The sequence below is a fragment of the Vipera ursinii genome (assembly GCF_947247035.1).
Source record: "Vipera ursinii genome assembly, chromosome: 2".
NCBI classification, from domain to species: Eukaryota; Metazoa; Chordata; class Lepidosauria; order Squamata; family Viperidae; genus Vipera; species Vipera ursinii.
Window position 1 is genome coordinate 250379921 of NC_139513.1, and position 72089 is coordinate 250452009.

At 38.4% G+C, this 72089-nt stretch overlaps 1 protein-coding gene across 3 annotated transcripts; it reads left to right on the forward strand.

Annotated features, from left to right (window-relative positions):
- Nucleotides 1-11852: 11852 nt before the first annotated feature.
- Nucleotides 11853-48895, forward strand: SLCO4C1 (solute carrier organic anion transporter family member 4C1). Of its 3 annotated transcripts, XM_083354564.1 has the most exons (14): nt 11855-12912; nt 13259-13563; nt 19077-19340; nt 27793-27987; nt 30051-30147; nt 31133-31254; nt 33219-33325; nt 37960-38104; nt 40291-40486; nt 42676-42832; nt 43713-43894; nt 45210-45274; nt 46729-46866; nt 47700-48894. In XM_083354564.1, exons 2-14 carry the CDS (start codon nt 13344-13346, stop codon nt 47822-47824), a joined length of 2013 nt encoding a protein of 670 aa, XP_083210690.1. In that variant the 5' UTR covers nt 11855-12912; nt 13259-13343; the 3' UTR covers nt 47825-48894. The 3 variants fall into 3 exon arrangements, 2 of the variants coding, with proteins under 2 accessions (XP_083210690.1, XP_083210691.1); XR_014491444.1 differs by lacking the exon at nt 43713-43894 and having other exon boundaries at nt 11853-12912; nt 47700-48895; XM_083354565.1 differs by lacking the exon at nt 11855-12912 and having other exon boundaries at nt 12940-13563.
- The last annotated feature ends 23194 nt before the right edge of the window (nt 48896-72089 follow it).

Consider the following 72089-nt stretch of genomic DNA (forward strand, 5'->3'; position numbering starts at 1 on the left):
AGAAAATAAAAACATTTTTATTATTGTTTATGATCCTGTGATTCAAACCTGGAATTCAAGACTTCAGGCATCTTTTCATAAAATGTATCCCTCTACAGGGAAGGCACAGAAAGAGGATTAGCGACTAAAGACAGGTTTTCTTCCTTTCCCCTATCTCCATTCTAACATGTCCTTAAACGTTGGAAATATTTGAGCAGTTGGGAGATCCAATATGCTCTTTCCACCTTGATGAACTTTTCCTATTCAGATGATTAGGAGTTATTAACTTTGCTCTCCTTCAAGTTAAAAATCAGAAAGGGCAATTCACACATTTTGTCAGTACTGACTTTGCATATGTCTCACAAAATGCTGTCTTTGCTGGAGGCCACTGGACCTATTCCAAATTCAATGGGGGTATTCATTGATGTGAAGAGTTGTGTGTGTGTGTGGGGGGGGAAGCTAGCTTGCTTCTCTCTCTCTCTCTTTCTCTCTCTCTCTCAATTATATCTGTCTGTCTGCCTGTCTGTCTGTCTGTCTATCATCATCATCATCATTTTTAAGCTTGGTGGTTTTGCATAAGCTGGAATTCACAACTTTATATTATAGAGTTACCTTATGGTAAGTTGAGCAATAAATAAATTTCAATGAATAAATTTCATAAAATAAAAAGAAAAATATTTATTTTGTTTCTTCATTAACTTACTTGGCAACCAAACCTTTTAGAATTTAATCATTAGTACTCACTACTGTAAGCAATGAAACAGTAGGTGTGATGCTTATTGATGGGCTTTTGCCATTTGCCCACAAATGTTGGTGATTAAATAAAAATAAATGCAAATGAAATAACCATCCATTACGTCATGGGTGACTAATCTTTTGGCTTTCCTGGGCTGCACTGAGTGGAGAAGAATTGTCTTGGACTCAATATGAAACATATAATATAGTTAATGTATATAAATCACATAATAATGTGAAATGTTTACAAACTTATGGAGAAGCATTACTACCTGTCCAGGGCTACATGTAGACCATGGGCCATGGGTTGGACATGCCTGGATTGCACCATTATGAATTATTTTAATATTGGGAAAAGTAAAATTAAATTGTAATGAGAATGAGAATGTTAACAGCCTAAAAACTTTGAAATAAGATATTCAGACTGCCTAATATTAGTTAATTAATTAGTAATAAAACATTTTTAGCTTAAACCTGTGGAACCAGGTAGGATGAAAATTTTGGGAATGGTAATCCAACATATTTAAAAAGCAGTTATCAGAGACTGACAAAGACTAGTCTCAGGAGTAGGAGGTAACAATGGCCCATTTGTCAGACTTTAGGAAGTAAAATTTTTCTGTAGAGAAACCGAAGATTATTGTAAAGTGGGAGGCAGAGGTGCTTGAAAATAATAGTAGCTTAGGTCTGGGGTGGGTGGGTGGGAGAGCCAGATTTAAATTAACTGAGAATGAAATAGGATTACCAGGGCTTTTTTTGTCATAGAATGCTCAGAATGGAGTTCTGGCACCCTTTTTGGATGGAACCTTGTAGGGTAGGTAAGGCGGGTTGTATGACATGTGTGAGTTCCGGCACCTTTTTCTTTTACAAAAAAGCACTGAGGATTACACAGTGGAACTTGCAGCTGAAAGTAAAAGGTTGGGAAAAAGTAGTCTATATATAATAGTTGTAAATAAACCTCAAATGAATATAAGAAAGTAAAATAAAGGTAAATTCTAGAGTAAAAAACCTAGGGCAAATTTATTTGAACTTAAAGAAATATACTCACAAACTTTATTAGTACATATATGGAAAAATGAGATCAAGGAGGTGCAATTTACTCTGCTAGGTCAATCTTTTCCAGCCCAGTTTTCTTTGAGTAACAGTTTCCAAGTTGTGTGCTTTTGGGTCATCAGCTTGTGCTAGATTGCCCAAGTTCCACCAAGGAGAATAAGCTACAAACCAGTGAAATGTGGAAGTTGGAGGATCTTGATAGAACTCAGACAATTATTACTACATGAAGTATTGCATGTACAAATCTAGATGTCTATTCATATAGTTAAGGCAATCTAATCCAATTCCAACATTGGCCATCATATAGTAGTTGTGCAGCAACCTGACAAAAAATGCTTAGCACAAGAAAATGCTCATATACTGTATTTCAGCTTATTATGTTTTAATAATAAGTATCTGTCTGGAAACAGCTGCTGCAGCTCTTTTGTCCTACTCTTTTATATCAAAGTTGAAATTGAATATATGATCACACAGAAACAGAGAACCTGCAAACATTTTATAGATAACTGGGTAATATCTGCAGTAAGAGTGGACTAAAACTCTTGGTGTTTTCCTGAGAAAATACACAGAGAATCTTGCAGCTTGAATGAAATCAGGTCCAGAATTGCATGGCCATTCTGTATAACTCCCATTTTCCAGAACAGATAACAACAAAATGTTAATGTGTAATAATTTATAAATAAGTACATGGACAGTGTTTGCTTTGTTGGCAAAATGTTGTTGCTTTTAGATGAAAGAACTCGTTTAACCACTTACCAATATGTTCTCATGCAAGGCTAGGAAACCTGTAAGCCTACAAATGTTTTGAAATTGGGATTTTAGCAGCCCCGGTCAGTACAGTCTATGATGAGGGTTGCTGGGAACTGTAATTTAGCAATAGCTGAACAGCCACAGGCTTCCCATCATGGTCTAGTGCCTAGAATGTCAGACTAAGAGTAGGAGAAAACAATTCAATTATCTGTTCAGGTACGAAGCTCACCAGGTGACTGTAAGACAATCATAATCTGTTAGCCTAACATCTCCACAGGGATTTTGTGAAGATAACAGGAGGAAGGGAATATGTTCAGAGAAAGGAAGGAGAAAAATGAAATAAACATTTATTTAATAACTACCATTAGAAAATAACTGCTTACATATTTGCCTACAAGAATACATTTAGACTTGGGTTTGTTATTCAGATGGGGACATTATTTTGGCACTTGCATAAAGCATATAACATTACTGAGATGTAATCACTTGTTACTTGCATCCACACTTATTCTTCAGTCCTTTTTATGAGGGCATTAGATGCATAACTGGATTCAAAATACTATTCCCTCCCCTGAAGCTATGGTCCAGCAAATTGAACTTTGTGTAATGATAAGTGATTTTCTGATAAAATATGAAGAACGCTCCTTGTACCTGCTCTATAATAGTTGTGGCAAGTAGATAAGAGGCTTGTTTAATTGGGCTATATAAGGGAGTCAAGTTTTGATTTGAATTCAAAATTCTGAGATCCAAAAATATCATGAGTCTGTCTGAATTTTAATTCACAATTTGAATTAATTGATTTGTGCTTAGATTGTAAGCTGCCCTGAGTCTTTGGAGAAGGGCGGGATATAAATGGGATTATATAAAAGATATTTTAATTATTCAAGATTTTGTTTAATTAAAAAAGATCATTGATAATGCGTCAAACCTCCTGCAGTTGCTTAATTTTTTGGCAGGGATAAGTAGCAGGAATATTAGGATCACGTGTTTGGGGGCTGGCAGACCAAAATAAATATTATACAATATTACAGACTTGTCAGCATGACTTATTGTCAAGGCTAACCTCTGCTGTGAATGTTGTATTAAGCATTGATGGCATAAATTTATTTTAATATATATGCACTACTAATGCATATATTAGACAATATTATTTGAGGAAAAGCTTTATATTGCAAACACACTACAATATCTCAGGCCCACACTGGCCAGTCCCATGTAGTTGGCAAGACCAAAGAAGCAAGAACAGTATGGCTTTCAGGAAGGAGTCATTATTGCCAGACTAGGGTAAATATAAAAATAGTAAAAACTCTAAGATATATTTCTCACCCTTGGTGGATTAACTAAGGTGGACTCTTCTTGAAATACTTTTGCTTAGCAGCTGGACTGATATGCCTCTTGTGAGATAAATGTTCAAACACCTCATCTTTGCTTTCCTACAACCTCTCTCGCACAAAATAGATAAATCTTAACCTCTTGTTCTATATAAACCTGCCTGAACATATTCTAACAGAAGGATGAGACATAAATAGCTGAGTAGCATTTCCTAAGTGCTGATAAGCCATGTTTGCACAGCTGATAAAAGTATAGGCCAGCTACTCATTAATATCAGAAAGCCCAAGACATTATTCAGCTGCCCTCCCCTCTTTTGCCTCTACATGGAAATAGGTGCAACAAGGTCTGAGACTTTGTAATTGTGCTGTTCAACACTTCATATTCAAAAGAGAAATGTCCTTCAAAGTGTGCATGGGCATGTATGAAGAATCAGCTGGCAATCCAGATATTAGTATATCAGATGTTAACAATTTATTATTAATTATAAGAATACTAAGGTCTTATTGTGCAAAAGCACAATATACCAGGTTATTTGATAGAACTATACTGACAAAACGTGATCCACTGGAGAAGGAAATGGCAACCCACTCCAGTATCTTTGCCATGAAAACCCTATGGACAGTACCAAAAGGCAAAACGATATGACGCTGACCATCAGGTATACTACTGCGGGCAAGAATTCCTCAGAAGAAATGGAGTAGCCTTCATTGTCAATAAAAGAGTAGGAAAAGCAATACTGGGATACAATCCTCAAAATGACAGAATGATCTCAGTTCGAATCCAAGGCAAACCATTCAATATCACAGTAGTCCAAGTCTATGCCCCAACCACCGGTGCTGAAGAGGATGAAATTGACCGGTCCTATGAAGCCCTACAGCACCTTATACGTAGAACTAACACCCAAAAATGATGTCCTTATCATCATGGGGGATTGCAATGCTAAAGTAGGAAGCCAAAAGATAACTGGAATAACAGGCAAGTTTGGCCTTGGAATACAAAATGAAGCAGGGCACAGGCTGATAGAATTTTGTCAAGAGAATACGATGGTCATAGCAAACACTCTTTTCCAACAACCCAAGAGACGGCTCTACACATGGACATCACCAGACGGTCAACACAGAAATCAGATTGACTATATGCTCTGCAGCCAAAGATGGAGAAGCTCTATACAATCAGTAAAAACAAGACCAGGAGCTGACTGTGGCTCAGACCATGAGCTTCTCGTTGCAAAGTTTAGGCTTAAACTGAAAAAAGTAGGGAAAAGCACTAGGCCACTCAGGTATGAATTAAATCATATCCCTGTTGAATATACAGTAGAGGTGACAAATAGATTTAAGGAATTAGATCTGATAGACAGAGTGCCTGTAGAACTATGGACAGAGGTTCGCGACATTGTACAACAGGTAGCAAACAAAACCATCCCAAAGAAAAAGAAATGCAAGAAAGCAAAATGGCTGTCTGAGGAAGCTTTGCAAATAGCTGAGGAAAGGAGGGAAGTGAAAGGCAAGGGAGAAAAACATAGATATGCCCAATTGAATGCAGAATTCCAGAGAATAGCTAGAAGAGATAAGAATGCCTTCTTAAATGAACAGTGCAAAGAAATAGAAGAAAACAATAGAATAGGGAGGACCAGAGATCTTTTCAAGAAAATTGGAGAGATGAAGGGAACGTTTCATGCAAAAATGGGCATGATAAAGGACCAAAATGGCAGGGACCTAACAGAGGCAGAAGAGATTAAGAAGAGGTGGCAAAATTACACAGAAGAACTATACAAGAATGAGCTTAACATCCCAGATAATCACAATGAGGTGGTCACTGACCTCGAGCCAGACATCCTAGAATGTGAACTGAAGTGGGCCTTAGAAAAGCTGAGCAACAACAAAGCTAGTGGAGGTGACAGTATTCCAGCTGAGCTATTCAAAATCTTAAAAGACAATGCAGTAAAAGTGCTACACTCAATTTGCCAGCAAATTTGGAAAACTCAACAGTGGCCACAGGATTGGAAAAGATCAGTTTACATTCCAATTCCAAAGAAAGGCAGTGCCAAAGAATGTTCAAACTATCGCACCATTGCACTCATTTCTCATGCTAGTAAAGTCATGCTTAAAATCTTACAAGCTAGACTTCAGCAGTATGTGGATCGAGAACTACCAGAAGTACAGGCAGGATTTCGAAGAGGCAGAGGAACTAGAGATCAAATTGCCAACATACACTGGATCATGGAGAAAGCTAGGGAGTTCCAGAAAAACATCTACTTCTGCTTCATTGACTATGCTAAAGCCTTTGATTGTGTGGATCATAACAAACTGTGGCAAGTTCTTAAAGAGATGGGAGTACCAGACCATCTTATTTGTCTCTTGAGAAACCTATATGTGGGTCAAGAAGCAACAGTGAGAACTGGACACAGAACCACTGATTGGTTCAAAATTGGGAAAGGAGTCCGGCAAGGCTGTATACTGTCGCCATGCCTATTTAACTTATATGCAGAGCAAAATCATGAGAAAGGCAGGGCTAGATGAATCAAAAGTTGGAATTAAGATTGCCGGAAGAAATATCAACAACCTAAGATATGCAGATGATACCACTCTAATGGCAGAAAGTGAAGAAGAACTAAAGAGCCTCTTGTTGCGGGTGAAGAAGGAGAGTGCAAAACTTGGGTTGAAACTTAACATTAAGAAAACCAAGATCATGGCATCTGGCCCTCTCAATTCCTGGCAAATAGATGGGGAAGAAATGGAGGTAGTGACAGATTTTATTTTCCTGGGCTCCAAGATCACTGCAGATGGGGACTGTAGCCAAGAAATTAAAAGACGCTTGCTCCTGGGGAGGAAAGCCATGGCAAATCTAGACAGCACACTAAAAAGCAGAGACATCACCCTGTCAACAAAAGTGCGTATAGTCAAGGCTATGGTTTTCCCAGTTGCAATGTATGGCAGTGAAAGCTGGACCATAAGAAAGGCTGAGCACCAAAGAATTGAGGCCTTTGAACTATGGTGCTGGAGAAGACTCCTGCGAGTCCCTTGGACTGCAAGGCGATCAAACCGGTCAGTCCTAGAGGAGATCAATCCCGACTGCTCTTTAGAAGGCCAGATCCTGAAGCTAAAACTCAAATACTTTGGCCACCTAATGAGAAGGAAGGACTCACTGGAGAAGAGTCTAATGCTGGGAAAGATCGAGGGCAATAGAAGAAGGGGACGACAGAGAATGAGGTGGCTGGATGGAGTCACTGAAGCAGTAGGCGTGAGCTTAAATGGACTCCAGAAGATGGCAGAGGACAGGAAGGCCTGGAGGAATGTTGTCCATAGGGTCGCGATGGGTCAGACACGACTTCGCAGCTAACAACAACAACAATACTGAGGTGAAAAGAAGATGTCATATCTTCATGACATTTTGGCTCATGTTAATTGCTAGGATGGTCTGTTTGGAGAAAAAAAATAGTCTGAAGCAGCAGTTCACTTCATTTGACAATTTTAGCAGACCTAATTTTTGAAATTTAGCCCATTTGCCATTTCTATGATTTCTCACTTGCTAGGAAGACTTGTTGGCAAAACCTATGATTCTAGGCCAGAAACTGCTTCACTCAGTTAAGCAATATTGGAGAAATCCCTAAAAATCTAGTATGTGTACAAGTTGTTTTATAAAGTAAATTTTTAAAAAATATTTAAAAATAAATTTTAATTATTTAAGTTTCAGAACATTTTGAGAGAAGATGCCTTCCATTTGTAAACTAAATTTTGGGTATAGCTGGCTGGGGAATTCTGGGAGTTGAAGTCCACACATATTCAAATTGCTAAGGATGAGAAAAATAGCTATATATCTCCAGTAAATAGAAGTCCCAAGTGAGAGGAACTGAAAAGCAGTATGATCAGTTCCAGCTTTATAAATGTAAATATTTACAGGAATTGTGCAATGTTCCCTGAAGCAGACAATAGGTAGGTATGCTGTGTTCTAACATGTCACATACATAACAAGAACTAGTTTAGGAAGTTTCTATAACCATAATGCTAAGCTTTCATTAATCTTATGTGCAAAACAAGTTGTCAGTTAAAATCTCCTGTATTTCAATTTAAAAGGGTTAATCCATAACTTTTTTAAAATGATCATCCAACAGCTTTTGCAAATCCAGTGACTCCACCTCAGTTTTCTCCAGAGGGATTTGTTCATCTTCATGAGTAACGCCTCGTTCCAATAAAGAATTAAAAAGTTTAAATACTTCACAGACCTATAAATCAAACACTTCCTTTAAAGTAGCCATCTTGTGCTCTGATAATTGACCTTCACGGTTTTGTTTCAGAATTAATATGAAAACCAGAGTTTTCCCACCCAAGAGCCTCTTTATAATTAACTTCACAGCCTTTAAAACAGTTTCACCAAACCTTAGTATTTCTAAAGCTTTCTAAAAGCAACTTTAAAATCACCTCTTTGTTGTATATTAGAAAAAATTACAAAAGATCTTACAAAAGCTGGAAAGATGTGATTTTCTTTCTTGTTAAACAGACTGACGAGAATCCCACCCACAACAGTTAAACTTGTTGCTTCAAAGATTTTTCAATCTTAGAAGAGCAATAAGAAAAGTAAAACTCCGAAGTGATTACATGAATCTTCAGTCTAAAAGGCTGAATTTATACCTCAGAGAATGATGGAATCTGCAACTTCCAGCTGATCACAAGCAGCAGTAAAAATAATCGTTTCTGCTATCTGCTTACAAAAACCAGCTGTTTAAAGTACATATGTAGACAATCTCCACTTTTCTTTTTCTTCCAGAGAGAATTTTGGCAGCCTAGACCTCAAATCTAGCTACCAATTTCATCTGAAATGCCCTTGCAGAAATGAATTTATTCTCCAGCTTATCCTTTGTTCACTTGATTTATTTTAACTATTTATGAGTTCTACTTATCTAGAACAGTGTTTCTCAGCATTGGCATCTGGAAGATATATAGATTTCAACTCATAGAATTGTGGAACTGAAAGTCCACATATCTTCAAGTTGCCAAGATTGAGAAACACTGATCTACAAGATAGATAGCAATGATATATCCATATATTGAGGACCCAGATTGTTGGGGGCAATAAGCTGACTTTGTAATAATGCCGCTTGGGGTGTGTGTGAAAGCCCTAACAAGCAGGCATATACATAGAATGAAGGCTACTGCTAAGCTTGTAAGCCGCCCTGAGTCTTCGGAGAAGGGCGGGATATAAATGTAATAAAAAAATAAAAAAATATATATTTGTTTTCTACTTACTAGAAAGTTATAGTGTAAATTCAAATAATACATGCATTTCATGGAATGCATTGTTAGTTCTGAGGCCTACCTATATACACTAGAATTTATTCCTAATGAGTTTCTATTTATCTGTAACATGCAATTGTAAAATGTATTGTACAAATGCAGTTACTATTACTATCACAAAGGTTCTGTTCAAAACACAACTGGACTTTCTTATTTTTTTTCCTTGAAAACATTTCACTTCTCACCCAAGAAGCTTCTTCAGTTCAGTTCTTCAGAACTGAAAAAGCTCCTTGGATGCGAAGTGAAATATTTTCAAGAAAAAAACACAAAAAAGTCCAGTTGCCTTTTGAACAGCACCTTTGGGACACTCATGATCTGGATGATTGAGAATCTCCATAAACATTTACTACTGTCACATATTCGCCATCTAAGAAACTAGAAAATGTGTGTGTTTGTGTGTGTGTGTGTATGTTTCCTGATTTTCATTGTTAACTACTTTTACTTCATGTATTGATGGGTTTTTTTTTCCTTCTGGTTTGCTTCATCAGTATAGTTGCCATACCACCCCTACCAATGTGCCATCCTGCTCATATTAGACTTCCTGATGGGATGGGATAGGACAGTTAATATTTAAAAGATGTCTGCACATCTTGTCAGGCACATATTCCTCTGTTTCCACAACCCAAGGCAACTCTCTCCCCAATTTTGGCTATATTTACATTACTGGAATAGCTCGTAGATATAAACAAATAACACACCTTTCCCATTCAACATTAGCTGGCATGCATTTCCTGGGTCTTATGTTTCTAGGCCAGGATAATCAATATATTTTTATTTCCAATATACAGTACAATGGAAAATAGTATGCTCTTTGCCAAATGGATTTGCTTTCTTTCTGTAGGCTTCAGATAGTAATTGAATACAGTGTCACTTAGAGATGTAATATCTTCTCTAATGAAGTTATATTAAATTTCAGTCAATTCTTGAGCAAATAAGGAACTGATATGGTAGACCAAAGTTCATGTACAGTTGAACTTTGTCTATGGGCATGGATTGTACAGCAAATCAAAGTGCATAGATTAAAAAAAACCAGGAAGAACAAGAAATATTTATTTTCATTCTTAGGTCACTCACCCAAGAGATTTTTTTTTTACAGAAAGAAGTATGTTTCTCCTGCGTATTAATAGATTAAAAAAGATTTAAGAAAAAGAAGAAACATAGATAATCCAAAGTAACAGTTGGTCAACTTTGCACCTCTACATCAGCGTTGAGACATTTTTAATGGTGAGATGCCTGTTCCATATTGGATCAGAAAATCAACAAGATGATGTTCTCTTTCCTCATCCCGCAAAATATCCTGACTTCATTTTTTAATAAATACCACCATCTTGACAAAAGCAGAGTTGTGTATTACTAGTGTTCCACCTAATCATGTCATGGTACATTTCCTGTGGTGGATTTATACTCTTTTAGGGTATTAAAATCTGTCAAGACATCTGGAACGTAGATGGACCAAAGTGATGGTTATTATCTCATTGATGACTGGGTGTAATGACTAAATAATTTGGGACTTTCCACCTCTGTAGAAACTTGACACTAAGATTGGAATTCCTGCACTTGAATCTATTAGGAAAATTTACTAGGAGGATTACATATGAGATAGGATCTTTTCTACGGTGGCAGCAGTCCTTGTAAAATATCCAGCTATCTGTGGATGGTTTCTTCTTTGCTAGCGACTGTAATATCAAAATGATGAAATATGCATTGTAAAATCAGGATGTAAACTTCACTCTTGGATACATGAGTTGCATATACAGGTATATCTGGGGCAGAATTTGAGTTGCAATACATGCATGTTGCCTATTTTGTTCTTCACTTCATGAATGTTTTATAAAAAGGCGGTGACGTTTTGGATGATCCTAATAAACTATTAAATGAATTTATGCTTCATTTGTTTATTTGCACAATGTTGACCTATGTACTTACTTTAATTGTACTATGTTGTTGCTCTACTTTTATTTTTTTTAAAAAAGAATTTTAATTTTTAAATATTTCAAATTGCCTAAAAAGTCTGACAAACATGGTTTCAATTAATCAAAGTCCAAAGAGAGCTCTTTTTTCCTGGTGTTTACTGTTTTAAATTTATGCACTAAAAGGAATCATGAACACCATTATTCTTATTTTGCTCATCTGAGTCAGTTTTCATTGCATAACCTATATAGCATAATATGTAGCAATGGATTATTATGTAGTGATTGTGGGTTGTTGAGGAAATGTCATATTGCTTCTGCTGTTGTGAGGAAACTATAATTGACATGTTCTTTCTCTCTAAAGCAGTGTTTTTCAACTTTGATAGTTTTAAGATGTATGGACTTTAATCCCCAGAATTCTAGGAATTCAAGTCCAGATACTAGTATTTTAAAGATGTCAAGACTGAAAATCATTGCTGTACAGAATACTTCATGCTCCCAGTAATTAGTCGGGGGAAACTCATTTGCTCCCACACCTCTTAGTGTACCCTGCAGAGATATTCAATTCCTGTGCTTTGGGTATAGAAAAAAGTTGATAGTTCTACTTTGCTATTACCTCCAAAAGGTGTTTTGTTTATTTGTTGTTGTTTTTTTGAGTTTTAGTAAGATGACCACTCTAATAACGGCTCAGGACTGCATCCAAGAATACAAAGAAAGCACGCTTTAAAACACTATAAAAACAGTATCACAGTACTTTTTAAAGCAATTAAAATATTAAAGCAATTAAAACAAAACTCCTGAAAGAATAACAGGGCCTGGATAAAAAGTAGATTTTGATCTCCTAACTGACTCATGAAAGGGCGGAGGGATGTAATTACAACTCCGCTGGCTTCATTACAACTACAGGAGAACTACTATCATCCTGAAAAATAAAAGTAGCAAGTGCTCCCATCAGCCTACAGAGAGCTGTAGCCAGATGTGTCTGACTTGATTTTAAAAAGGCAAAGTAGTAGGTTTTTTTATATATATATAAAGATCAAACATACTCACTTTTATCATCTTTCATCAGTGGCTGACAGGCAGTGGCTGACAGGCAGACTTGAACAAAATATTAACAAATTCTTGTTAATCACAATAGAAAATCATACTTACACCAGACAGAAATGTTACTTTGCCATTCTTGGTGGGATTGAAAAGATTCAAGTTTAAGTTCAAATCTTATCAATACTTTAAACTGAAAAGGAAAACTCACCTATCATTCTTAATCCTTTCAAATAGTAATTTATTTGTCCTCCCACTGGCTTTAATGAACTCCTGTGAAATCCCCAGATATGTCTTGAAGTATAAAATATTCACTTTTTTCTAAACTTGGGGACACCTAGTGTTAATGTCTACAGGTCCAGCTCAGAAAGAATGTGTACTTTTGGCAGAGTGATGTCATGCCTCCAGTGGTGCCATTGACAACTGTCATTTTTAACTGTCACAAAGCAGACTGTTTGCAACATTCCAGATGGGTTGAATGTCCTGCAATTAACATGGCTGGCTAAGTTGACCCATTGTTTTTGCCATGAGCTGTAACAATGATCTGGAATCGCCATTTATTAGGACCGTAAACTGGAATGTCTTGATACATATTTCCATACTCAGGAAAGTGTGGCAAGCGGGCATGGAAACGGAATCGCCCAAACCCTGAAACTGCAAATATTAACAAGCCAAGCCAAGCCAACTCAGCTCAGCTCAGAGTCCGGAGGAGAAACGAGAAGGCAACTCCAGATTTGATACGGACACGGGTGACATCTACCGGCTCACTCTTCTTTACGAATTCATGCACTTATTCTTTCCTCTCCGGTGGCTGCTAGTTAAAGGTGAGCGGGGAGGCAAAGGGGAGATCGTGGGGACGGTTGGGCTTGGTCTTTCTGGCGGCTGTCCCGCTCGCAGCTCGCCTTTCTCCCCGCTGGGCTGATTTCACACGCTGCTGGGAGCAAGGGTGGCGGGTCTCCTCGGGCATAAGATAAAACTGGTCATTCCAGTAAGGAGAAACCTCAGGTCACCAAGCTGCTCGTCCCACGCCGAGGGTTCCACCTCCATCCTCTCTCAAGAGGGCTGGCTTTCTTCACTGCCCTTCTTTTTCTTCTTCCTAATTTTCACTTTGCCGGTTCTGGACAGCGAGGTCCCGCCTTGAATAGCCTCTTCTTCCTCTGCCCTATGTAGGCAGGCAGGCAGGCAGGCACTCGGACGACAGGTGCTTCGTACGCTGCGGCGGGCTTGAGCCTCTCCCGGCTCCTCCGATCTCGCCATGAAAAAGGCTGGGCTGGACAACCCTGCTTTCCAGACCTCCAACCCGGATCTTCTCGACCCGCAACTCCCATCGGTCACCCCGCATACCTTGCAGTCGCCGAGTTTTGATCCGGACGAGCAACTCTGCGGGATCGGCCGGTGCACCCCTCGCGCCCTGCAAGTCTGCAATAACGCCAAAGGTTACTTGGTCTTCTACAGCCTGCTTTCCGTCTTCCAAGGTAAGCGGGACTTTTCATCCGGACTATTGAGTTACCTTGGAGACATTAGCGTTCCGCCCTCCCTCCCTCCGATCTCCAGCTCCCCGTCCCATCGAAAGGGGGGGGGGGATGAAGAACGGAGGAACCCGCCCCCCCCTTCCGAGACGCTGCGCCCCTGAGCGAATTCCACAAGTTTTAGCAGTAACTTCTGCTGCGGGTAGATCGTTCCCTAACTTGATGCCTTCCCATCTGTGACGGTGATTCCGGCGCGGCTGTCAAAGCAATTAGCAGTAAGAGAAATATAAAGGTTAGAGCAAAATGAAATCCAAGGCTAAAATTCATCAGGAATTAAAGTCCTGGGGAAGAGGTTCATCTTTATAGGCATTCCTAACACAAGGCAAAACTTCTTTCACCGGGGCCCCAAGAAGAACCCCTCATCCTGTGTGTCACATAACCAGCCTCTGACTGGGGGCAGAGAGACCATCAACGTGACATATCTGAAATGGAAGAAGAGTTTCTTTGGTCCTAAGCCACTTATAGATTTAAGGATTAGCACAATCGTTAAACTGTGTCTGTTAAACAATTAGTTAGCCAATACAAGGTCCTTCAGCGCAAGGGTCGTGCATTCCTTGCACTTTGCACTTTGCCACGTTGCACTTTTGGTAACTTATTTGACATTTCTTTGTAACTTAGGGATACTTTTCAAGGTTAATTTGATGTAGAACCCACAGCAGTAAACTAAGTGGCATGGATATACATGGAAAGTCACAGATACCTATTGAATGAATTTGGACAGCTGCAGCTTGCTCCACCAATTGTAATAGTTCAGGTGCTCACTACTACTACCACCACTCAGCACTGCCATCTGAGAATCCAGTGGCAGGTGAAAATCAACGAAGGTCCCAGGCTTCAGGTTTCATTTTCTCCAGGAAGTGCAATCCCATCTAAAACGGGGGTCTTCATACTTGGCCCTTTTATGACTTGTGGGCTTCAGCTCCCAGAATTCTTCAGCCAGCATGCCTGGCTGAGGAATTCTGGGAGTTGAAGCCCACAAGTCATAAAAGGGCCAAGTATGAAGACCCCTGTTATAAAACATCTGAACCTTAATCTCTAAATCCAACTTTTTGTGAGGCAGCCCTGACTGGATTTAACTTCAGTGTGTTCTTCCTAATCCAACCCATTCTGTAATGCAACAGCATTAAGAGTAGTACAGGTAGTCTTTGAGTTACAACCATGATTGAGCCCAACATTTATGTTGCTAAGTGAAACACTTGAGTGTTGCCCCATTTTATGACCTTTCTGTGGTTTTCCCATTGCTGCAATGGTCATGTGAAAAATGGTCATTACTATTTTTGGTGCAGTTGTAACTTTGAATGGTCACTAAATGAACTGTTGTAAGACGAGGACTACCTGTACTGATCATTGCCTTGGAGTTGGAAGGCAAGAAACAGCAAAGCATTGTGATGACAGGGCACTCCAGAACTTGGTATTATCTCTTAACTGCAATTTCATATAAATATTGAACGTCTCCAGGAAATCCTGTGGGACACCATAAATCAATAGCCTAAGTGTCCAAGAGTAGTATAATGGTGAGTTTATTTACTTTTATCCTGCCTTGGTTATTTTTATAAATAACTCTAGACAGAAAACATACCTAATAATGTACATAACTAATATATACATGATATACATAATATTAAATTAATATGCATAATAAACATACCTAATACCTTCTCCTAGTTTCTCCACAACAACGACCCTGTGAAGTGGGTTGAGGTTAGAGAGAGAGAGTGGTTCAAGGTTACTAATTGAATTTCATGCCTAAGGTGGGACTAGAACTCACAGTCTCCTGGTTTCTATCCTAGTGCCTTAACCACCAGACCAGATTAATACATCTTTAGGAGTTGTTGTTAGTTGTGAAGTCGTGTCCGACCCATCGCGACCCTATGGACAACGTTCCTCCAGGCCTTCCTGTCCTCTACCATCTTCTGGAGTCCATTTAAGCTCACGCCTACTGCTTCAGTGACCCCATCCAGCCACCTCATCTTTAGGAGACTGTTATGTAAATAGCCAGCTGCAGGTTTTTCTAGTAATGATGAGAGAAAAAGAAAAGAAACTTCCAGATTATCATTAGAAAAAACAAAAATAAGTCTCTTTCTCTATGTAATAAGAGATAAATCGGTCCTAAATGGAAAAATCCAGTTGCTCCATTTTTATAACCCCATCACTTTTCTCTCAATGCATTTTGATAAAAAAATTGAAAATAATTTTGTTTATGCGTTAACAAGAAATAATTGCAAATAATTACTGTCAGTTTGAGACAATTGTCAAAGAACCTGACAAGTCGCCTTTCCACCCTATTCTCTGGACATAACCCAAGATTCCAAGGATTGGAACTATTGTAAAACATTGTCTCCGACAGAATGCCATAAGGCCACCAACCTCTACTTCAGTATAAGAAAAATTAAAGCATTTCTTATACCGAAGCAGAGATTGGTGGCCTCATTGTCCCAGTTCTGCAATTTTATAGAAAAAGAAACTTGATGGATGTTACAATCCTGCTTAATAGAACTTTGTTGCATAATTATCAAGCACATATTCAATACATGTGGATTTAAGCTGTGGTGCTAATGTGAAGTATACAATTATTTCTTATCTAGAAATATGAGTAACAGAAAGCTTTCCACCCTCAAAAAAAGCACCCAAACCTCTGTAGTACTTCTAAACCCCTTGACCTTGACCAGTTCACAATGTAAAGTGATCTTTAGTATGTTATATTACATGATTATTTTATAAGCCCTTGTATATTAGAACAAAAAAATCACACTGGAGAGATGTGTTCACTGGCTTTCTCTGGTTTTCATATGCAGATGTGAAAAAAGTAGGGTAGGTTGGTGATGTGTGACAATCACCTTACAAGTGGAACATTGTCTTTTGGAAAAGAAACCAGAAAATAATTGTCAACTTTGTGTTGGGATGGAGTGGAGACCCTTGAAGTCTCCCTTGATTCCTTTTTCTACATCTAAAGCAGGGGTGTCAAACTCAATTTCATTGAGGGCCGCATCAGCATTGCGGTTGCCCTCAGGGGGCCGGGTGGGCGTGGCCTGGGTGGGCATGGCCTACTGGGTGGGCGTGGTTAGAGTGTGTATGGCCTACTGGGTGGGCGTGGCCAGCTCTACATCGTTCACATCAAGGGTGCCTATGGGGGCCTGGGCAGGAGTGGGACAGATCTGAGGGTCTCTGGGCCAGGGCCAAGGCAGTGGGGGCTGTTCCCTCACTGTTTCCAGGATGGCTTCGCGGGCCACATGAAACCACTTTGCGGGCCGCATCCCGCCCCCCGGGCCTTGTGTTTGACATGTCTGATCTAAAGTGAGGTTGAATGCTTGACCATCTTCACCAGGCGTCTCCCATCTTATTTTCTCTGGAAATGAGAATATGCTTCTTGTCTTTGGATAATGGCTTCTGATATCAGGCATTCCTGTGCCAAGAGGTAGACTGAGAGGTGTGTTTTATAAAAAGAGTTTCAGATCTGAGTGCTGCTTTACTCAGTTTTGTATCACACTTTAAAACAATGTCACAAACTGCTTCATAGCCAGATTTTCTAGGGAGCTTACAATGGTCAAACATTTCATTTCAGTGAAATAATACAACTCAGCACATAATTGTTTTGCAACATAGCATGTATGTTCCATCATTCTGAATTTTAGGTTTTTTTAAGACTAGGGATTTATAGTCAGCAAAGGGTTAGGTATAAGGTTTTGTAAACAAAGGAAATTTATAAAATTTCCAACTGTTTAAAAGCAACTATTTTCATGATAAAATCTGATTGGAACAAACAAAGGTGATAGATTTTCTTTGATCCAAAGAACCCCATAGAGGTAATAAAACAGAAACTCTTATTGGTCTCCTTGTTTTTCTAGTCTCTTAACTCCTGTGCAAAAGTTTCTGTTTCCTTGACATAAAGAGAAAATGTCACTGCAGCAAGGGGAGTTTTTATACCTTATGTCAACTTGCCATAGTTTGTTAAAATGTGCCAAATGACATATCTACATTGATTCTGATGAACACTGGGGTCAATTAAACAATCTGTACAGTCAGTGGTGTGATTCAAATATGTGAACAACCAGTTCTCTGTGTGGATGCCACTTCCAGAAGTCTATTCTGGGCCTGGGCAACAAAAAATTATCTACCGGTTCTGCCAAGTGGTGCGAACTGGCTGAATCCCACCCCTGTGTGCAGTGTACAGATCACATGGGTGGATGGCCTATGCATATAGGATCTGTGTGTGATTAGACAGACCCATTGAAATCAAAGGGAGAAATTAAATTCAGTTAAGTGGACTCCCATCGGGTTTGACAGTTCTCTAATCTGCTTCAGTTCATAAATGAGGTTTTTATTCCAACAAGAAACTTGTTCAGCGATGTGTCAAATGGTGCCTCAGCTCTCTTGCCACATGATATGTGAGGAAGCAATGGGTGGAGGACCTGAAACATAAGCTTTAGCTTTTAGTTTCAGAAGTGATATTTACAGTTGGCATTTGACCAGAACTAAGCAATTGCAGTCCTAGTTATTTGATCCATCTAAATCTTCCACGGTGGTAATTTGAATCCAATCAACTATAACTGAGATTGAAGGTTATGGTTGTCAATGTCTATGATTTTGTATAAAATTGTTGTTCAGACATTGCTGTTGAAATGATACTGATTTGAATAAGATAGAGCTAGAACTACTTGTGGAAATATTCTAATTAAATATGAAAATAGGTGCTTCTTAATAATAGCAAGCAATCCTTTTTGGATTCTATAGGCTGGAATCAGAATTAAAAACTTAGAAATCAATGAATCAATTGGATGGTGAATGTCTGGTAGCGAACACTGTAACCTTATGTACAATCATTTGGAAACACAACAAATTTTCTTCTGCATTAATTAGATATATTCGTACTGATGTGTAATATTGCAAGGAGCTATGTATCTGGGGAAAAGGAAAACCATTTCATTTATTAATGTAGGTGAAAATAAATGGGGAAGAAATAGGAAAGGAAAATGAAGACTGTAAATATAAATTGTAGAGTCTGAGAAATTCCTTGGATGTCTCTAGTTTTGGCCATCAGGTTAAGGAACCTAAGAGTTCTCTTTGAAGGGAATTCTGGCTAAAGTATTGTATGTGTTTTTTTCTTAAATGGGCAATATTTTTTTATCACTGTTTAACCAAGAGTCAGAAAAGGATGGTCTGAAACAAAACATATGTAATCTGATTAATCGGACCCACTTTCAAACAGGTTCTGAAAACCTGGCTTTTTCTCCAAGCGTTGCTTTAGGGTGTTTGACGGACCACTTTAAGTTGATTATGATGTAAGGAGTATGTTTTGCTTATTCTCTTGGGGTGATTATGCCTCTTTTTCCCATGTTGTTTTTCTTACGCTTTTTCATTTGTGATGCTACTAAGAATTGTTTTGGAGTTGGGTGGCCTACAAATCTGACAGATTAAAAACATGAATAAATAAACTAACACATCTCTCTTTTTTCTTCTAGGGATTATTGTAAATGGATTGATAAATGTGAGCATTTCTACCATTGAGAAGCGTTATGATTTGAGCAGTTCCCTCACTGGCATAATCTCTGCTGGTTATGACATTTCATTCTCCGTGTTATGCCTTTTTATATCCTTCTATGGTGAAAGAGGTCACAAACCAAGATGGCTGGCTTTGTCCTCTTTTCTGATTGCTTTAGGAGCATTAGTATTTTCTTTGCCACATTTTACTACTGAACCATACACATATGGAGAAAAAGCAGAAGGTAAGTTCATATATCTTAAGCTGGCCATTATTTCTTTTATTGTTGCTCTATATACCCAGCATGTACTTATGCAATACAAGCATTTGTTGTTCCTCTGTTGCTTATTGGGAATTGACAACACAATCTTAAAAGAGACCTCAGTACAACAGACCAAATAGAATTAGCATTCTTTTCCTCAATGGAAGAGTGGATGGTAAATGTGGTGGAGTTAGGGAAGTTGTCTGTTTTAATTAAAGAAAAAAAAGGTCTAATTGATTTTAGGTTTCGATCATTAGAAATATTTTGTAATTAAAGAAATGGCTTGAGGTGTTGTGAAACATAAAGCAAACCACTGATGTTGAATTATTTTCATAATTACTGCACTGAAGAAAATTGGAAGTCATTATTTTTTTCTTCTTCCTTTGCACTTTTCTCTTTCATTTCATATTTTTCTAACTATAATGAAACTAAGTAATAATAATTACCAGTGGAATTAGCTTTTTCAAAATCTAATAGAAAGTAGTGGTCCCAATGACAGAACCATTAACGTTTTTTAATCAGAACAAAGAAGATAATATCAGCTGCTATCTTCACAAATAACATCTCTTTGCAAAAGACTACGTGGGAGTAACATCTCCAGTTCAGTGTCTGATAAGCTAAATCTCTTTTGTAACTGGCTTTTAGGATGTGATTTATCTCCTTACTTTGAAGTCCAATGTTATCGTAGTTGCACAGTTGTCTTCAGTGGGAAACCTCCATGTCTATGAGAAGACTTCCATGTGAGCTATATAACCTTGCATTATTAGGCTTCCATTCTTTTTATACATCAAAATTCATACTGTTGTGAAAATGACCAGCCCCCTCTTTGCAAACTATTATGTTGAGTTGAGTAAAGAAAATATAGTAAGAGAATGTGCCAAAGAAAAGAGAACGAAGATGGATATCAAAGAAAAATGAACTATTGAGATAGTGGTGACTTTTTACTATGCCCATTGCTTGCTTAAACCCATCCGCTATTGATGCACAGATGTAGCTAATTATTTCCAAGATCATATGACTCTGATATCTGAATTACTATCAGTTGAAGAGCTGCAAGGTATTTTAATTTTATTGTAAAGTTAATGTTGCCCCATTCCTCTGTAATCTAAATGGGCCTGGTCCTATAAGCAAGAAGTGCTATCAAAAGAATACTTTTTAAATCCACTTTTGTTATTCCACATGCTGTATGTGGTTCCAGCTCTAGTTACAGACTAAAATACTGCAATGGATAATAATACTATATCCCACTTTTCCTATGGAAAAGGAACTAACAATGGTAATTCCATTAAATTCTTTAGATAGAGACTTGCCAAGTTACTTGAAACCATTGTTGCAATGTGTTTAGAGGAGTGAAGTAATTAGCCACTTTTCTTAGAGAACTGTCACACTGCATATTACACACTCAGTATTAATCATTAAATACTCAATGAGTAAGAGAATTTTTTTTCCTTTTTCATTAAAAGGCAGAGGTTTAACGTTAAGCCCTGAAAGGAAAAATAAGAGCTTTTGAGGGTTAAAAATTAATATTACATCTAGGGCAAGATAATTTTTCTCTTTTTTAAAATCAAATGTTGTATTCCTTTGGAGGTAATCTGCCAGAGATTATATGGTAGGTAGACTGTAGCAACATATAGACTGCTACAAGATGTCAGTCATTTTCTCTCCCATATATATATTTCTCTCTTTTTAATATTCACTTTTTTTCTCATTGCTGGGCGGGGGGAGTGTCCATGTGAATGCACTTTTGTCAGTGATCTGATTGGATCTATCAGAAGGGATCTGAATTTTTTTTTAAAAAAAGGTCAACTGAAATTAGGTGAAAGGTTGCAGAGAATGTTAAAACAACAGAATGCTGATCCCTTCTGATCACACGATTCTTGTCTGCTTGGGGGAAAAAAGATTTTATGTATATAGTGGCTTATCAAACATTATTGATTGATAGTTATTTTCATCTGAGGATTTGCATATTTTCATAACTTTTGTTATTTACCAAAATATTTGGACAATTTTTAGTAATGATGAACATTAAATTGCTACGTAGACATATCAATCTGCTATGCAGTAGTGAGGTCTAGTCATAATACAGGTAGTCCATGATTTACGGCCACAATTCACTCTGTGATTTGAGTAACACTCACATTTTACTCTTTTAACAACCTAATTTATTTATTTTTCTTTTGGGTCATAGTTGCATCTCAGTATATTCTCACTGCTTCCACAAGATTTCATCTGCAGTTCTAAGAATGTGTATTGTTTATTTATGAGGAACAATGACATCATATAATTTTAGCATATTTATTACAATAGCTTGGATTCAAGTCTGATCTGGAATAAAACAGATTTTAGAATGGAATACGATATTGCTTCCTAAACTGTGCATATGCTCAATTCTTTGTCAGCTTCCTCATAGCAAGGGCATAACCTTTGAATCTGACAGCCTTTATTTTTGTGAAATATAAGGTGATACAACAATTAAGCAAGGGGGTACCATGAGCAACTGAATGAATTCTCCCCAGTGGCTGTTGTCATCTGCCTAGCATATTCCTAGTAGCAGAGTTGAAGAAAAACTGTAGTGCCTAACTGGCCCCTTTCTGAAATGTAAATTGAAATCTATTTTGCATCCTGCTAATGAAATTTGGCTTGGCACACCGAATGCATCAGAAGGACTTCAGAAGAGGTTATCTGGGAGTGCAGAGCTGTAGCATCCAGTTGCTGAGCAATTTTTGAAAGGGCGAAACTGTTATTACCCAATGCCTTCTATTGTTATATTTGTTTCTAGTGAAACTGTCTTGAACGGAAATAGCAGTTATGCAACAAAGAGGTGTGTCCTCATTAATCTCATTCTGAAGAAGTGTGGTTAAAACACTGTCATTGCTGATTTGAAAAAAACAAACAAACACTGAAGCTGTTTTAAAAATAAAAAAAACATTAACTAGAGTGCTTCAATCTATTTTCTTCTCAGAAGGAAATGGCAAATGAGAAGAAAATGAAAGGAACTAGACTTGAGGAAATGTTGAAATTCTGAGTGGGAGGTTTACTGAAAAATGGTTTCTGTTGAGGATACTGATTAGAAATGTTTTAAAACTACTTGCCTCGAGTCCTCATTATTCAGTTTAATAAATAGGTAAGTGTGCTCAGAGGGACACAGTGGCTCAGTGGGCTAGGATGCTGAACTTGTCGATCTGAAGGTTGGCAGTTTGGCGGGTTGAATCCCGAGTGCTGCGTAACAGAGTGAGCGCCTGTTACTCGTCCCAGCTTCTGCCAACCTAGCAGTTTGAAAGCACATAAAAATGCAAGTAGAAAAATAGGGACCACTATGGTGGGAAGGTAACAGCGTTCCATGCGCCTTTGGCGTCTAGTCATTCTGGCCACATGACCACGGAGACGTCCTCGGACAAGCGCTGGCTGTTCGGCTTTGAAACGGAGATGAGCACCGGCCCCTAGAGTTGGAAACGACTAGCACGCATGTGCAGGGGAACCTTTACCTTTAAGTGTGGTCAAACACATACACACATACAAAGAGACACAGACACCTGTCTACATCTAAACCAGTACTTCTCTGAGATGTTCTGTGCTAAGAGTAATTCAACATTATCCTTCATTTTGGGAAACTTACGTAGCTTCCTTCTTCCATACCTCAAACAACAGAAAAAGTAAAACATAGTGTATAGTTCAGAGAAACAAAACTGCTGAACACAAAGGCAGTATGTCTTGAATAGAATGTAAGCTTGTTTGAATATAAGTTATATGTGGAGGACTGTAAATATTCTGTTGATTTTGTTTGATAAGGCTGTTCAGTCATGAGGTACATTTTTGGCTTCTTGCTAGTGGTGTTTAAGAATATAGAACAAACCATAGAATAACAGAGTTTTTTTAAAAAAATTCCATTTATATCCCACCCTTCTCTGAAGACTCAGGGCGGCTTACAAGCTTAGCAGTAGCCTTCATTCTATGTATATGCCTACTTATTAGGGCTTTCACAAGCAGCATTATTACAAAGTCAGCTTAATTGCCCCCAACAATCTGGGTCCTCATTTTACCTACCTCGGAAGGATGGAAGGCTGAGTCAACCTTGAGCCTGGTGAGATGCGAACCTGCACTAATTGCAGGCAGCTGGTGTTACTTAAGGAGGCATTAGCCCACTGCTCCACCAAGGCTCTTGGTGGAAGGGACCTTAGCATTCATCTAGTCCAGACATGTCAAATTCGTGACATCATGTGACGTTGCATGATGTATCAGAACCTTTTCCCCATTCCTGGCAATGGGGTAGGTGCAGTTTCCTCCTGACACGTCCGGCCCGTGGGCCAACAGTTTGACACCCCTGATCTAGTCCAGCCCCCTGCTTGAGTAGGAGACCCTATACCATTTTAGACAAGTGGCTATCCAGTCTCTTCTTAAAAGCCTTCAGTGATGGAGCACCCACAATTTTTGAAGACAAAGCATTCCACTGTTAGGAAATTTCTCCTTTGTTCTAGGTTGCTTCTCTCCTTGATTAGTTTCCATCCATTAATATGGATTTTATGGACTGCTCCAAGGTATATAGCTCTTATCTTATTGGTTTTATTTTTAATGTTAATCATTTCCTAACATCTTAGTGTCACATAAGATTCATGTGGAATTGTATTAGAGTACTACATAATCAGAACTGTCACTTGAACTATAGCCATGGGGATCTCATAACATTCAAAGGAAAAGTCTATATGCAATAATTATCTACTATTTAAATTGGGGTTACTCAAAACACACGTCCAATAGCTGCCATTGATGACCTTCTCAGCTGGTTCAGCTGGCTTCTGACAAGCAAAGTCAATTGGTAAAAAATGTATTTGCCTAATGACTACCTGATTCACTTAACAACTGCAGTGATTAGCTTAATCTTTGGCATCCTATGGTATCGTGCTCTGGAAAGAGGTGTGGCTAAAAAGGCCAATTCGAGAGTGGCAGTCTCTTCCACACTGAGGGCAGATACAGTCTGTCCCCTGTCCAGCCCCCAGATTTCGCTGGTTCTGGGACTTCATCTTTGCCTCAGCCTGCTGCACAAATGTCTCTTTGAATTATTAGCTTAATAACCATAGCATTAAATATCATAACCTTGAGTGTGACTCACTTAACAACTGCCCTGCTTAGTAATGGAAATTCTCATCCCATTAAGTGGTTGTAAGTTGAGAACTATGTATTTTTGTTTTCTATTACAATGAAAGCTGGCTATGGAAAGTAAAAGTCCATGGAAGACTATAGCTTTTATTGGTTTTATTGTTGGTTTTTATTACAAATGGATTGCTAAAGATATGTCTAATCTTGTTGTGATTTAGGGTCAGCCTGTGGGTTCGGCAGTTGGGTCGGACGACTCAGAGGAGGAGGGGGGTGTTGAAGACCTTGCTGAGGGGGTTGAAGATCTTGTTGATGAGAGGCCTCAGCCAGGCCCCTCCCACTTGGTCACCACGGAGACCCAGCTGTGTGAGCCTGACAGTGTGGATGAAGATGACCCACAGCTGGCCCTGTTCAAGGACGCCCGACGCAGGAGGCAGTCAATTAGGAGTAAACAGGAGGGCAATGGGGCTCCTCGGAAGGAGGCAGAGAGAAGCCACACCCTGAACTCTATATAAGGGGAATGTGTGGGAGGGCTGGTTTGCTGAAGGCAACCGCTTGGATAGTTCATGTTTCTTAAAGCTCCTGTTTCTTGGTTTGTCTTGTTCCGTTTGTTTTTGTGGTAATAAATTTGGCAGGCGTAATTCCAGCCTCTTGCCTTCTTGAAAAAGGGGTTGTCCCTGCCTTTTCTGCAGGGCCGGTAGCAGGCTGGTACAGAACAAATCTTACCTTCTAAGATTCTGTTAATGGCAAACATAATCTTGTTTCTCTTTACTGCAATGAGAGTTAATGAGTACTGAAAAAGATGATGCATAGGTGTTGAAAAGAGCATTAGCCAAATAGTTCCATGATCATTATGCCCTTTGAAAAGATATCATGCTGGGTTTTAGATGAAGTCTTAGCTTTCAGAACCTTGTCCGCTGAAGCACTGTGTAATACTTGAATTAAATTGAAATAAATAAATAAATTAAGAGCTATTATGCAAGACTTGGGAATTTGAGTTGATTCTAAATATTACCCTTAGAAGTACTTGGGTGCACTCTGAGTCTGTTTGTTTGCAGACATTTCATTGCCCAACTAGGTAATATCATCAGTACCAAGGACTCCAGAGTGACTTGGAGTGCACCAAGGACTCCAGGTCTCAGCCCTGAGCTGTATTGTTCTCTTCCATTTTATACAATAAGCATCAGGCTGCTGATTACATTTCAGTGTTTAAAGGTGATCTGTTAGTAAGTACCCAAATAGAAAAAAATGAAGTATAATGAATTCTTAAGAGACTTTCAGCAAGAGAAAGTTTCAAGCTAGCTTCTTAAATTATATTAAACCACCTAGACCCTGTGATTTGGGCAACATGGTTTAGTCTTTCATGGTGTATAATTCAATCCACTGCAGCTTGTTTTAAAAACAATGGTTAAAAATCTCCTGAGTTGCTGTTATATAAAAATTAGCCTGGAAGAATGCTCATAGGTCTCCAGACAGCTTTTTTCATATTTTAGATTTATGTAGCTGATAAAATGCGATAGAAGGTGGTTGGAAAAGGTTACGGGGAAAAATATGAAATTTTGGAAATGAGCTAGAGCCACAATATTATAAACACAGTACCAGAAAGAGACAATATAAATAAATTCCAGTGGACAGGACTGGAGGGAAGACATAAGCCCGTTTATAAGCTGAACTTGAAAGACAAAGACAGACAATTTTTTATTCTTATACAGATAGAAACATTTTGCCATAGATATGGGAGGAAGGATAGGAATCAAAAGCTATAAAAGCAGTTGCTCTTCCTGGATTTTAAGCTATTTATTCCCTGGTGGTATGAATATGTGAGCAAGAAGAATGAGAAGTGTCTAATCTTCTGCAATAGAAGATTCTTACAATATAAGGGCCCATAGATATTTTGTGCACCATAATAATAGGCCTGTTATTTGAAAATAAAATATGTGGCCTTGTTATGTTAACATGGTTACCGTTGTATGCATTGTTTATTGATTATAATGAAGCATTTGGCAACAAAGATCAAGTTGAAAATTGAAACTGAAGCAATTGATTACCATTCTCCTTTATTAAAAAAAAAAAGAAAATGAAAACCAGACAATGTCACAAAATATCTAGCTAGGCCCACCTTGTTTTAGGAATGAGTTCCATTTTCCAGATGTATTAAATAGTAGCGCCCTCTAGTGTATGTCATTATTGCAACTCTAAGAGGAAAATGAATGACACTAAAGTAACCAAAGCACCACTGAAAAACTCAAAGGATTATCAACATCATTTAGAATATCCCAAAATTTTCAGTACAGCAACCAGATAACAGTAATATAAAACAATCTTCATATTAGGTCTGTACATATTCAGTAATGCAGAGAGTTGGAAAAACTGGAACTCTGAGGAGTGGGATGTTGAGATTAGAACAAAATGGTGGGGTAGAATCCTAACTGGGATGCTTCTTTTAAAGCAAGTGAGTGTTTTGCTATGTTTAGTTACTGCTCTTATCTCTTATGTTCGGTGTGGGATTCACACCACTTTGGCAGAACCGGTAGCTAATTTTTTGTTGCCCAGGCTCAGAATGGACTTCCGGAAGCAGCATCCACATGGACAACTGGTTGTTGACATATTTGAATCCCACCACTGCTTACATTACTAAGAGTGCACCATGTTCTCTCATTATTATTTTTTTAAGAATTGTTAAGCCATAATATATTTTGATTGATTTTGACTTAAAGACAGGGAAACACAATTTACAAGCATTGTGGCTTGTAAATCATGGCTTATAATTTAGCAAGTTGAGTGAATCTGGTCAGTTATAATTTATTAATGAATTATACTTACACACACCGTCGCTGCCTAAGTTATATGAAAACAGAATATAACTAAGTTAGATTCTCAGTAGTTTCAGTGAAGTGGCTTCTATTTTCTAAACACGTTGAGCACCATTCTTTAGGCATGACCAGTCTTACCCAAATTCCCAAGCAGCACTCTGAGAATTTGGGAACCTGAAATCCCAGTGTATTTAGAAGCACTAGATTAAAGAAGACTTACTCATAAAATTAATTTATTATATGTTGGTTTTTCCCATATTGCCTGAATAATGGCTCTATATAGTTTTCAAACTTTGGAGCAGTTTTGAAATCTTATGACTGTTCTGATTGTGGGTTATATAACTACTCTGGAAAATCTGGATAGCTACTAAATGGCAGCAAAGAGATAACAAACTCTTAACTCTTTGTTGCTGTCAGCTAGATTTTTACAGCCTAGGCCCAGTAGACTTATTTCAAACAATTGCAAACAGAAGACAGTTTCTCTTAACAAATAAAAAAGTTCCACTAACTTACTGCTCCTGTATTTCCAGACATCTGTCCAGTACCTCTTTCTGGAGGACAAACCATCTCCTGCCGCCCCGGCAGCAGATCAAAACTTTCCAACTACTTCTACGTTTTCTTGCTGGGTCAGTTCCTCTTAGGAGCAGGTGGAACTCCTCTGTACACACTGGGTACAACTTTCATCGATGATAGTGTCCCAAAGCACCAAGCTTCAGTCTATATAGGTAAGTTACATTCATTTTGATTTCTTGAAATGCCAAATTTACCTTCAGCACCTAGCAAGTTTGGTAATATCTTTTTGTATTTTCTATTTGCTTATTTAACTACTTGTAAGTTTTTTTTGTTTTTGTTTTTTAGGGACGCGGTGGCTCAGTGGGTTAGGACGCTGAGCTTGTCGATCAGAAGGTCGGCAGTTTGGCGGGTCGAATCCCGAGTGCCGCGTAACAGAGTGAGCGCCTGTTACTCGTCCCAGCTTCTGCCAACCTAGCAGTTCGAAAGCATGTAAAAATGCAAGTAGAAAAATAGGGACCACTACTGTGGGAAGGTAACAGCGTTCCGTGTGACTTTGGCGTCTAGTCATGCCGGCCACATGACCACGGAGACGTCCTCAGACAAACGCTGGCTCTTCGGCTTTGAAACGGAGATGAGCACCGGCCCCTAGAGTTGGAAACGACTAGCACGCATGTGCGGGGGAACCTTTACCTTTACCTTTAACTTTTTTAGTTGGTTGGCATACAGGATTTTTTTTTGCTTACAGTTGCTTATAGTAAGGATATGTTCATCTTCAGGTATTTGGAGGATGACCTTATTCCTAAGGCCTCAGTCCCTATGAAAAGGAGTTTCAGCCCTTTTCATGATCAACATAAAGATCTGAAGGGGCTTTGTAAGTATGTTATACTGAATACACTTAAAAGTTAGTACCCACCCACATTGGGAACTTCCCAACCAAATGCTCGTCTAAGTGATTTGAACATTCATCTATGCACACCTTCCCACTTCATACCTTCATATGCTCAGTATGCAAATAATAAAAGATGGCATGTTTGAGGATGCTGCTTACCCCCTTCAAACCACAAGCATTTAGTTTAATACTTGCACTGGGATTATGGTTTCTGGTGAGTGGGCACTTAGATCCAATTTTGGGAGCCTGGAAGAATTCCTTGTCACATTTCAGTTGCTCCTTCTCATCTGTGCAAATCAGTAGATAAGAACCAGATACTGTGCTCTTGCAGTCTTGACCTTGGTTTTCCCTTTCTCTTGCCTAGCCGCAACCAGCCTCATAATCATTCTAACCACAGGATAACAGCATGTGAATATTGCAAATGAATAACCAGCAAGAATAACAGATGTATCAACTGTGACAACTAGACCCATCATTCATTAATGCAGACCCATGGAAAATTACCCATGCTGCAGAAAGCAAATTTTTGGTGGTCTATTAAGGCAGTCAGAAAAGGTGGAAAAATTGTGAAAGAGAAAGAAATCTCAGTCCTTCACTATATTCTAAGTTATTGCCTTCTAGAGGAAGTTGGAAGCTTTGGGAAGTCCACTTTTCTTCACTAAGAATATTGTGCATTCCTGGAGATTCCACCCCAGCAGGTGAACTGCAGGAAGTCTTTCTGCATTTTTATCTCCTTCTGGCAATGGATGCACAGAATCTGAAAGAAGTTCATTAACCCAAATTATCTCTTTCCTCTGAACAGTATCTGGCATTTTTGGAGTAAGCCTTCAGATGAGGATCAGGTGTCAACAAGAGCTCATGACACGATTGATAAATGAAGAAGCATTCCCCTGATGATTCATCAGGAATTGATAGGTAGATTTAATCTGAGATATTTATATCCCACCTTTCAGTCTCCGAACATTTTCCTAATGACTACGGAATACAGAATAATAGAGTTGGAAGATACCTTGGAAGTATACTAGTCCAACCTCCTACTCAAGCAGGAGATCCTATACCAGGGTTCAGACTAGGATTAGGTTGAACTCAGTGTCTGGAATTTACCATAATTACATTCATGTGATGAAGATAAGTTGCATCATTCGTCTTTAGCTATATGATTAATGCATTTTAAATGAGATGGTATGCTGGGAAGAAGAACCATGTGGAAGCTGGGCCATCCTCCTCTGACTCTAAACAGTGTCTTCCCTACGGTAACCTACTTAGGATGCACAAACTTAGCATTCTCAATCTTTTATCACCTTACACATTTATACCGTGGATATGGGATCCAACATGCATTTTTGTGCTCAATTTCCAAAATGCAAATTATTATCTTCCCTTCAGGAATTGGATATGCCATGTCATTGCTGGGTCCTGCCATTGGCTATGTTTTAGGAGGACAGTTGCTGAATGTCTATGTTGATTTCAATCGTAATATAAGGCAAGGACATTTTGTTTTTCATCTACATAAATAAGAGTGTACATTTTTTGAAAAGCCTTCTCCTAATAGTTCATACAGAAATACTGTACACATATTTTAGTTACCTATGATATTAATGGGTTTGTTGGTTGGGGGCGGGGTTGAGGTTGTGTTTTTTTAAAATAAATATTGACTTGTATTTGGAAAACCTGGATTAGAACACCGGAGCAGTCATGAGTAATGAGCAATTTTTAGTCAATTTGATAGATGTAGATTTTGATTGTTTTATCTTTAGAAGGGGTCTGTGTGAAGAGATATGCATGAAGCTGTTTGTGCTGTGAAAGGCCAACCAATTTACTTCAGTGAAGCAGTCTGGTTGCTTGAGACCTCTTTGGGCCTCTGTTGTGGGAAAAGGATCCTCTTAACCTTCTTTTCTAGAGTGTTGACTAAGGTCTTTCTAGGCTGGGAAAGGAAGACCTTTCACATATGTTAAGGTAGCTCCAGACTAGGCAGCTTCAGTGTGCACTGTAATCAATCCCACAACTTGTGGTGAAGCTACATATTCTGAAGGCACTTCAGTCAGTGTTGTAGATTTCTCAAAGCCTTTTCTTGTACCTTGAACTCTGAGGAGGAAAAAGAGAGCAAAGATGATGTTATCTTTTGCTTTACCTTCATAGGTAGGGTGCTCATATTACTATGCATAGCTTATAAAGTGGTGCTACTTTTGAATCTTCCTTGAAACAAAACATTCTTTCAAGCTTTCTGTAGTCCTGAACAATAATACTTGATTGAACTCATCACTACCTGAAATACATTCAATTTTCTATTTAGTAAAACAGCAGCAATTTTTTTATGTAACTGCATAAATGTGGGAAGAAGGCAGCTGAGTTGTAATAAATAAGCTAAAATGTATATTTTATCATACAAAATAGCTTTGCAAAAGGTATTGTTATTTAATTCATAATCCCTTCATTAAATATGTGTTCATTAAATAATATTATTCTAGTGTAGACCTCACTCCAGAAGATCCACGCTGGGTTGGAGCTTGGTGGATAGCCTTTGTGATGTGCAGCTTCTCTACATGCCTTTTAGTAGCACCATTTTCATATTTCCCAAAGCATTTGCCAGGTAAATAATTATTCTAAAATAAGGAACTAATGTAATACTAGAATACTGTAACATATTGAGCCTTAGATAAGTTGTTTGGATTCCTAAAGTTATAGTCTAAAACAGTACAGAATGAATGAATAGTTGACTTGTACTGCAATAAATATTCTGATAAATAAATATGATTACTGCAATAAATATTCTAGAATTTGCAACTTTCATATAATTCCTCACAGTTTTAAATTGTTTTTGCTGCAGTAGTGTAATTTTATGAGGAACATTGGGAAAAAAAAGAGAAGATGATTGCTAAGAGGAACACTTTGATCATTTGGATGTGGACTTATTTCTAAGACAAAGTTGAAAAAAACCTGAATGTATTGAATAAAAATAGAAATAAGGATGTGTGAGGAAAAACTTGGTAGTCTTTCAATCTTTGAGGAGAAGATGCTTTTTAAATATCTTATTCTTTAACCAATGTTTGAAAAACAAACAAACACAAGAATCAGTCTTTCAAAAAGAACCGAGAAAAAGTCCCTTCATGATGTCTTGAGCCAAGGCAGAATTTTCCTGTGGCACAAAATCAAAGTTCTTAAAGGCAAAGCTTTGTTTCGAAATCCCCATTTCTACTTTTCAGTAGACAAAACCGGTTGAACAGGGAGAGAGAAATTCAACCCATTTTTGGATATTAGCCAATTCTACTTCATTACAGCTGGTAGGAATGAATGTTATTATAACATTTATAATAATGACTTATGATGATTCCAATCTAAAATCTACTTTCAACAAACTTAAATATCTTCTTATATATCTTTTTGCCTTCATGCCACAGACTGATTTTCTGAAACTATTTGTCCTTAACATACCAGAGATTTGAACAGGCAAAGGAGGACCTAGACCCATGGTGGCGAACTTATGGCACGCATGCCACAGGTGGCATGCAGAACCCTCTCTGTGGGCACACAAGCCATTGCCCCAGTCCTAGGGCTTCAGCTGGGTTTTATGAAACCTTTTCACTTTAGGCCTCTGTCGCTGTGTGAAAAAAAAAACTTCTTGCAGGAAAAAAAAAAGATCTCGCAAAGTTGGAATTGATTGAACTTTTTAGTTGCACCCAGTCTGCTGTTACCACTGCAGCCACACCCACCCAATGGGCCATGCCCACCCGGCACCCAATGATATATAAGTGGGTTTGGGGTTGCAGTTTGGGCACTCGGTCTCTAAAAGGTTTGCCATCACTGACCTAGACAATTGGAAGAAGGACAAATAGATGAAAAGGAGGACACACTCACAGTTTAATTTTTTTATCATCTGTAAACAAAAATTACAATGCAAATCTACAAAAAAAATAAAATAATAATATAAAATGACACCCCATAATTGTATATGTATAGGATCTTACTTTTTCCAGTATCAGGTTTTGCAATGGCAGAAATGTACTAGAATCAGTTAGGAGGCAAAACCCTTCAATGTGTAATTAAAGTCTTGTCAATTTCTGGCAGCAGAGCAAGCTTGCTGAAAAGTATTCTTCAATTAATTAAGGTCACAGAACAGAGCTTTTTAACTTGCCCTTAGCATTTATTAAGGAATCACTGTGCCTTGGAGAAAACTTGCTATGGAAGAGATACTTAAAAAGCCTGACAATGTTTAAGTTTAAGGCTATGCCTGTCTGACAAAAGACATGAAGATAAAAAAGAGGAATGTCTTCCTTTTATTTAGCTGCCCATCTTGCCCCATGGTAATTCTTTTGCTAGAAGTCTGGTAACCCTGTTATTGCATCCTCTTCAAGAGGATGAAACTATTTTAAGTGGAAAATATCTGTCAGAAAGATGATCTTGAAATCATAAAGAATACAGATTTGTGTCCAAGCAGACAAATTTACTGAAGTTATTTGACCAAACATTTAAAATTACAGCTGATTTCTACAAAATGTGTGTACTTTTTGCAATTACAATAGCCTTTTGTCAAAAGTAAATTATTTCTTCTTCTAGGTACAAGCAAAATACGAGCAGAGAAGATTTCTGAAGCACATCATAATGGAAAACAGATGTGTGAATATACTGGGAGGAGTATTAAGGACTTTCTTATGATTCTCTGGGTAACAAAAGCAACACATTCAAATCAATATCTGTAGTTAATTTGAATATGGCCACATTTGGGAGTCATTGTACTGTATCAATAATGCTTGCAAGTCCTCATTAACAGAATGCAACAAGGTTAATAGCATTATTCAATGCCTGAAATGGTTAGATAAGTCAGTACTTTACATTCAAACCAATACAATTTTATAGTCTTATAAAACATAGAATAACAGGATTGAAAGAGACTTTGGAGGTCTTCTAGTCCAACCCCCTGCTCTAGGAGACTGTATAACATTCTGGTTGTCTTCTTAAAAACTTCCAGTATTTGACCATTGGCAACTTCTGAAGAAGACCCCCTTCCACTGATCCATTGTTCTCACTGTCAGGAAATTTCTCCTTAGTTCTAGTTTGATTCTCTCCTTGATTAGTTTCCATCCATTGCTTCTTACATATTACATGTGTTAGTGAGGTTTAGGCAAAAGTGATTGCCAAACAGAATCATGAGATCTATGACGAACTGGTGAAACTTAAATAGAGAAGATTAAGGGATACATGATAGTGACCTTCAATTGTCTGAAGACCTTTCATGCACAAGATGGAACAGAGTTCTTTATATGATTCCAGTAGTGAGCTCTAAAACCAATGAATGGAACTAATGGGAAAGCAGATTTGGCAAAATGTTAAGAAGAAATTCCCAACAGCAAGGCCTGTTTGTGGCACGGATTATTGAGGAGGATGCAAATTCCTTCTGTTTGAAAGGTTTAAGCACATGTTTCCTGCCTAGGGACCGACACTTCTTTTGAGTTGATAGATGTTTGGATTTGTGCTATAAAAAACATATGTGTGCTATAAAAAAACAGCTGCCACAGAGATGTGCCCCATCACAAAATACTCATTAACTTCAAAAAAGAAAAGAAAAAAAGAAAGAAAAAGAAAAGAAAAAAACTTTGGTGAGATTGTTTCCCATTATCTGTCATCCCACAGATCAAACCCTATCAACTCTCTCTCTCTCTCTCTCTCTCTCTCTCTCTCTCATCTACTTCTGCTTCATTGACTATGCTAAAGCCTTTGATTGTGTGGATCATAACAAACTGTGGCAAGTTCGTAAAGAGATGGGAGTACTAGACCATCTTATTTGTCTCTTGAGAAACCTATATGTGGGCCAAGAAGCAACAGTGAGAACTGGACACGGAACCACTGATTGGTTCAAAATTGGGAAAGGAGTCTGGCAAGGCTGTATACTGTCGCCTTGCCTATTTAACTTATATGCAGAGCACATCATGAGAAAGGCAGGGCTAGATCAATCAAAAGTTGGAATTAAGATTGCTGGAAGAAATATCAACAACCTAAGATATGCAGATGATACCACTCTAATGGCAGAAAGTAAAGAGGAACTAAAGAACCTCTTGTTGCGAGTGAAGAAGGAGAGTGCAAAACTTGGGTTGAAACTAAACATTAAGAAAACCAAGATCATGGCATCCAGCCCTCTTAATTCCTGGCAAGTAGATGGGGAAGAAATGGAGGTAGTGACAGATTTTATTTTCCTGGGCTCCAAGATCACTGCAGATGGGGACTGTAGCCAAGAAATTAAAAGACGCTTGCTCCTGGGGAGGAAAGCCATGGCAAATCTAGACAGCACACTAAAAAGCAGAGACATCACCGTCAACAAAAGTGCGTATAGTCAAGGCCATGGTCTTCCCAGTTGCAATGTATGGCAGTGAAAGTTGGACCATAAAAAAGGCTGAGCGCCAAAGAATTGAGGCCTTTGAACTATGGTGCTGGAGAAGACTCCTGCGAGTTCCTTGGACTGCAAAGTGATCAAATCACAAGTCAATCCTAGAGGAGATCAACCCTGACTGCTCTTTAGAAGGCCAGATCCTGAAGCTAAAACTCAAATACTTTGGCCACCTAATGAGAAGGAAGGACTCACTGGAGAAGAGCCTAATGCTGGGAAAGGTTGAGGGCAAGAGAAGAAGGGGACGACAGAGAATGAGGTGGCTGGATGGAGTCACTGAAGCAGTAGGCGTGAGCTTAAATGGACTCCAGAAGATGGTAGAGGACAGGAAGGCCTGGAGGAACGTTGTCCATAGGGTCGCAATGGGTCAGACATGACTTTGCAGCTAACAACAACAACATATGTATATGTATATATGTGTATATGTATATATATATATATATATATATATATATATATATATATATATATATATATATATATATATATATGTGTGTGTGTGTGTGTGTGTGTGTGTGTGTGTGTGTGTGTGTGTGTCACACTTCCAAACAAAGCACTGAGGTGTTGCAGTCATCCATTCTTGTTTCTTAAGCATGCCTATAGGGCCAATATGAGTATTTTTGGAAATCAAAATGATGCTAGAACCTGAGAGTTTACTTGGAGATGTAATTTGTTCTTCCTCTTAAAAAAAATAAAGGATCTAAAACCAAATCAAAACATGAGGCCAAAGCTTCTGGCATGTGCCAGAGGAGTCAGCATTGGGAATATAGTTGTTTCATTACAGCACATTTCTAATGGAAAGATCTAGTTGGAGAGGACTAAATTGCCCCAGAAAGTTGCAAGGCATTTAAATAAAGACCATCTTTATTTAAGGATGGCATGTTGCAAGATTCCTGAACTGTAAATGGTGCTTTAAGCCAAAGACGGAACTAAATATTCCCTCCCACCTGCAAGATGTCTTGCAGCTCTAAAATTCAATTATTCTTTGATTTTAAATGGACATTTGATCACCAAGACACATTATTTTAAAACAAAGCATAATGAAAAGGGTAAACATATTAACCATGAATAATAACTTTTATTACCCAGTATATCTTTGCAGATTACATTAACAGCCCTAATTGTCTGTCACTATCCTATTTTCCAGTTTATGGCCCCTCATCAGTAGCTAATAATGTTTGTTTTCCGAACTTTTTGAGGGCCAGTTAGATACTAAATTAAATGATCTTAAAATTAAGTACCAGGTAAGGGATGAGGTTGACAGTTTCATCTCATTCCCTTCCAAGCTCTTGCAAACCTTGAGAGAAATCATAGTCATTTGCTGTGCGGCTGTTTTCTTCAGCACAAGCAGAAAGAAGTTGACACCATGATGATGATTTCTTACTGCAACTGATGATAGTTAAAGCTTCAATTCAAGAAAACCAGGCAATGATATCTTAATCTCACAAAGTTATTACAAGGGGGTAATTCCACCTAATATGATGCTGGCTCAGTCCAACATTTTTCTTTGTTTTCATGCATGCATTGGTGTCAATCCAGCCAAACTCTTTGTATGCTTATAAAAAGAAACCTCCTACAACATATTTGTGGCCTGTGAACTAGATTTCTACACATTTCAATATTTGAATTTTGAAGCAACCACCTCTTGTGATGAAACAGTTGACACTCTGTTCTAAGAGATTTGTCAAGACTGTGGTAGATCTAAAACTCACAGCCTGTTGATTTTTTTAAACCAAATAGAAAAGGAAGGAAGAATAGCAAAATAATGAGCTAATGCAATTCTTTGTATATGCAGTATGTATGCCTGTGCATTTGTGCGGAATTATTGTCATGGATGCTAAGAAAAACTTGGCTAAACTGTAGTGTTTGCAATAGTGGCGAATATCTGTAGCTCGGGTGTAGGATGAGAGTGAATGTTCCATTCTCTGAGCTTTTGGGTTGATTTGTGAACATTCCATTACCATCAGGCTAGGTAACATCTTCAGCAGAGTTTAGGGGATGTCAGTGTCAGTGTTCTTCTGTTTATAAAGGTTTCAGGTGTGGGTGTGTCAAGTGAGGGTCTTGTGATGGGTCAGGTGATGGGTCAGGTGAGTCATCAGTGAGAATCTTGTGATGGGTGTTGTGATAGGGAGGTTACATCAGGTCAGGGTCATTGGGAGGTGAACTGCTATTGAGGGGGGGGTCTTGCACAGGTTGGTTGAGGGTTGGTGCTGTCTCTGTAGTGTTTCAGCCAGAAACCCTGTTTTTTTCTGCCTCTATTTGGCCACCCTTTGCTAACTTGTGCAAAAGCCAAGATTAGGTATTATTCATTTGTATCTTGGCATCTTTATCTCTTGACAGGATTACAGAAACCAAAATAATGGCTCAGATATGCAGAAAATCAACAAAAAGGGTAGTTGATTAGCAGGAGGGATTGTTTTTGTTGTTTTTCTTAAAGAACAGAACGTTTCCAAAGTTTATTCAGGCTTATAAATATATCCAAGGTAGTCATATGAAAATGGGGTAAATATTAGTTCTAGGTGGCTTTTCCAATTGGTTTAAATGATTTCTAAATCTCAAACCAAATTTGACTAGCTGAAGCTCAGGATATAGATTCAAATAATTGGATAAATCAGCATTATAATAGCCAGATCTGGAGTCTTCTGGCCAAAAAGTCCACGAAGAACATTTTTTCCTTCTTAATGTACCCTTCTTTTTCATTGAAGAGATGGAGTAGGGAATAAACAATTCTAACAATTTTTAAATCATAGATTGAAAAAATAGCAAACTGATGTTATAATGAACTTTATTCTGAAAAAAAATAGATCCATTTCTTTGTGGAATAATCTAAGCAGGTACTATGTATGCAACATAACATTGATTTAAGAAGTCTAACTAAAATATGTAGGGAGAACTTAACGAAACCTCCTCTTCTAGATGCTGCTGAGGAATCCCGTGTTGATGTATCTTGTAATAGCAGCTGCATTAGAAGCTTTAGTCGCTACTGGTTTTGCAACTTTCTTGCCTAAATTTATAGAAAATCAGTTTGGATTTACATCTAGCTATTCAGCTACCTTAGGAGGTAATGTATTTGCTTCATTATACACAAACACCCTTTTAATTTGGTTAATAATGGGATTTAATACTTGGAAAAAAGGAAAACTAGACCATGAAAAGAAAGGCTGGAGTTTTAAGAGTTTTATCAGAAAATATCCTATTGAATTCTGTAAATTTTATGTATGGTAAAATTTGTTTTCCTTGATAAATTAATCAGAATAATTTGGGAATCCAAGCAATATTTTCTGTTCTTCAGGTTATTGTCCCTTGAGGGGCACTGACTCAGGGTGGGGAGTGAAAGAAGCCTGGATACTCAATTGATAGAATGTTTTAAGCAGGCCCTAACAATCTCAAGTTTGGTTTTTCCTTTATGTTTATAACAGGTTTTTCTGAATTAGTTTAACTATTTATTTCCAAGCTTGCCTTTCAAATTGGGGAAAGGATGCAGTCTCTAAAAAAAAAGTCAGAAACTGCTAAGCAGATCAACTCAAATCAGTATATGAGGCAACAGATAGAAAGGTAGTGTCTCTTAGGATGCAAGATATATTGTTGTGGCTTCTCTTTGGATTGACTTCCCACAAAGAAATAAATCCCACTTTACCACTTCAGTGGGGAGAAGAGTTGGTGCTCCATGCAGACAGTCGGATTCTTGCTGGCTCTTGAACCTTCCTGGTTGTGATGACTGTTTGAAAGTGGGCTCCAGGCAAGGGGGCCTTTGGTGACACTGTAGGAAGAGCCATTTGTCTTTCTTTCTGGTGGTAGTAACCAGACTACTACTCTACAACAGTACTGTGGTCTCCTAGCTAATGTGACAACACCATATGTTGCTGCTGTTGTTGTTGTTGTTGTTGTTGTTATTATTATTATTATTATTATTATTATTATTATTATTATTATTATTATTATTGACAAGTTATTTTTACAATATATACAACTATTCCAAAAAGTCCCCTGACCGTACTGCCAAAATTTGGGAGAGTGTACATTTATTTTTGCAAATGATTTTTTCAGCATTGTAAAGCAAAAAGTGTAAGATTAAGCACACTTATTTTGCCCATCAGGTTGCAATGCACAAATGAATAACATACCTCTGATAAGGTTGACAAAAAGAACTGTAGATTTAAGGAAAACCAGGTTTGATGGTAATTAGGATGCATAAGTCCACTATAGGCATTTCTATCTGCAAAATAATAATAATATTGAATAAAACAAATGGTTATTGATGACAATAACTTATCTTTTCATATCTGGTTTTGCGAACCATCAGCTGATCTTTTTTGAGTACCTGAACAAACGAAAAAGCTTTCTGTAAAATGGCATTTCAGTGGTGTGTTCATCATTTGAGATCTTTGATTAATAATTGTTTTACTGGGATGCTATCTTGAATGGAAGGTAAAGAGTCTGGAATTGCCTCCAGTTGTTGTTTCCACCTGCTTTGTTCTACTTAAAATCAGGAACATGTTATTGAGTGAGAGAACATACCAGGCAGGGAAGAAGAACAGACGTGATCACAGAGGATCAGAGTTGTACAACCTTTGGCATTTTATGTCTGAAAGCTGATTTACACATGTATAATCTCATGACACAACCAGTTAAGTGAACTGGCATCATTATATGAAATGAAACTTTAGTAGCCAAGCACATGGAGAACAAAAATAAAATGTATTTGTGGTAATAAAACCCATAAATTCTGAAATATAAATTTAATAAGTATTTAGATATTATTTAACAGTGAAGATATTGGTGCTTTATTCCTCTTAACATCTAATTCCACATGTAATTAAAAGCGCTCTCTTGTTAACATGGAGCACTGTAATAACTGTATTTACAAAATCCATTGAACTATAAACTGGACAACTGAACACTTTTTAGCCCAGTGTGTTGTGCAAACACAGTATGAGAGCTAAGTTTACCGTTCAGTGTGTCTTATGCTGTAAATCTTAAAATTGGGTTAATTGACTTAGTTATATAGATAGGCTAAACTTGCTTGTGTTTGAGCTATATAAGTAACTGTAGGAAAATGTATTTTTTTCCACAGATTAGCATTCCAAACCCATTTCTTTTTTAAATTCATAATAATTTCATAAAAATGAAACATGCAAAGAGAGAGAAAAGTAAAAGAATGACTGTTTACCATAACAATAAAATAACCATGTTTAGTTCTCTTTTAGTAGTGAATATATTTATTGTTTTATTTTATTTTGTTTTTAGGACTTGTCTTAATCCCAGGAGCAGCAATTGGCCAAATCATAAGTGGTACCTTAATTTCCAAGCTCCAAATGAATTGCAAAACTATAATCAAGTTTATTATTGCTACTTGTACTGCGGCACTGCTATTAAACTTGGTGTTTGCAATTGCTAAATGTGGGAATGAACCATTTGCTGGTGTTTCTGAAACTTATAATGGGTAAGTATATGATTAAAAGTATATGTTACAATATATAATGGGACACAAGATGCTGATTAAACATTCTTCAGAATTCATTTTATGTTTTATATTTTTATACATCTCAGAGATAATGAAACAGCCCATATTGATGCTGATGAAAACAACAGCATACATAATGTATTTTCATCACATTGTCTTTATAGTAAAAGTGATATTATGCAAAGCATGGAAAACAAATAAGAAAAAGTAGGGCAAGCCAAAAGACAAATAAAACAACTGCAACTATTCATTATACATCATCAGACCTTACTGTCTTTGTGAATCCTTCACTTTTCATTCACATGTTTGTTTTGTTAATTAGTCCTCATTCATTCTCCCAGTGACACTACATACAGGTAGTGCTCAGCTAACAATCCCTCGTTCAGCATCCATTTGAAGTAATGGCAAAGCTGAACAGGTGGTAATTACCATCAGTCTTCAAAGTCTTCAAAGGCTGTCTCAATACAGGTAGTCCTCAACCTATGATCACATTAGAGCCCCAAATTTATGTTGCTAAGTGGAACATTTGTTAAGTGATTTTTGCCCCGTTTTTTGACCTTTTTTGCCACAGCTGTTCAGTGAATCACTGCAGTGGTTAAGTTAGTAACACAGTTGTGAAGTGAACCTGGCTTTCCCATTGATTCTGCATGTCAGCAGGTCAGAAAATGTAATCACATGACCTCGGGACACTGCAACCGTCATAAATATGAGTCATTTGCCAAGCATCTGAGTTTTGATCACATGAGCACGGGGATGTTGAAATGGTCATAAGTCATTTTTTCAGTGCTGTTGTAACCTTGAATGGTCACTAAATGAACTGTTGTAAGTCGAGGACTACCTGTAGGCCCACAGTCATGTGATCACAATCTGGGCACTTGGCAAGTGGCTTATACTTATGACAGTTGCAGTGGTCTGTGCCCATACGTTGGAAACTTGACACTGTGATTATATGATCACCATTTGCAACTTTCCTTGCCAGCCTCCCTACTGGAAAAGGAAGGGTTGCAAATTGCTCAGGTAAGTCTTTCCCATCCACTCACTCACCCTGAGCCTTGCTGCACTCACTCTGAAGGTCCCTAGCCACTTGTCCACTTTCACACCCTCTCCTCCACCCAGCAGAACCTCCACTGTCCTCAGGCCATGACTCCCTGCAACCCACACACTCTTAAGCCCCTCCATGAACTTTGCTGTGCTTGTACTGCCCCTCTCTGGACACTTGCACATCCTTATACACTCTCTCCCACCCAGCAGTAGCCATCCAGAAGCAGTAAATGTTCCAACACTGGAAGTTTTTAAGAAGAGACTGGACAGCCATTTGTCTGAAATGGTATAGGGTTTCCTGCCTGAGCAGAGGGTTGGACTAGATGACCTCCAAGGTCCCTTCCAATTCTGTTATTCTGTTATTCTATTATTCTTTTTGGTTACATTTTAACTCTTAGTTGTAGTTAGAAATTAGTATCTTATTTAAATATATTCAGCTGAATATTTCAAACAGCTGGACATCCCAGGACTTTGACCCTTCCTCACTAGGGTCATACCTCCCCAGCCACCAATTCATCCTCTCGAGCCCACCTTGCAGCAACCACCAGCTGCTTGCTGGCTTGCTTGCTAACAACCTGAGACTTGCAACTTCCTGGTGGCTCCCCCAATGAGTTTAGTTGTTGGAAGCAGTGGTGGGATTCAAATATGTGAACAACCAGTTCTCTGTGTGGATGCCTCTTCTGGAAGTCCATTCTGGGCCTGGGCAACAAAAAATTAGCTACCGGTTCTGCCAAAGTGGTGTGAACCGGCTGAATCCCACCACTGGTTGGAAGCCAGTAGGAAATTGTGAGAGATGGTCACTTAATGATTCAACTGTAGGTATGGTCATTGCTAAGTGGTATAGTCATGTGAAATTATGTTTTATGACTGCATTGCTTATCAATAAAAATTCCAGTTTCAATTGCCATCATAACTCAAGGGCTACCTAGAAACCACCTCCATGAACTCCAGTGGTCTCCCATTTCTTTACAAAATGAAGAATATAAGATTTTTTATTTTTTAAAAATTCCTTGCACACACATTTAGAAATATTTATCTCCAATTGTTCATGGTTATTAATGAATGAAAACATGCTATTATGGAAAGTTTATTTTTTATTTCATCTATATATTATTTCTCTGTTTCAGGACAGGCATGTTATCGAACTTAACAGCACCCTGCAATGCCCATTGTAGATGTTTGCGTTCAGACTTTTTGCCCATCTGTGGTGCAGATGAAGTCCAATATTTTTCTCCATGTTATGCAGGATGTACTGCTATTGTTCCTCAGAAGCATGGATTGACGGTATGACCATGTTATGTTATAAAAGAGGATGCTCACTCTACATCAGATCTAAGTTATGAATGTTAAAAATGCTTTAGACATGTGTCTTGTTTAAAATGTACCGTTGGCAGTCCATTGAACTTTGAACAACTCAGTAGCTACATTTGACTACTTGGAAAAGTAAAACAGATGGACATGAAACCCAGACAATAAGAAGAGAACATAGGAACACAAATGAAATATCTGTCCTCAATAATGGCATGACTAGCTGGACTAAACACTGAATAAGAATAATTATTAGGAGCTGCAACATTTTATTTCACTTCTTACCTACTATATTCTTAATTCCAATAGCTAAGAATAATCCATAACTCAGTGCTGAACTGCTGGCTTCTTGGTGTTATCAAAACTTAATTGTTTTCTTGTAACCTGGTGACAAAATATCTGCAGGAAAACAACCAAGCTCAGAAACTACCAGGAACTTAATATATTCTTAATATTCTCTGTTTAAGTAAATGCAAAGTAGAGAACAGAAGAATAGCTATTTGAATTTGAAGATAAGATCCATATATGGAAACAGATGTTATGCCTAAAATTTGGATGTGGTGCAATTGGTTTATTTAAGGGCCACTGAACTGGCTGAATATATTTTGAGATGAAGGTAGATCCATGATCACCAAATGTTCCACAGTTACATTTAGAAATAGAATTCTGTTGCTACAAGAACAATTTTTATTTTACAACTGGCTGCATCATTGGTTATTCAATCTTGCTATATTTCTCTGTGTATATCTAACTTTTCAAAAACAATTTATTTTGTTGTCAGATGAATTTTCAATTAATTTTGGACAAATTAGTTACTTATTTTGTTTATTTGTATTTTTGAATGCATTATTTATAGCACTACAGCAATTGTTCCTGTGTTGTGAATCCCATAGTTGAAATTCAGAATACCTTCCATGGGGCCACTTCTGGAAAATGTAAATCTAAATGCACAGTCCTGCCTTGGTTCCTTAGCTTCTTCTTTTTTGCGGTTGTTTTTACTTTTATGGCAGTTACACCAACAACTGTGGCCATTCTCAGGTAGTTATAATGCTGCTTTTATCCTGTGTTAAATTTTGTAAAATGCAATACAGTATAGCAATTTTTTTTAAAAAAAGAAAAACTTATTTCTTCCACCATCCTTTTACAAACACACCAAACTATTTGTACAGTGAGAAAATGATTTCCATAATATGCATATGAGAGAACCTGTCTAATTCCTGGTGCTAGGGCATTCTGGGAAATTAAACTGGCAACCTAGCGCTGAGGAAAGTATTCAAGGGTGCAGGGATCAGCAGTAGACCTCCACAAAAGTCCTGGGATGTCCAGCTGTTTGAAATATTCAGCTGAATATATTTAAACAAGATACCAATTTCTAACTACAGCTAAGACTTAAAATGTAACCAAAAAGAATAACAGAATTGGAAGGGACCTTGGAGGTCTTCTACTCCAACACCCTGCTCAAGCAGGAAAAGTGATACCATTTAAGACAAATGGTTGTCCAATCTCTTCTTAAAAACATCCAGTGTTGGAGCACCCGCAACTTGTGGAGGCAAGTTGTTACACTGATTAATTGTTCCAACTGCCAGGATAAAACTGTCTCTATGATGATTTCCCCTGAAGACAGTTTTTCTTTTAAGCCATTGAGATGGAGATTTTGAAATAGAGTAATGCAATGGTTTTCTTCTTTTTTGTTACATGGATATATTCAACAGTTATTGGTTGAACAATTATAATGAATTTCTGCTTAGAATTCATGCTGGCAGCCTAAATAGTCAAAGCACTTCAGAGGAGACAGCCATTTCTTACCACAAGTAGTGGCAAAACAATATATGTTGTACTGTTACAACAGACATCTGCCCTACCCTTTTATAATTGTATTACAGCATCTTATGCACATTCATAGTGGGTAAAGTTTGTGTCATGATATACATCATGGTGCACATTTAGTCAATTTTGTTATTTCTAATTTTTATTCTACCATTTCTTCTGGTCCTATTCGTATATGCCTAGGTGTCTGTGTCCATGTGTTGTTTTACAGAACTCTTGTGTAGTATGAAAATTGTTTATTGTTTTTTAAAAGCATTTTTTAATTTTAAGTATAAAGAAGTAAATAGAAAAATGATTTCCAAGTGGCAGTGAACAGAAGAAAAATGACTGGAAAGTCACTATGCTAACATTTTCTTGAATTACTTTTTATATGTTTAATAACTTACAGTATTAGTTTTGTCTTCTATTTTAACCTTGGCATTTCAAGAAATACACTGCACAGTTAAAAGAATAGCAATCATATGATAGTATCTTTTGAAGGGTGGTATGTACCATATTAAACAGTGAAACAAACGTTTATTTACAGATGTGTGCCAGAAAATCACAGATCATTTGCTTTGGGTGTTCATATGCTCTTTCTACGAATATTAGGTAAGTTTAAAGCTTGACAAAAGACATTTCATGGTAGGAATAATATTGTCAGTCTAAGGACTATAGATTTAAGGGGCAGACAAATCTGACCCAAAACCTGAGAGTTCTTCCAAAGGCCCTTGGCTGTCATTTTTTCCCCTTCAAAGTACACATGGATAATAGTTTATTACAATATTATCATTGTTCTGATCTACTAGGTACTATGAGGATTATAGTAGAAAGAGAACTATTCCAGTTTTGCACTATTAATATTGGAAATCCATCCCTTCCTGCTTGCTTTGACTGCCATAAATTTGACTAAAAATTCTTCACTGAGAACTTTCAGCTCAAGTTTCAATTTTCCCCCCTCTATGCATTGCTTTATACAAGGTTTCTAAAACATAAAAATAGTTTTTCTCATCCCCAAAATATATTTTGCTTCTCATTTTTCTCCTTATAATAAAATGTCAAACTATACAATACAATTTACTGCAATATAATCCTATAGCATGCATTCCTTATTTTCAAATATCTCTTTTTGTAAGTAGTCTTAGTCACATCCTCTCCTTCTTCAAAGGAAGTCGCAAAAGCCTGTACAGCTTTGTCTAACCTCCCCAAAATCATGTTGCTATATTAACTTATTTCTTGGCCAAGAAACTGGGCTAAGTGAAACTATGCACAGAGGCTGCAAGAGATTGCTGGCATCATTTCTGCCACATTTTCTTGAAGAAGAAGAAGAAGAAGAAGAGAAAGTTAAACAGGAGAACAGTCTAGGTCTTGACCTAACTGAAAAAGATAGCATTTTCTAAAAGGAAACTGATCTATTTTCTGAATAGGATTGAAAAGGTCAAGTAAGCAATCACTGGTAGTTACAAAGCTTTTATGAAACTGCAGCCAGGAAAACACATTTCACAATTCAGGAAAAACTGCTTTCCATAAAAAGCAACTGTGCATCAGAAAACCTGTATAGGTAATTCCTGAGGAACATCAGTGGCTAAGGAAGCATCAAGGATTCATTCAACCCTAATTAATCCCTAGACTCCTTTCCCTAATAATGAACTTTAAAACTATAAAGAGATGTCCAAGTATCCACAAAATAATCTTCTTACTGGCAATGTTGACAATTTTATGTGAGACCACATGAAATGTTACTATTTGTTGATGTGAATTTGCAAAACTTAGGAATGAGATTGCAAACATCTTAAAGATTTTAGCCACTTAGAAGATTTTTCAGAGATTTTAGCTCTTATGAAATCCTGTGGGGGTAGAACTAAAAGTAGCTAACTTAAAGGGATAAAGATTTATTCAAAAATGAACTAAATGATTTGTCTACTGTTTTAGCAAGGGCCTACTTGTTGAGTTCATTTGCACATTAACATTTCTAAATGTCTCTAGATCCTTATTTTCTATTTTATAGTTTCAGTTATCTGTAGCTGGTATTTTCATATAATTTTATATCACTCCATCTTTTGCAGGCACTATTCCTGGCCCAATCCTTTTTGGTGTCTCAATAGACCATTCTTGCACTCTCTGGTCTGTAGATAAATGTGGACATAAAGGAGCATGTTGGACCTATAACAACAACAAAATGGCATATTTGTTAGTTGGTATAAGTAAGTATCTTTATTTTCCTTAAAAATGATCAGCTTATACTTTTATAATTTATGTCATTCTCTCATTTCTTTGATTTGGTATACAATAAAATATGTGTTAAAACAGTCAGGGTTTTTTTGCTCTTCAGTGTCTAAAACAGTGTTTCTCAACCTTGGCAACATTAAGATATGTGGGATTTCAATTCCCAGAATTCCCTAGCCAACCATGCATGGAGAGGAGAAGTAATTTCCTTCTGTGCACGGAACGGAGCTGCCTGCCCTTTTTGGTAGGCAGATCTTTTCTCCGTTGATTTAATGACCTGCACAGTCACTTAATGATCACACTTGGGAAGGCCGCATTAGTGATCATTGGGCAAGGTAATCATGTAGGCACCTCACTTAATGACTACAATTACTTACAACTGCAATGGGCAGGTACCATTATGGCAATAAGTTGAGAGTTATTTATAGTAGGGATCACCTCATAAGTTGTCTAGGTGAACCAATTCAAGCCCATAACAAAAGTTATTTGAAATTTATATTGAACCAATCTAATATTTATTAATTACAGGCTGAATGGATCAAACACCAATTCAGCAGTTTTAATCAAAGGAAAATGTTAACTGGCCGAGATCAGAACATAGGCATTCCTATACAATTTGCAAATCTTGTTTTTTTCCAGATTTTTAAGCAGTGCAGGTCCAACCCTATTGTCCTGTTATAATGATACATATAGAAATCTATTGTTGCTGTATAATTACTGCTTAGAAGTTTGTGGTTTTTTTTCCTTTTAAAGCAAGATGATAAATAAATAGCAATGTTTAATTTAATCTTTGCTTAATTTATTTTTGCAGGTGGTTGTTCCAAAGCAGTTTCTCTAATCTTTACTATCACAGCATATGTGTTATATAAGCCTCCCCCAGATATTATTGCAGATTCAAAAACACAAGATCAAACAAGCACTTCAGTACATCTCTAAATGAATAACACCTATTCTTTCAAGAGAAAATCAAAGAAAAAAAATCTCAGTGATGTCCAATGGCAGCTGTAACTTCTGAGTACCAGCACTGGAGGACTCTGAGCAAGTCATTTAATTCTTTTTTAAAAATAAATAAATAAATAAATACACTTTTACTTTAAATCCATTTTACTTCAAGCACACCTCAATCACATGAAATTCTTTTCTCTCTCAAGAGAATAGTATGATTTTTGCAGCATAGAACAGAGGTCCCCAACCTCTGGTCTGTGGACTAGTACTGGGCCGCAGCATGCCAGCAACTGGTTGACACAAACAAGCAAAGACCCATCCGTGAGATGCAGGCAACACACAGAACCATGCCCCCTCCAGTCCGTGGAAAAAACCTCTTTCCATGGAACCAGTCCCTGGTGCCAAAAAGGTTGGGGACCTCTGGTGTAGAATGTCTAAATGTTCTAACCAAAAAGTCATCTTTAGAAACTCATTTAATTGGTTGTAGGAAAATAAAGATTTCCATGGGATATGAAAGTACTTTGATAAGAAACAGTGTCTTCAATTTTGGCCTGTAATAGGCAAGCTCAGTCTTTCAGTCTCAGTGCCACCATCTTATCTGTTAGGATTCAGGACTCTGAGAAGATTATGGGCCAGGATAAAAACAAAACAAAATAAAATTAAATCTGTTAACATGACTACTAATCAAGTAGTTAGTATTTTTTTCATATTAATACATTTTAAAATTATGCCTTTATGTATTTTATTTACTTTCCTATTTCTACTCTGGTAAGTGAGGGACGCGGTGGCTCAGTGGGTTAGGACGCTGAGCTTGTCGATCAGAAGGTCGGCAGTTTGGCGGGTCGAATCCCGAGTGCCGCATAACAGAGTGAGCGCCTGTTACTCGTCCCAGCTTCTGCCAACCTAGCAGTTCAAAAGCACGTAAAAATGCAAGTAGAAAAATAGGGACCACTACGGTGGGAAGGTAACAGCGTTCCGTGCGCCTTTGGCATCTAGTCATGCCAGCCACATGACCACGGAGACGTCCTCGGACAAGCGCTGGCTCTTCGGCTTTGAAACGGAGATGAGCACCGGCCCCTAGAGTCGGAAACGACTAGCACGCACGTGCGGGGGAACCTTTACCTTTACCTTACTCTGGTAAGTACTCAAAGGTAGCTTTCAAAATTAATGTCCCCACCTCAAAATACCAGCTTGCCCAAGATTAAAAACATTTACTAAAATTAACCCTAGCTTGTGCACTTAAACCATTGAACAATTAATTTTCTAAATACTGAAAGAGGAGGCCAGGTATTATTCCCAAGGAAATACACTGTATAATGTGGGAACAACACAGAAGGGAGGTCCGATTTTACAAGCTATAAAAATTGGTTTTTTAAAGCTCATTTTCAGAAAAGCAGCCCTTCAGATAGTGAGATCCTAAGCTCTTTAGGATTTGGGGGATCAATGCCAACACTTTGGGGTATTGGATTAGAAGACCCCCAAGGTCTCTTTCAACTCTGTTATTCTGTTACTTTAAATTGTTTCTAGTAACAAACAACTGGCCCTGTACAGATATTTTGATATAGGTATCATATAATGCTTGAAGCGTATACTAGAACAGCCTAGTTGTCAGAGCTTTTTTTGCTTCAAATGCAATTTCTTCATATTTTTCAGAGATAGGCCCATATTAAGTATATGGGGATAGTCACGATAGGACATAATCAAGGCATGGATAGTCATCATTAAATGTGACTGGTTCAAAACAAGTCCCAGCTGATGTATTAGGTGTAATTATTCAGAAGTGCTATTTACCTCAGTGGCTCAGTGGGTTAGGACACTGAGCTTGTCGATCAGAAGGTCGGCAGTTTGGCGGGTCGAATCCCGAGTGCCGCGTAACAGAGTGAGCACCTGTTACTCGTCCCAGCTTCTGCCAACCTAGCAGTTTGAAAGCACGTAAAAATGCAAGTAGAAAAATAGGGACCGCTACGGTGGGAAGGTAACAGTGTTCCGTGCGCCCTTGGTGTCTAGTCATGCCGGCCACATGACCACGGAGACGTCCTTGGACAAGCGCTGGCTCTTTGGCTTTGAAACGGAGATGAGCACCGGCCCCTAGAGTCGGAAACGACTAGCACACATGTGCGGGGGAACCTTTACCTTTTTTATGATGTATGAATCCAATGATAGCTAAGAATCAAAGACCATTCTCAGAAAACCATTCCCCCCCCCTTATGGGAAGTGAATTCCATCTGAAAGATGCTGAATCTCAACTCCCATGTAAATTTTCCTATTTACCAACAATATATTTCACCATATTTTTCCTGATCCAATCCTCTTGTATCCTTGGAGTTGAGTGAGATAGGTGAGGATGTTTTAGGTTTGTCAGCATGAACCCTTCTTTGAAAATTTCAGCTGAACCCCGAGGATTATCAAAGATTGTCAGCCCTGGTGCTGAACAGTAGTCCCCCAGCACTAGATTCTGTTCATGGCTTGATAGGCTTTATTAAAGCTATTATAAAGTGATGCCTTTATGGCCAGTCCTGCCAGGCAGCTAAAAGGATATCACAAGATCCAAGAAGTCTGGCAGAGTTTGTACTATTTCCTTTCAGCTTCTGACATAAGTCATCTACCAAGGGAACTAGTGTAGTTTCTTTATTATGACCAACTGAAAGGCTAATTCATACATATGTAGAAAATTAGTACCATTCACATTTCTCTGAAGTTGCAAGGCCACTGTTCACCTTTCCCAAAACTAGAATATTTGAGAATGATCTATAATTGTATAGATCTTTCATGTCAAGGAAATTGTTAATGGCCAATTTAATCATCTGGAGGCACAAATAACAGATTAAGCTATTGCTAGGTTACAGCCCTAAGACCTGCCCTAAAGCTGGTATTAAAACTGAGACAGATCTAATCAACTCGGTTCACTAAGAACAATAGAAGTAGCCCACACTGAGCCAGTTTACTGCTTCACCACACTCAGCAATCAAAACTGCAGTTCACCAGTTCTATTCAAAATGGGTCTTGGGCTATTTCCAAGGACTTGATGGGCTGTGACTAAGACTTTCAGCACTGACATATTAATTTCAGCACTCATAGCATTTCAAGTATTTCCTTGATTCATAAATGCTAAGTGACATTTTGGCCTATATTTATAAGAAATCTCTGGATACAGGTATCATGAGAGACCATTGTTATTTACATTTATGAAGCATGGAGTACATACTATCCTGCTGTAGTGCTCATCTATTTGTTCTGTTTCATACTGTTATCTGAGAATTGTTTGGATTGTCAATAGCAAATCAGCATTGTAAATAAGGCTGTTGAATGGGGGTTCTAACTGCAACATGTAAGTAAGATACTAGATCAGAGAAAGCAGCTATAACTTAATCAACCCCACTCTCTCTCTCTCCATGCGTGTAAGTGTGTGTATGTGTGTGTATCGCAAAATGGATTTATTACTTTAAAAGAAAATTTATAAAAAGATTGGAAATTCCTTTTCCAATGCTCAATGTATACTAGTCACTGTAGTGTGATAAGTGATTTTATAATGGTTACACATGTTCTCAATATTTTTTTTTTGAGAATATGGGTTTATTAACAGTTAACTCTGTGGATAGTTTTGTAACATTGTTGTAAAATGAAAAGATGGGGAAAGAAAACCACCTAACCTCATTTTAAGCAAGTTAAAATATGTGGAAGTGCCTTCAATATTTGAACCTTGGGGTATGTAGTTGGTGGCTGCTCCAGATTCTTACATTTCAGAGATTTGCATTTGACTTCTGCATAGAAATGTGATACTGTACAGTACTTTTCAAATTGCTTTGGAGCTCCCCCTTACGATTTAGAAAAGGTACTTAATTTTGTTCCAAAATCGTTCTTTTTAAAATTGCTTACTTGAAAGCAGCAGGCAGTTCATTATTAACCTTGTTATGCATATTTTTCTATGGCGACTATTTTTTGTCTATGTTTTAAACACCTTTATTTCAGAATATTTAAATTTCATAAGTGTATGGAAGTTTAGTTATAAATAAAGACATAGATAATAATTTATTAAACTTACATGCTGCCCAACTCTCAACTATTGTGAATATTGAATAGAAGGAATATTGTAGTATCTTTTGGCCTCCCTCACCCCAATTTATATATCAATTTAGCCACTCTGCACATCTGATGAAGTGAGCTGCAGCCAAGAAAGCTTCTGCCTTTTAATAAAATGTTTTAGTTGGAAAAGGTGCTATGAAACTCCTTCTGATTTTTGTCACCATAGACTAATAAAGGTTTCCTCTACAAGATAATCAGATTGTATTGCCAGAAAATCATCTTTGAATATGAAGAGATTCTGTCTCCCATAGGAAACTTTTCTAGCTGCAGTCAATAAGCTGTTCTTTAAAAGTTTCCAGGATGAGGTTCCTAGGCTCCTGTTGAGTGCTGGTGTGCAAGCATGTCAGGAATATATTTTTTGAAACAAGAAATAAAAGGCAATATTTTATGCAAATAATCTGAATGGACAGCATTCAGTTGTTTCTAAATACTTTTGCACAACATTTTAAATGAAAGACATTTATTTTAGATAATTGTACAATGTAAATGATTATGAAAATTTACTTTGTTCAGTGAGAACCTATATAATTTATTTATACTGATTAAAGCATTTTCAAAGTTGGCATTACTGCATTTGTATTATGGACTCTGTTATTCTTGCAAATGACTAACCATGGAGTTAAAATGGAGGCATAAGAATATATGTGGACACCACACATGTTTGGGGCCCTGTTCTGGCACTGTGGCACCTAAACAACCATTGTTGTTTTATGGTCTCTGTTATCCTTGCAAAAGACTAACAAGGGAGATACAATGTAGGCAATGGAGTATGTGTGGATACCCATGTGTTGATGGTCTTCTTTTGCCAATTCCACACTCTCTACCCCATGACTTTTAAAAATATATGCATTTCAAATTCTGAAGAATGAGAAGCTACATGCAGTAAAGCACCATCTTATCTATATCAGCTATGTCAAGTGGTGGTGAACCTATGGCACGGGTGCCAGAGGCGGCATTCAGAGCCCTCTCTTTGGGTATGTTTGCCATCACCTCAGTCCTGCCTCCCCCTGCAGCCCCCTTCTCATCAGTAGTCCCCCCAGAAAGTCGCTCCTGAGCGTGGCCCGCATGGAGCAGTGCATCCAAGGACATGGCAGCCAGGCAATGGGGAAAAGACTCCGCCCTCGCACTCCGTGGCACGCAGTTGATGCTGCGGGGCACGGGCGGAGAGTCTAGCTGCCATGATGCTGCTGGACCACCTGGGTGATCTGCAGCGGGCTGTGGAGGCAGTGGGTAGCCCTGAGGGTGGGCAGAGCAGGGGGCGGAGTGGGGTGAGGGGCGGCATAGGGATGCAAGGTAGGGGTGGGGCCAGTTTTTGGGCACTTGGTCTCTAAAAGGTTCACCATCACTGAGCTATGTCTATATCTGTCTTTCACTTTTACATATAATAAAAATAAGGGGTGAATGCAGTTTAGTGCTTTGAAGAAGTGTCTGCTTATCCAGATAACTTCAGTGGTGTCCATGGAATGTAGAAAAAAAATCAAGATGGCAGCCACAACAGAGTAATCAAAGCCCTGCCTAATTTTTTTATGTATATCATGTGTAACACAGAGAAAACAGGCATGGCTTTGATTGTATCATCAAGACCATCATTTGACTTTAAAAAAAAAACATACCCACACCCTCTTGGCCATCTTAATTCAAGTCCAACACTTCACTATTATACCACCTCTGAAAAGACTAACTGTTGTCCTTGGCATGGTCATATTTATTTGCCATAAATTGATAGTAGTTTATTCAAATGAAATAGAATCACTCTTACAATTATAATCTTGATATGCTGCCCACTTGCCTTTCATTTTTATTTTACATTTTTATTCTTAAGAAGACCCAAGTTCCAATTAAAAGTTAAAAGTGAGTCTTATAGACAACAGTTAGACACTTTTCAATGAAGAAATTTTTTAAAAAGTGTCCAAATGTATTATTCTAGGGAAATGATTAGAAAGATTAAATAAGAAAGGCCGCTGTATGTATTTGGGGTGGGATTGAGGAGAAAGCAAAGGAATTATTTCATCCATCAGTTAATATAGGTTCAATTTTACTTGGGACATCTTTTTCGTCTAACAAGAAACGAAGCAATTGGATTAAAAGCACCTTGGAATTCACCAGATATTCACCAGAAGTAAATATGCCTTTACATATGCTTGTTTTAGCCAAAAGAAGGGCACTTCCATGAGATGTCATTCTGTTACTCAATTCTTATGCAATGGCAACTGGAAAGCAACCTGTTCTCAAACCCCAAATCACAAAGCAAAAGAGTTGCATTTTGACTAGTGCTGCACTTTTGAGAAACGGAACTTCCACCTTGCTTTGCAGATTTGAGGAGCTGCTTTGCTTGAAACATCATAGCGGAGAAGCAGTGCTTTGAACTTTGCAAGACTCTACAAACACAAAGTAAATAACGAACATGCTGTTTGCCATTACTGGTCAACAGGTGGTGCTATTGCCTCTTATAATATTTGGTAACTAAGTATTTAGGGTTTGTTCATTTGAAAAAAAAATCCCAGCAAATACCTTGTAGGACATGTAATACGTTTTCATGAAAGCTCCTACCATTTTTTTAAAATGGAGAGTTTTCTCTTTAAAAACAAACCCTCAGACTCCCTTTTAGTATAGCTGAAAAACAGGTTACCTACTCAACTTCAGCTCTGCACTCAAAAGATGCAGAGAAAAGGGCTAAGCTCAGCAAAATAAACAATAGTTGCTGCTGTTGCAGTTACTATTGTTAGTATCTCTTGGGATCTCAGCATGCAGCAGCAGAAGTAACTGTTGACTCATTAGCTGAAAGCAAACAAATCACAAAAATAAACAAAACCACTTCTGAATTTTGAGGGAGAGCATGGATCCTGAAAACAAGGAATGTTGTTACATTTTTGTCAGATGTTGCTACTCTGTACAACCCTACAAAAATGTTTGGAAATTAATCACCTAGACAGGTCTGGGATTCTGTCTATCACCAAGATAACTCTATGAAACTGATGGGACTGGTCAAAAATTGAGGTCACATGACTCAGCGTCATGTCATCATCAACAGCGTCATCTACTGTTAACTGATTGGAAGGATTCCAGAAGCCATGTTCTGCCTGCTTTCCCTGTTAATTCTTTGCAATCTAATGAAAAGAATTAAATAAAATGAGGCTCAGCAGTCTGCCCATCAACATCATAACAATCCAAAAACTGAAGAGAATGGGACCAGGTTTGCTTTTGGAGGGGGGAAGGTGTTGGGAAATGAAAGATGTTGAAAAATTATCGAGGTCTGTGAAGGAAAAGAAGTAACACTCTCCCTCTTAGATCTAACAATGTTACAACATCAATTTTTCTTCTTGATCCTACAGCACTGCCTGTTCTCATTCTTGGTCCATGTGTGAAGTAGCTGAAAGTTATTAGCTGTGCCAATGGTGGGATTCAAATACATTAACAAGCCACTTCTGGAAGTCCATTCTGGGCCTGGGCAACAAAAAATTAGCTACCGGTTCTGCCATAGTGGTACAAACCGGCTGTATCCCACCCCTGAGCTGTGCTGATATAAAAGTAATCTCCCTTTCCTTTTCCTCCACTCTGATTTCAACATATGTTAAAACTGTAACACTCTCTGAACAGAGATGAGTGATCTTCCCTTGTATTCTGTATTCTCTAGCCATGCTTGGCACAACCATTTATCTCCCTATTCATTGGAAATTGGTTTCTTCCTAATTAACATCACCTTTTTCTTTAGAGCTAACTTTTTTCAGGCTTCCAACAAAGGAGAAGATAGAAAAGCAGAATTCCACTGTTTTGTATGAAGAACCAAGATTGTTTTAGCACTATTGCACTTGAATAATATTCTGAACTGTACCTTCATTTTTGATAAACCTATTTTCCTTGTTACAATATATGTGGCATTAGTCAAGAACATCAAAATGGTGGATGCAAATGGCAGATGGAAGCACCCATGAACAAAATCAGGGCATGGCTTTGATCATCCAGACCTACCTGCCACTTTGACATTATGAATAGCTCTTTCAGATTGTCTTAGTCCAGAAAATAACAAGGGATATATTGAAATGCTTTTATTGTTTATTCACCACCTTCTTCATATGATCAGTTTCAATTACCCTCTCTCCTCTCTCAAGGGACGTTCCCTTGGAAAGAGGAGATCTGGTTCCTTACTAGCTAGTCAATTTCATTATCCACTCAGAGGACAAAAACAATACACAACCATGCCACTGGCTGCTTCTGTCCTCTGTGTGGCTATTTCTTCTCTGACATGTGCCTTATGTTTCTTTATTCCATATTGTTTTAAGTTGGAAGTGTCAAAGGGAGCATGGGAGGAGAAGCAGACAAACCAGCATAGAGAAGCCCAGACAGATGTTTGAGGTGAAATTCCAGCTCTTCATGCTGGAAAGCCATGATAGGTGTCCATTTCCCCCTTCTAGCTTGGTAAAATACTGAAGGAGGAAAGCATTAAAGCCAGAGGAGAAGTCCAGTTAAGGTGCCTTTAACAAATGGCACAGCCAATCAGTAGAACCCCATTCAACAGTGACTCAGACCAGCTGTACCACAGGCATGATTGGGATGGGCAATGGTGACAGCAAATTTGTACATTGGTGGTGGAGGAAAAGCCCAGAGAGAGACAAAGAGAGACAGATTTCCTAATAACTTCTGGCAACAATTAGCAGTGATGCCTCTGCTCCACTGAATGCTTCTGAAGTTAGATTTTCTTTCCTGGTTCAAATGGGCCTTGAATTTTTTAAAATTTGGGCAGGAACCTGTAATCCGGATGGCCCGAACACACTCGAGTAAGGCAGGAATGAGATATTGTATGTTCTTAACTCCAAACTTCCTCCTCTAATTGCTATAGTAATGCATGTCAAGGGATGGCATACAGGTAGTCCTTGAGTTAGGACTGCAATTCAGCCCAAATTTTCTGTTGGTAAACAAAACAGTTGTTAAATGAGTTTTGCCCCATTTTACAACCTTTCTTGCCATGGTTGTTAAGTAAATCACTGCAGTTGTCAAGTTAGTAAGATGACTGTTAAGTGAATCTGACTTCCCCATTGACTTTGCTTGTCAGAAGGTCGCAAAAGGAGATCACATGACCCTGGGATACTGCAACTGTCATAAATATGAACCTGTTTCCAAACATCTGAATTTTGATCATGTGACCATGGGGATGCTGCAATGTGAAAACTGGTCAGAAGTCACTGTCTTCAGTGCCACTGTAATTTTGAATGGTTACTAAATGAACTGTTGTATGTTAAGAACTATACTTCAGAAGATTATCTAGACCCTTTTAATCCTTTTCCCTGCAAATGTCAACTTCTGTGTATTTTTTTCTCTGAGCTGTAACCATTTTAACAAGAAAAGAGTTTTTGGAGTGTGGGGGGGCATTTGTGAAAAATAACACTTTGTGTTAGACATTATTGACTGCTTTTGCTTTTGTTCCAAAGCTGCTTGTCTTTTCTTAATGCTCCTCATTTCAAATTATCAAAGGAAAAAAAGCAATCTCGTAACGATTCTTCATTAAAAATAGATTACAAGCAGTAGATTTGTTGCCAAAGTGTATATATCATTTTCTAAACAGAATGGAATATTTGGAGAGTTAAAAAAATAATTTAAAAAGTGGACATCACAATTTGGTATCAGGATGGTTAGAAAAATGGGTAATCTTGACATTACCTGAATGCAATTAATCATCAAGGATTAACACATTTAATTTCAAAAATGTTTATACAGGTTGCTAAAATTAAGAAAAGAGGAAGCTGCCGTATGCAGAAAGGATAACAAGACCATATACTGCAAAAGAATCCAGTGTCTTTGTTGTGGGAGATGAAAATATAGCCCCCTCCTCATATAACAAAATGAGTCTGGAGCAAACTTGTGGTAGGCCCCACAGTAGTGATTTAAAACAAAGCTTTGACTTGAACTTTATACTATTTCACAATATTTGTAATCTGTGCAATATGAAATTGCAAAGCAGATAGGTCTATGTATATTTGGAACATGAGTATTATAACTGTGGGAGAAATAGGGAACTGAAAGTAGCTGATGGATGTGGGCTGCAATGTACACAGGTATATGTGGAAAGTTATGTTCAGCAGAAAGTATGTGTGGAAAGTAGGTCAGCAGGGGGTCAGTAAGAGGTCAGCAAAAATCAGCAAAAGTCAGCAGACCATCTGACTACAGTCTTAGAACAAGAAAGAGTATAAAAGGTTGGGACTGGATCTGATTGATTGCCTTTGGCCTATAGCTGTCCTATTGGAATTTGCTATAACCATTTGGTCCTCATTGCAATGGGTTATTAATGTACTGATGTAATGATGATGTGTTATTATGCTTGCCATGTTCCAAATTATTAGAAAAATAAACCTCTGAATCTTAAAGTAAGAATTATTATCTTTGTGTTGCTGTCTCTGTTCTTGTCATTGGTTTTTCCATGACATTGTGTTCTCATTGCAGAAATAATTCTTAAAATCTTAATATATATCTTCTGATTACAAGTATAGATTCTTTAAAAATAGAGGGCTCTGCTGGGATTTTCCCTGTAGCTGTGCAGTGCATGGAATGCTGGCAAAGTAAAAAAAATCTGCCAATCTGTGATGCCAGTCCCCAGTCACTATACGCTTCAGTGACTCCTTTGTGGTGCGGACCATCCATTCTGCTTGACCATTAGAAGAAGGGTGAAATGGGGCCAACGTTGCGTGCCTGATGAGGTTTGTTCTCAGGAATGCCTGAAATTCTGCCATTGTAAATTGGGCTCCATTGTCAGACACTATGATGTCTGGCAGCCCATTGTGGCAAAGAGTTTCCTAAGCACCTGGATGGTCCTAGCAGTAGTCATGTTAGCAAATGGAATTACTTCAAGCCATTTAGAGTGGCTGTCAACCACTATAAGGAAGAGCTGTCCCTGGAAAGGACCAGCAAAGTCTATGTGTATTCTAGACCAGGGAATGTGAGTCTCCTCCCTTGTCCCACCTGTGAATTGGAGTGTGCAGCATTTCAGGCCTTGATTGCTGGCATGTGTAACATTCATGCACCTGGGCTTCAATGGCCTTGTCTAAACCTGGCCACCATAAGTAGCTTCTAGCTAAAACTTTCATATGGACAATACCCGGATAACCTTCATGTAGTGATTGTAAGACCCTGTCTCTTAGTGACGTGGGGACTATGACCCTGTTCCCCCATAGGATACAACCCTTGTGAGCTGATAGCTTGTGTCTTCTAGTAAAATAACTCTGAAATTCAGACCCTGGGCTTTTATCCAGCCATCCTGTGTGTACCCAAGAAAGTACTCTACTTAGTATCTTATCAGCTGCTGTTTCTGCAGCTATGTCCCCTGCGTGGAGAGGAAATTCTGGCAAGTCCTGGATGGACAATACACGGGCCGCTGGGGCCAGGTCTGGTTTGATTTGTGGCAGTGGAAGCCTACTCAGGCCATCTGCATGGGCCATTTCTTTGCTGGGTTTGTGAATCAGCTTAAACGTGTAAGCTGATAAAAAATAGACCATCTCAGCATTCTAGGGGATAATATGTGGGATTTCTGTTTGTCTGTGGTGAATAACCCCAATAATGGTTTGTGGTCTGTGAAAACCATGAAATCCCTGCCATATAAGTAGTCATGGAATTTTTTAACTCCAGCTACAATGGCCAATGCTTCTTTGTCAATTTGAGCGTAGTTGCGCTCAGCAGAGGATGGTGTCCCTGAATAAAATGCAATGGGAACCTGGGTTCCATCTTTCTCTAAGTGACTCAAAACTGCCCCCACCCCGTATGGGGATGCATCACATGCTAAACAGACTGGTTTAGACTCTCTGAAATGAGTGATAGTGGAACTAACTGACAGAAGTGACTTCAGGTCCTGAAAACTTTTTTTGTGAATGCTGGTCCATTTCCAAGAAGCTTTTTTTATCCAAGAGCCTGTGAAGTGGCTGTGCCATGGTGGCCTTGTTAGGAAGGAATGTGTGATAGAAGTTGAGGAGGCCCAAGAATGCTTGCAGCTCTCCTTTTGTTTTAGGGCTAGGTGGCATCTGAATGGCCTTTACTGGGTGGATGCCATTGGTATCAATGAGAAAACCCAAAAATTCAGTTGAGGGAACCCCAATTCTGCGTTTGCTCTTTTTTAGTTTGAGGCCTGCTTCACGCAGCCTCTGCAGGACGGCTCTGAGCCTCCTTGCTAGGACTTCTGTGGATTCTCCGGCAATAAGCACGTTGTCAAAATAGGGGCAAACCCCTGGGATGCCTTTGAGTGTGTGTGTTCCATGATTCCCTGAAAAATGCCCGGGGCTACACTGACCCCAAATTGCAAGTGCTTTACTCTGAAAGCCCCCCTGTGGGCCACAATTGTCTGTGCCGCGGCTGTGGCCTCATCAACAGGTAGTTTCTAATAGGCCTGCGCCAAATCTAATTTTGCAAAAGTGGTGCCACCCTGCAAAGATGCCAGGATGTGGCTTACCACTGGGACTGGGTATGTGTGCTGTTTAAGGGCCTGGTTAATTGTACATTTGTAGTCTGCGCATATTCTGACTTCCCCGTTGGCTTTAAGTGATGTTACAATAGGAGTTTCCCACGCCCCACCATCTACTGGTTGCAACACATCCTGTTCCACAAGCTTGTCTAGTTCCATGTCAATTTTGTGCTTGAGGGCAAAGGGGACCTTGCGAGGCTTAATCCTGATAGGAACCACATTTGGGTATAATTTAAATGCTATTGGTGGGCCTGTGTAAGTTCCTAGGGCTGAATCAAATACGTCTGCGAAGTCCTCGCAAACTGATGCTAGACTTGCGACTTGTGTCCGGTTGATACCGGTTACTTGGATGCCTAGTGCATCAAACCAATCGAGCCCAATTAGGCTCTTTCTCTGCCCCCCTACTACAACAACATCTAGGTGCCCCAAAAACCCTTTAAATTTAACAGCCAAGGTGGCTTCACCCTTGACTATAACTTTCGCGTTCTGGAAATCTGTTAAAAGTATGTCAGAGGGCCTCAGCTTTGCCCATCTCCTACTGCGACTGCACACGGAATTAAATGTGTCCAGAGAAATAATGGAAATGGTGCAGCCTGTGTCCAGCTTCATCTTACAGGGGACCCCTTGCAGCTCCACCTGGAGTCTATACTTGGGTTTAAGGGGGCATCGGGCCCCAGTGCAACGTACACTTCGGCGGCTTGAGCAAAAACCCATGCTGAATGGCCCCAGGGCCCCAGTACCTCTCCTGGTCATATTGTCTGACTGGCAATGTGATGGCTGGTCCCACTGGAGATCTCTGCAAACTTCTACGATGTGCCTGGTTTTCCCACAGGCCCAGCACGTGGCTGTCCGGAACCTGCAGTCTGAGCATTTGTGGCGGCCACCACAACCTGGACATCTAGGCAAGGGATCTGCCTTGTAATTAGTCTCTTGCTGCTTGCTGTTGCGGTGTTGTGGGTTGGGCTGTCTGTGCAGCTTGTCAACTTCGGCATCTTCTTCTGACTCCTCAGTGAGTTCAGCGTCCTTGTGTTGGATGGCTTCTTCGCGTTGTGTCATTTTGGTGGGCCGGTTCGTTCAGACAGCTCTACCAGCAGCTTTGTCCGCCATGACCTCGTTCTGGGCATCTGCGAATGACAGGACCTCTGTGGCAAAAAAAAGTTTTTGCTGTAGCTCTCGATTGCGGAGGCCGCACATGAGCCGGTCTCGAAGTTGCTCTTCAACGTATGAAAATTGGCATAGGCGTGTGGCCTGCCTCAAGGCCGCAATGTATTCAGATGCAGTTTCTCCTGGCTTCTGTATTCGTTGTTCGAAGGTGTAGCGCCATGCAATCACTGACATCTTTGGTTGGAAGTGTTTTCCAAGCTTTTTCTTCAGTTTGGCGTAGGAGATGGATTCCAATGGCGTGGGCGTGAACAGGTTTTTGGCCAGATCGAATGTCACTGGGCTGCACACACAAAGCAGCATGGCAGCCTTTAGTCCATCCTCTGCGACCTGGTTCACCTGAAGGTAGTTCTCGGCCTGGGACAGGTACGAAGGCCATCCTTCTGGTTTCTTGATGTCAAACTCTTGCAGCCTTCCGACCTTGGACATTCTGCTGGTCTTCGCGGCTGGCTTCTGCTTCTACTAATCCTGCCTCTCCATTACTCATGGACTGGTCCTGAGTGCGTTGTCGCTAGCGTGGCTTGCTAGCTGACCATGGGGGGGGGGGAAATTGCTTTTCCCACCAGGCATGTGCTGCCTCTCCCCTAGTGACTTTCAGCTCCGATGGAGAAGCAGGATCCCACCCTCGTCGCCAGTGTTGTGTACTGGCTTGGTTGCCCAGGAATGAAGATGAGGCGAGTGAGTTCAGCAAAGAGCATGGTTTATTTTTTGCAGGATCTGAACTAGAGAACAGGGCTGCAGCTGCAGCAATTTATACCTTGGCCCCTAGGTGGCGGCCAGTAGATTTGAAGCAACCTATTGCCGCCTAGGGGCAACTAATAGCAGCACTGGAGACGAGTTGTCTGAGATGCTGGGAGCCATTAGCTAGCTCCCTGCTCTCGCAACCTACCAGCCGTTACCACGTGGTGTTAACAAGCAAGCCTAATACATAACAATTATGATTATGATTAAGGTAATATAAGCCCTCTAGCAGATGAGAATGGATGTAAGGACAGGCACAAAGATGGATCAAAGACATTTATGAAGAATAATAAATGATTTTTTAAAATTTTAATTCCATTTATATCCTGCCCTTCTCTGAAGACTCAGGGCGGCTTACAAGCTTAGCAGTAGCCTTCATTCTATGTATATGCCTGCTTATTAGGGCTTTCACACACCCCCCAAGCGGCATTATTACAAAGTCAGCTTAATTGCCCCCAACAATCTGGGTCCTCATTTTACCTACCTCAGAAGGATGGAAGGCTGAGTCAACCTTGAGCCCGGTGAGATGAGAACCTGCACTAATTGCAGGCAGCTGGTGTTACTTAAGGAGGCATTAGCCCACTGCTCCACCAAGGCTCTATATTGCTATATTTTGTGTCAAAAGAAGACACAGAAGGCCACAAAATGGATGCAAGAATGGAAGTAATATATCTTTTATGCACAATCAATGTCAGATTCAACACCTGGCATTTTAAAACATGCCTGAAAAAGACTCCTTTTTGAGAGACAATATCAAAAACAAAATCTTATTAAAAGTGTGGTTTGATTCTACAAGATTGGTATTCCTGCTAATATAGCAATGTTGCTTAGTATTATGATTTTAGTGAGCATTAACCCAAGATCATTGATTAAAAACCCTTTTATTCAGTTATCCTAATTGGGCCTATAAGATATATATATATATATCTTACACACACACACACATACACACACACACACACACACACACACAGAGAGAGAGAGAGAGAGAGAGAGAGAGAGAGAGAGAGAGAGAGAGAGAGAGAGAGAGAGAGAGAGAAAGAGAAAGAGAAAGAGAGAGTCTTTAGCCACATATAGCCTATAAGATTTCTGGGCTGCAGAAATAGAGATGATTACTAGATGGTAGCAAATGGGTTGCAAAAGACCTGACCCATGCTCCCATCTAGTGGTCTTGTAGACTTTTGCAATGCCTAGATGGTAGACCAGCATTCTTGAAATCCAAATTTGAAAAGCGTCTAATTTCAGCTTTGTAAATGTTAGTTCTTGAACTTGAGTCTGAAATTTTTCTGTTATCACTAATTTATCATGCAATGTATTTCCATATTGTCACCACATACCCATTTAGAAAGCGCTGCATAAATGTAAGTTTGTCCAGAAATTGTAGAGAATATTAACTTCACTTGTTTGGTAGGAGTCTTAGGTGCTGCAGTACTGCCCTGTATTTACCGTAATATTCTTACAATATAAGTAATACATTTCATTTTTTTAAAATGGTAAAACTAAATCTAAAATTTCACAAGATACAGTAGATGTTAATAAGCAATTATTTCCTACCAAGTTGTCTAATTAGATATTCAACTCTATAAGCTTTATAAGTAATTTCAATTTCTTTTTGCAACATAGAAATATTTTAACTATTGTTAAACAATTATTACATGGATCACCAATTTTCCTAACAGAGCTTCTAGGTTTTTAACAATTATTAATTCTTCACCCATTCATCCACCAGCTTACTTCTAGGATAAATAAGTTTGGAGACAGCTTTTTGAAAATAGCATTGATGTTCATTATTAATTTCTTTTGATGAGGATGAGGATGATGATAGCAATATCATTTATACACACAGACATTCAAATTATATTGCTTTTTTCCTTCAGGTACAAAGTGGTGTTATCCTGCATGTTTCTCTGAAATAGTCTTGTAAGATAGTGCAGTGTTTTTCAACCACTGTTCCGCGGCACACTAGTGTGCCGCGAGATGTTGCCTGGTGTGCCGTGGGAAAAATTGAAAAGTAATTATAAAATACTTTCTTTGTGTTTATTTGATTCCTATTCAAGAGAATTACTTTATATATAGTCAATATAGGCACAGAGTTAAACTTTTTAACATTTTCTAATGGTGGAGTGCCTCGTGATTTTTTTCATGAAACAAGTGTGCCTTTGCCCAAAAAAGGTTGAAAAACACTGAGATAGTGGATGCATTCATAAAATGCTAATGCATGACAAACATGTTTTAGTGAATTAATTCAGTTGTATGAATTTGGACTGTAATGTATATTGAACTATGAAGTAGCCAATCCCATTACCTATGACGTTTTACAGACCTACTCAGAGACTGATCTATTTCAATCAAGCAATGTTGATTGATTCAAACACATTCTATGCAATTTCAGAACTGAGTGTGGGTTTGAATCTGAACTTCTCTAATCTGAGTCCATTTTCTAAAACACTTCCTTTCATATCAGGAAATTAGAGGTTGGAAACTATGATTTGCAAGACATGGCATAGCATGAGTGTGCGGACTCTGGAAATGGTTCAGAAGATGTGCTTTAGACGTTGCCTGAATGCAAATACAGCTGTTCTCTTTTACTCATGCCTGACTTTTTTCAGACTTCTGAGCTTCAAAAAAAGTGTTTCTAACTTCTGGTTAGGGGTTGCAGTGTAACAGGCTCAGGAAGATGGGGCTCCACCTTCCACATTCGATTTTGCCCAGCTGAGGACCCTAAAAAGGGTCAAAAGTCGGCCTGGAAAGGTGACAAAGAAGCATGGGACCCTCATCAATCACGGAGTGGTGGCAGCCCTTCCTCTGGATCTGAGGAAGCCCTCCAAACTGGCAGGAGAAAAACTGGCTACATTCGTGTGGCAAGTCAGAAGCTGCTGACAACTGAAGATAAACACTAACTAGCAATTTTTGAGCAACGTGGATGGAACTGGGTGAGACTTTATCCTCTTTTTATGACCTTAATACTACTCTTCAGAAAAAAAGAATGCCCAAAGCAAAGAATCCCCCCCGATGAGAGAGGGAAAGGAAGTTTTTGCCCCGCTCCCTCAGGAAAAGAAAAGTGGTGAATTAATTGCTTGGCAGAAAATAGAGAAAATTAAAAGATCAATTTGGAATTAATACAGATATATACTGTAGCTTTGAAATTTGGGGACTAAAAATATCTTTGAGAATTTTTTTTAGAAAAGATTTTTAAAAGTTGGTAAAATAAGCTTGGATTTGGAAAGCTGGAAGATGGTGTCAATGACATCTAGTGGTGAATCATGGTAATACAACTTATTATGTATGCTTAAAGGAAACTTGTCTTGAAGCCTGGACTTAGATAAGACTCTTTGTTGTTCCTGCAAACTTTCACTTTTGCAGACTGCAGCTGGGAGAAGGAAAATAAATCTTGGGCTGCTTATCTGTGTTGGGGACTATAAAGACTACATATAAAAACAAAAATGGGTGTTTCATGTTGTTGTTGTTAGCTGCGAAGTCGTGTCCGACCCATCGCGACCCTATGGACAACATTCCTCCAGGCCTTCCTGTCCTCTACCATCTTCTGGAGTCCATTTAAGCTCACGCCTACTGCTTCAGTGACTCCATCCAGCCACCTCATTCTCTGTCGTCCCCTTCTTCTATTGCCCTTGATCTTTCCCAGCATTAGGCTTTTCTCCAGTGAGTCCTTCCTTCTCATTAGGTGGCCAAAGTATTTGAGTTTTAGCTTCAGGATCCGGCCTTCTAAAGAGCAGTCGGGATTGATCTCCTCTAGGACTGACCGGTTTGATCGCCTTGCAGTCCAAGGGACTCGCAGGAGTCTTCTCCAGCACCATAGTTCAAAGGCCTCAATTCTTTGGCGCTCAGCCTTTCTTATGGTCCAACTTTCACTGCCATACATTGCAACTGGGAAGACCATAGCCTTGACTATACGCACTTTTGTTGACAGGTTGATGTCTCTGCTTTTTAGTGTGCTGTCTAGATTTGCTATGGCTTTCCTCCCCAGGAGCAAGCGTCTTTTAATTTCTTGGCTACAGTCCCCATCTGCAGTGATCTTGGAGCCCAGGAAAATAAAATCTGTCACTACCTCCATTTCTTCCCCATCTATTTGCCAGGAATTGAGAGGGCCAGATGCCATGATCTTGGTTTTCTTAATGTTAAGTTTCAACCCAAGTTTTGCACTCTCCTTCTTCACCCGCAACAAGAGGCTCTTTAGTTCTTCTTCACTTTCTGCCATTAGAGTGGTATCATCTGCATATCTTAGGTTGTTGATATTTCTTCCGGCAATCTTAATTCCAACTTTTGATTCATCTAGCCCTGCCTTTCTCATGATGTGCTCTGCATATAAGTTAAATAGGCAGGGCGACAGTATACAGCCTTGCCGGACTCCTTTCCCAATTTTGAACCAATCAGTGGTTCCATGTCCAGTTCTCACTGTTGCTTCTTGACCCGCATATAGGTTTCTCAAGAGACAAATAAGATGGTCTGGTACTCCCATCTCTTTAAGAACTTGCCACAGTTTGTTATGATCCACACAATCAAAGGCTTTAGCATAGTCAATGAAGCAGAAGTAGATGTTTTTCTGGAATTCCCTAGCTTTCTCCATGATCCAGCGTATGTTGGCAATTTGATCTCTAGTTCCTCTGCCTCTTCGAAATCCTGCCTGTGTTTCATACTTAGCCTCAAATGGTAAAAAAACCATCTTTAACACTTGTCTCTGAAGTCCCCAGCTTGATATACCAACAAGAAAATGTTAATGAATCTCCAAAAGAAATTCTTTCTATGTTGAAATTAATCCAAGAGACAATTGTTTTTATTTCAGGATGAGACTAAAAATAGTGCAAATGAGATTAAAAGAACAATTTTCTAACCTAAACTTACAAATCCAGACAATAACTACAAAGAAGGAACTAGTAACCCAGAAAACAGAAGGAAAATTTAGAAGAAATGGATCTAAAGATGGAGGACCTAAAGGTAGGAATTAATAGACAGATACAGACAAATGAAAACTTAGAAGATGCAGTGATAACACTGGAAATGTAAAAGATATCTTACTTGTCAAGATCTCAAAACACATTTGAGGATAAGGAAGAAGAGCTGATCGAACAGATGATAAAGCTGTTAGGAGAAATGCTGAATATTGACAAACAAGAAATGAAAAGAAAAACTGAATGAGAAGGATGGAGGCTGCTTAATGAATATAAATGGGTCGAACGTTCTTCCAAAAATACTTCAATTAAATTTTCTTCCTCATTCCAAACAATATATACAAAAAACAGAGGAAGAAAAACCTGATGATGCAAATGCATTGACCTGGAAAGTTATTTGGCAAAGAAAGAAAGCTAGAGTAAAACTGAAGAAAATAGAGGTTTTGACCTATTAGATGGGATATTATACTATTAAACAGATGTTTGAATATGGTCAAGAAAATAGATAACTGTTAAAAATAAAAGTATTATTATAATGAGAAGGATAGAATTTGTAACTAGAATATTATACTTTGTTATGAGATGGGGAATATGAAAATTCTAAAAGGGTTTCAATAAGGGAAGCTTTTGGTTACTCAAATATAAGTTATTATGAGAAAATTATAAGCGATAGAGATATTTTGACCATTGATGGCGAATTAAATTTTTTTAAAAAAGCAGGGAAAACAGGATATTGATTGAACAAATGGATTTTAAGTGCAAATGCTATTGAGATATGTTCTGGCTAGAAAAGATATTATAAACTGACACTATCGATATTATGTATAATACAGAAAAATGTGATGAAGATGTCTATATTTAATTGTATATGTATTAACAGTAACAAGAATTGTATTTGCCCGGTGTGGAAAAATGCATACCACCAGAAGAAGAGAGGATCAAGGAAGCACTGGATGGTGTAGTATTGGAACTAGATTGAGAAAATTAATATGTACAACTGAATTACCAATGGACCCAGACAATTATTATTAAGTAGTCATGATTGTAAAATTAGAAAATTAATAAAATATGCATAAAAGTAGTATTTCTGTTTTAAAAATCACTGTTAGTAAACTACATGGTTGGTGCTGGAAATCTGTAATTTTCCATCTTTAATTAGAAGACCCAAGGCAATTTTGAAGTTTTCTTTCTTTTTTTAATAAGATAAGACAAGACAAGGCAACCTTTATTGTTATTTTTTACTGTGAGCACACAGACCTACATTAAAAATGAGATTCTGTTGCATGCTCTCACATATACATTAATTATAGCTTCAGACAAAATCTAAACCAACTGTGAATTTTATTTAAGTAAAGCTTTTACAAAGCTCTCTTGCTCTGACATTTCTTTCTCCCATCTGGTTCAAGGAAGTGGGTGTTATTCTTAATTAATGTCTAGTTCCTTGCAGGAAGTACAACATATTCAATCAATATCTAGCAGTTTTTTAACAATAAACAGCTGCTTGATCTCAGTTTGATAGATTTTCAGCAAAGCCATTGCTGATTTGCAATTGATGCTTCATACATACAAATGATTATCCACTTGAGAAGTTAAACATATTGGGCAACATACTGCTGATATTATACTATAAGAGAACATACCATGTTTCCGCGAAAATAAGACCTGGTCTTTTTTTTTTTTTGCTTCCAAAACAGGCACCAGGTCTTATTTTCAGGAGATGTCTTTTATACTCACCTCTGGCCTCACAGCCCTGCCCAGCTGGTCCACTTCTTCTGTGTGAAGAAACAGCTTCACATTCTGCAGCTCCATTCTGGCCTGCATTTCACAGTCAGGTCTTTCTGGAAGGCCTATGCAGCTGAGTACCGAGCTATTTAATCCATAGCTCAGTTTTCAGCTGCAGAGGCCTTCTACAAAGGCCTGTGACTGAGAAAGGTAGGCCTGGCTGCAGAAGATGCAGCAGAAGAAATGGGCTGGTGAGGAGAGTCCTGGCTGCAAGGTAAGTGGGTGCAGGGCATGTGGGACAGCTCCACTCCTCCACCCCACACTAGATTTTTAGGTGTGTGCTTATTTTTGGGATAGGGCTTATATTAGGCCCACCCAGGGAAATACGGTAGTACATAGAATAACAGGGTTGGAAGAGACCTTGGAAGAGATCTTATATCAGACAAATGGTTGTCCAATCTCTTCATGATAACCTCCAGTGATGGAGCTCCCACAACTTCCAGAGGTAAGCCTTTTCACTGATTAATTGTTCTCACTGTCAGGAAATCTGTCCTTAGTTCTAGATTAGATCCTTCTGTTACTTCTTATCTTGCACTCTGGTCTCACAATTACAATCTAATTAATTTACAGTTGTAATTTACAATTACAAATGGAAAAAACATCACTCCTGAATTCTGAATAAGAATATTGATGCAATACAAGAGTGGTATACAGCTAGTCCTCCGGTATGACCACAATTGATCTAAAATTTTTGTTGCTAAATGAGACATTTGTTAAATGAGTTTTGCCCCACTATATGGCCTCTCTTGCCACAACTGTTAAATGAATCATTGTAGTTGTTAAGTTAGTAACACAGTTGTGAAGTGAAGCTTGCTTCTCCATTAACTGTGCTTGTCAGAAGGTTGCAAAAGGTGACCAAATGACCTCAGGATACTGCAATGGTCATAAATGTGAGTCAGTTGCCAAGCATCTGAATTTTGATCACATGACTATGGGGATGCAGCAACAGTTGTAAGTGTGAAAAACAGTCATAAGTCACTTTTTTCAGTGCAAATGTAATTTCAAACAATCACTAGTAGGTCAAAGACAAGCTATATAGGATTGTTCAACAACACTCTCTGTTCTTTATTTCTAACTCCCAGTTTGCTTTTAACTAATACCAGATTAAGGCTTACACTCCTAACATTTTTGTGGTGGAAGAATCTGAACAGCATTTTGTAATCCTGGGAAACACAAAGTCTCAGATTTTATAGCACATTAAAATTACCACATTTTAAAAGTAAGTCTAGGTAAAAATATCTGACCAGAATAATTCAATTAAAACTGATATTATGCATTTTGGTGGTCTTATTTTCCCCCAAGGTATATGTATCATATACTGGTTAAATTTTCTGAATGTAACACCTAGACACATCTAAATCATAGTACAAAAATCTAATCTGAAATGTTAGTGACTCATTGTGGCTACTTTCCTTATGAAAAGGAGGCATAAATAATATATCAACTGCCCTACCTAACGTTTAAAATTAGTGCCAGATCATTGATACTAAACATGTTGAGGTTTCAGATAAATTGCATCTTCATCCTCCATGTTACAGTATTTTTACTTATTGTGGTTTGTTATTGTTTTTACATACAAATATTCTATTTCTTCATCTTAACACTTCATTTTCCATTACCTCTCTAGAATTAGAAGAAAACAAGTATCTCATTAACACACAAATGTTATTTTTGCTTAGATCATTTTATCTGATTGTTTCTGTGATGTTCGATAAGCTAATAATAATGGGGAGAAAAAGTAGTTTTCTAAGCATAACCTTCTTGGAATGAGTCACTGAAACATAGTAGCCTAAAAGATTTACTATAAACCATTTCACAAATAATACTGAGAATTCAGGATTATAAACAATCCATACTCTTTCTGCTTGAAGCAATCATCCAGCAACCATCCCATAGAATGATATAGAAGTTTCAGACCAAAAAGATAGCTTAAATCCATTTCGAATAAACTGAATAGTGGATTAAGTATGGCTGAGTTTAGGATAACAGAATCTGAAATATTGCTTAGTAATAAAGCTTTATTTGTAATTTAGATCTAGGTTTATGCCCATAGCTAGCGATAACTCTTTATCTAATCTATTCTAAACTGTAATGCATATTCCCATTCATTGGTAATCAAAAATGAATTTAATGGTTGTTTTTTTTATTAAAAAGTTTTACATTTTTTTTACAAAACATCCAGCTGTACCATTGTAAAAAACTTAGTTGCTTGCAAATAATTAGGTTGTTGCAATCTAATGTTTATCAGTGATTAAATTAGTAATTTATAGTGCAGTAATGATTGTTTGGTCTTATTTCCCCCCCCTTATCTACATTATTTTGTCTTTTAAAATGGAATTTAGCTTTAAAGTGGCTTGAGCATAGTGTAGGATCCTTAGTATAGGCTCCATCTTAAGGACTCAAGTAAGTTAAATCAAGATAATGAAACTTCTGTTCTTTTGTAATCAGATCAAATCGATCTTTATTTGGCCATAGACTTTTGCAAATAGATTAAAACTGCAGAGAGTTTCCTAATTTCCATGAAGTATCAAAAATGTCATTCAGTAACTCATTTCTGGAATCTAAGTATTTAAGGTTTTAAACTGTTGATGTAACATGCAATATCTTTCTGATTATATACAAAATTTCACTGCAAAAGATTGAATTTTATTCATTGCCTTATAACAGACATGTCAAACACAAGGCCCGGGGGCCGGATCCGGCCCGTGAAGTGGTTTCATGCAGCCCGTGAAGCCATCCTGGAAACAGTGAGGGAACGGCCCGCACTGCCTTGGCCTTAGCCCAGAGGCCCTCCTCCTGCCAGAGACCCTCAGATCTGTCCCACTCCTGCCCAGGCCCCCATAGGCACCCTTGATGCCAATGATGTAGAGCTGGCCACGCCCACCCAGTAGGCCATACACACTCTAGCCACGCCCACTCAGTAGGCCATGCCTACCCTGGCCATACCCACCCAGCCCCCTGAGGGCAACCACAATGCTGATGCGGCCCTCCATGAAATTGAGTTTGACATCCCTGCCTTATAATATGGTGGTACTCAAAAATGGAATTGCTGCTAGTTACCGTACAGTTTCCTTTTTAATCCAAGTGCCATACCCATAACATTTCATTTGGTATGAGCAAAATTATTTTTACTTGCACACTA

Excerpts from the sequence above, each read along its gene's own strand:
- SLCO4C1 (XM_083354564.1), top strand. The coding sequence starts at position 13,344 with ATGAAAAAGGCTGGGCTGGACAACCCTGCTTTCCAGACCTCCAACCCG. Across the intron at positions 19,341-27,792 it reads ATATGGAGAAAAAGCAGAAG|ACATCTGTCCAGTACCTCTT; the intron begins GTAAGTTCATAT and ends CTGTATTTCCAG. Across the intron at positions 45,275-46,728 it reads GCTCTTTCTACGAATATTAG|GCACTATTCCTGGCCCAATC; the intron begins GTAAGTTTAAAG and ends CATCTTTTGCAG.